The sequence below is a fragment of the Andrographis paniculata genome, unplaced genomic scaffold (genome assembly GCF_009805555.1).
Source record: "Andrographis paniculata isolate CXL003 unplaced genomic scaffold, ASM980555v1 Contig46END, whole genome shotgun sequence".
Classification (NCBI taxonomy): Eukaryota; Viridiplantae; Streptophyta; class Magnoliopsida; order Lamiales; family Acanthaceae; genus Andrographis; species Andrographis paniculata.
The window spans coordinates 410,882-471,056 of NW_026137580.1; the positions used below are offsets into that span (position 1 = coordinate 410,882).

The 60,175-nt window shown below is 33.6% G+C and overlaps 10 protein-coding genes across 14 annotated transcripts; 4 read left to right on the top strand and 6 right to left on the bottom strand.

The window, feature by feature from the left end:
• Nucleotides 1–688: 688 nt before the first annotated feature.
• LOC127252645 (flavanone 3-dioxygenase 2-like) lies at nucleotides 689–2,664 on the top strand. The gene is made up of 5 exons (XM_051276917.1): nucleotides 689–748; nucleotides 1,149–1,411; nucleotides 1,516–1,763; nucleotides 1,869–2,196; nucleotides 2,276–2,664. The coding sequence occupies exons 2-5, from the start codon at nucleotides 1,217–1,219 to the stop codon at nucleotides 2,516–2,518; spliced, it is 1,014 nt and encodes a 337-aa protein (XP_051132874.1). The 5' UTR covers nucleotides 689–748; nucleotides 1,149–1,216; the 3' UTR covers nucleotides 2,519–2,664.
• A 111-nt stretch (nucleotides 2,665–2,775) lies between these two features.
• On the bottom strand, nucleotides 2,776–16,265 carry LOC127252647 (AT-hook motif nuclear-localized protein 1-like). 3 transcript variants are annotated; one of them, XM_051276919.1, is made up of 8 exons: nucleotides 15,896–16,265; nucleotides 13,672–13,810; nucleotides 5,873–6,208; nucleotides 4,807–4,874; nucleotides 4,366–4,497; nucleotides 3,375–3,539; nucleotides 3,019–3,285; nucleotides 2,776–2,949 (listed from the first exon to the last, which is right to left on the bottom strand). In XM_051276919.1, the coding sequence occupies exons 3-7, from the start codon at nucleotides 6,201–6,203 to the stop codon at nucleotides 3,055–3,057; spliced, it is 927 nt and encodes a 308-aa protein (XP_051132876.1). In that variant the 5' UTR covers nucleotides 6,204–6,208; nucleotides 13,672–13,810; nucleotides 15,896–16,265; the 3' UTR covers nucleotides 2,776–2,949; nucleotides 3,019–3,054. The 3 variants fall into 3 exon arrangements, with proteins under 3 accessions (XP_051132876.1, XP_051132875.1, XP_051132877.1); XM_051276918.1 differs by lacking the exon at nucleotides 13,672–13,810; XM_051276920.1 differs by lacking the exons at nucleotides 13,672–13,810; nucleotides 15,896–16,265 and adding an exon at nucleotides 15,854–15,871.
• Nucleotides 16,266–17,377: 1,112 nt separating this feature from the next.
• LOC127252341 (65-kDa microtubule-associated protein 3) lies at nucleotides 17,378–22,285 on the bottom strand. 3 transcript variants are annotated; one of them, XM_051276482.1, is made up of 13 exons: nucleotides 22,176–22,285; nucleotides 21,529–21,600; nucleotides 21,230–21,436; nucleotides 20,870–21,112; nucleotides 20,550–20,759; nucleotides 20,317–20,472; nucleotides 19,996–20,152; nucleotides 19,674–19,825; nucleotides 19,490–19,577; nucleotides 19,103–19,176; nucleotides 18,927–19,001; nucleotides 18,607–18,829; nucleotides 17,378–18,109 (listed from the first exon to the last, which is right to left on the bottom strand). In XM_051276482.1, exons 2-13 carry the CDS (start codon nucleotides 21,565–21,567, stop codon nucleotides 17,670–17,672), a joined length of 2,064 nt encoding a protein of 687 aa, XP_051132439.1. In that variant the 5' UTR covers nucleotides 21,568–21,600; nucleotides 22,176–22,285; the 3' UTR covers nucleotides 17,378–17,669. The 3 variants fall into 3 exon arrangements, with proteins under 3 accessions (XP_051132439.1, XP_051132437.1, XP_051132438.1); XM_051276480.1 differs by having other exon boundaries at nucleotides 18,586–18,829; XM_051276481.1 differs by lacking the exon at nucleotides 22,176–22,285 and adding an exon at nucleotides 22,042–22,136 and having other exon boundaries at nucleotides 18,586–18,829.
• A 3,911-nt stretch (nucleotides 22,286–26,196) lies between these two features.
• On the bottom strand, nucleotides 26,197–28,601 carry LOC127252417 (uncharacterized). The gene has a single exon (XM_051276572.1). It carries the CDS (start codon nucleotides 28,472–28,474, stop codon nucleotides 26,486–26,488), a length of 1,989 nt encoding a protein of 662 aa, XP_051132529.1. The 5' UTR covers nucleotides 28,475–28,601; the 3' UTR covers nucleotides 26,197–26,485.
• A 4,919-nt stretch (nucleotides 28,602–33,520) lies between these two features.
• On the bottom strand, nucleotides 33,521–35,929 carry LOC127252416 (uncharacterized). Its single transcript, XM_051276570.1, has one exon. The coding sequence runs from the start codon at nucleotides 35,799–35,801 to the stop codon at nucleotides 33,810–33,812; it is 1,992 nt and encodes a 663-aa protein (XP_051132527.1). The 5' UTR covers nucleotides 35,802–35,929; the 3' UTR covers nucleotides 33,521–33,809.
• A 2,681-nt stretch (nucleotides 35,930–38,610) lies between these two features.
• On the top strand, nucleotides 38,611–41,110 carry LOC127252358 (cytochrome P450 704C1-like). The gene is made up of 6 exons (XM_051276508.1): nucleotides 38,611–38,946; nucleotides 39,334–39,549; nucleotides 39,636–39,911; nucleotides 39,987–40,316; nucleotides 40,597–40,800; nucleotides 40,873–41,110. The coding sequence occupies exons 1-6, from the start codon at nucleotides 38,611–38,613 to the stop codon at nucleotides 41,068–41,070; spliced, it is 1,560 nt and encodes a 519-aa protein (XP_051132465.1). The 3' UTR covers nucleotides 41,071–41,110.
• Nucleotides 41,111–41,397: 287 nt separating this feature from the next.
• Nucleotides 41,398–43,668, bottom strand: LOC127252648 (uncharacterized). The gene is made up of 5 exons (XM_051276921.1): nucleotides 43,480–43,668; nucleotides 43,198–43,256; nucleotides 42,251–42,528; nucleotides 41,798–41,927; nucleotides 41,398–41,704 (listed from the first exon to the last, which is right to left on the bottom strand). The coding sequence occupies exons 1-5, from the start codon at nucleotides 43,616–43,618 to the stop codon at nucleotides 41,567–41,569; spliced, it is 744 nt and encodes a 247-aa protein (XP_051132878.1). The 5' UTR covers nucleotides 43,619–43,668; the 3' UTR covers nucleotides 41,398–41,566.
• Nucleotides 43,669–47,028: 3,360 nt separating this feature from the next.
• LOC127252607 (cucumber peeling cupredoxin-like) lies at nucleotides 47,029–49,698 on the top strand. Its single transcript, XM_051276851.1, has 2 exons — nucleotides 47,029–47,318; nucleotides 49,165–49,698. The coding sequence occupies exons 1-2, from the start codon at nucleotides 47,132–47,134 to the stop codon at nucleotides 49,602–49,604; spliced, it is 627 nt and encodes a 208-aa protein (XP_051132808.1). The 5' UTR covers nucleotides 47,029–47,131; the 3' UTR covers nucleotides 49,605–49,698.
• Nucleotides 49,699–52,150: 2,452 nt separating this feature from the next.
• On the top strand, nucleotides 52,151–54,005 carry LOC127252561 (glyoxylate/hydroxypyruvate reductase HPR3-like). The gene is made up of 2 exons (XM_051276789.1): nucleotides 52,151–52,667; nucleotides 53,375–54,005. The coding sequence occupies exons 1-2, from the start codon at nucleotides 52,215–52,217 to the stop codon at nucleotides 53,897–53,899; spliced, it is 978 nt and encodes a 325-aa protein (XP_051132746.1). The 5' UTR covers nucleotides 52,151–52,214; the 3' UTR covers nucleotides 53,900–54,005.
• Nucleotides 54,006–56,145: 2,140 nt separating this feature from the next.
• LOC127252599 (gibberellin 20 oxidase 1-D-like) lies at nucleotides 56,146–57,839 on the bottom strand. Its single transcript, XM_051276841.1, has 3 exons — nucleotides 57,324–57,839; nucleotides 56,916–57,237; nucleotides 56,146–56,778 (listed from the first exon to the last, which is right to left on the bottom strand). The coding sequence occupies exons 1-3, from the start codon at nucleotides 57,824–57,826 to the stop codon at nucleotides 56,491–56,493; spliced, it is 1,113 nt and encodes a 370-aa protein (XP_051132798.1). The 5' UTR covers nucleotides 57,827–57,839; the 3' UTR covers nucleotides 56,146–56,490.
• Nucleotides 57,840–60,175: the final 2,336 nt, after the last annotated feature.

Consider the following 60,175-nt stretch of genomic DNA (forward strand, 5'->3'; position numbering starts at 1 on the left):
CATTATTTTCATAAATTATAGCCAGCTAATGTAATAAACAATCTCCAGCCGACATCCACCGATGGCGCCTACCCCGCCGAAACACTTTTTTTTTTTTTAATTAAAAAACACATTTTCTAGAACAGGCGCGGATTTCCATTTATGATGTCATTCACGTTCCGTCAGCAGCAGTGATACAAAAGACTCGTTTGTCCCACATAATTTATTTATATATTTTATTTTTATTTGTCTCATATAATTTTATTTTTTTAAAAATATAATTATACATATTAATTATATTTTAAATTTTACAATTTTTAAAATTTAAATTAAATTATTTAATTATTTTAATTTTAATATATAATTATTTTTTTAATATATTTTTTAATTATTTACTAATTATACTTTAATTAAAATTTTATTTCTACAATAATGCGCCTTTGGGAGTAAAGTAATACCACCGTGGCCGTGTGGGGTCGACACGTGTCATAGTTCACCTACAGCGGATTAAAAAATTGCCACGTAGGCAAGGCGAAATAGAAACAGTTTTGTTATATGCTTATTTATTATATCGTGGCGTAATGCATTTTATTTACTTACCACTTAAAAAATGAGCTTCTTTTTCAACAGTACATATATAAATAATACAGATCCGTACAACAGTATATATATATGATCTGTATTATCTTCATCCACCTCCAAAGCTATACTTCTCTCTCTCTCTCTCTCTCTCTCTACACGGTGAAGGAACATCCATTTAAGCCTCGAGGTATTCAAAATAGAGATATATATATATATATATATTGTTTTAATTAAAATTATATACAGTAGATTTTTAACTTTTATTTATTTATTGATACAAATCAGCATCACTGACCTCTACCATAATAAAGAACATATGTTACAATCAAATAATGTAAAATATCATTTCTTAGTCTTGGTCTTACCACGTGATATCTATTTATTTATTATACACTTACTTAGATACTTTCTCCGTCGTCAAACTTTATTTTTATTTGACCGAATTCGAATTTTAAAAAATATGAGTAAAAAAAAATATATATATTTTTATTTTTAATAAATTTAAATGATAGAAGAAATATAATATATTATAATAATTTCGATTTATTTCTAATAAGTTCTACTGAAATTGTCTTCTTTCTCTTTAGTGTGTGTATATATATATATATATCGACAGGCAACTAGAGTTGTACCTCAGTTATATAAAATAGTTACAATGCAAGCCAAGGTCCTAAGCGGAAACCAATTCTCCAAGCTCCCTTCAAGCTACATTCGTCGGGAATCCGATCGCCCGAGGCTTTCCCAAGTCTCTGATTCTAACAACATTCCCCTCGTCGATTTGTCCAACCCACATAAAACTCAAATTGTGGAACAAATAGGCCATGCTTGCCGCGAATACGGCTTCTTCCAGGTTATCCATCATTTACTCGATGATAAGTAATTGTGTATCCTTTTTTTCGCACAATTTATTAATTTTCATTTGTCATAATAATCTTAAAATGTGCATGACTTTAGGTTGTGAATCACGGTGTATCGAGAAAACTTGTGGATCAAGTGTTGAACGTGGCTCACGAGTTCTTTAACTTACCCGTAGAGGAAAAATTGAAGTTGTATTCAGACGATCCATCCAAAACAGTGAGACTGTCGACGAGTTTCAATGTCAACAAGGAAAACGTGCATAATTGGAGGGATTATTTGAGGATTCATTGCTACCCATTGGACAAGTTCGTCCCCGAATGGCCTAACGCACCATCGTCGTTTAAGTAAACCTCGCTTTATCTAAATTGAAAAAAAAAAAAAAAAAACCATGATACTGATAAACTCGTCTCATTACCATCCCTAATGAAAACTCGCACAACTGTGTCCAGGGACACCGTGGGCGAGTATTGCAAGGAAGTCCGAGGACTCGGGTTAAGGTTGCAAGAAGCCATATCGGAGAGCTTAAACCTCGAAAAAGACACGATCATAAACATGCTCGGCGAACAGGGCCAGCACATGGCCATGAACTATTACCCGGCGTGCCCCGAGCCCGACCTGACCTACGGATTACCTGCACACACCGACCCTAACGCGCTCACCATTCTCTTACAAGATCAACAGGTGTCGGGACTTCAAGTCAAGCTCAAAGACGGCAAGTGGTTGGCAATAAAACCGCATCCGGATGCCTTTGTTGTAAACATCGGTGACCAAATCCAGGCAAGTTATCGTATAGAAAACAGAATGAAAGTATGCATATGTACAATGTTCGTCGTTTCTTACCATTTTTTTGTCGCAGGCGTTGAGCAACGGGAAGTACAAAAGTGTCTGGCACCGTGCCGTCGTGAATGCAGATAGAGCAAGGGTCTCGGTGCCGACGTTCCTTTGCCCGAGCGAGAATGCGACGATAAACGCTCCCGGAGCGATTAGGGGCGAAGGGGAGCCAGCCATTTATCGGGGATTCACGTACGCCGAGTATTACCAGAAGTTTTGGAGCCGGAATCTCGATCAGGAGCATTGTTTGGAGCTGTTCAAGAAATAGATTTCTGATCAAAACAAAAGGTCATTTCAAATAATCGAAATAATTCATTTCAGGTCGACAACGCTAACCTTCTACGACATAGCATTGTTCTTGCACGCTCGAGTCGAACATAATGCCTTATAAACTTAGATACCACCGATGACAAATATCGTAGAGTAGCACAGATCCTTTTTCTTAACTTGATGCAAATAATAGAATCCCAGGAAGATCAAAGTATAGACACATTCGATCATCGAAAACAAACACGCACGTAATAATTTAGAATTGAAAATTAAGAGCACATATAATACCAAACCAGTTTAGATCCGGAGTTCGCGAAATATATCATTCTAGTAGCTCCGCCATTGCCATGGATGGCCGGAAGCATTAGTGGTTACGATCAAACATATAATATTAATACTCCATCATCAAAGTCGAAGACGATCAATCACCTGCAGTAGCCAGCACGTAAGCAACGAAAAATCGAAAAAGTAATTTGGGGAGATCGAATACGAGCCTACCAGCAGCCACAGTTTTTGTTCCGAAAAATCATAAGGCTATCCCTGCAAGGAGATGTTTATGTCTGCAGCAGATTTCCTCGATCTTTCCATGGAAGTCCAATTAGTGACATTCTCAGGTGGGGCTTGAGTTTCGTCGGCCCTTGCTTGCACATTCACTGTAGGTTTGCCATTTGAACCATCTGCATCAATTCTGGGAGCATTTTCCAGCAGCTTCGGCTTCTTCAGTTTCAGGTCGAGTGGACTCAGCAGAAAACTTACAATGACAACCTGATACATGGTATATAATGTGAGAGATCGTGGAAACAAGAAAACATGTTTTAGAATCAATAAGAAAAAATGAAACTAAGGGTTCGTACATGAACCGGACTCGCAGCAACTGTAAGTCCGGCAACTTGGCCACCAACAACCCTGCCATCAGCACCGGCCAAACTTATTCTCATCATCCCGGTTCGATCAAACTTGGAGTTTGGTGTCTCCACCGGAGAAAAGGATCCACTGAAGGACAGTATTTCAAATAGACCCTGGAAATAATTTCTTATGACAGAGCTATTAATCGAAGTAAAACACTTGGAAAAACAGTTGATTCATTCTGCAAATATCACACATTATCAGCTTGAGCTTGTGACACATCATGCCCCCAAAAAATAAAAATTATGTAAGTACTTTTATGTACGTGTATACATCTGCGAATGAATCAAATTATTGTTTCAGACATCCAAAGACTTCGTCACAAAGATATCTAAGGCTAAATTGTGGAAGCACTACTTATAAACTTCAGCAAAAAGGAAATAAGAATTTAAGCAAAGAAACTCTAACGACTATTCGACAACATACTCCGATTACTTTTCATGAGGGGTTCTAATAACTTCATCAGCATTATCAATGAAGGGTAAAGCACCAGAAAGTGTATCCGTCAATATCCATGCATTTTTTTTCCGCCCCATTATTCCTCAAATTCAATAGACTTTAAAATTAAATAAATAGATCATTAGGGTATTTTTGGGAAGGAGGTGAATTTATGGCAGGAGCAATAAGCCATGTCATTTTTAAGTAACAGAAACCTTAGCCGAAAATTAAATGTATTGCACAAACATTGTCATTCTAGGTCTATTTGTCATTGCTAGTTTGATATGTCACAGCAGCTTATGGATAGAATGGGCTTAAATATTTTTGATCTAAGTTTAAATCATGGCTCTAACTACATTCCATAAGATTTATATGTATGAAATGTCGGTTAATACATCAAAACAAACTGGCTATATCAAGAACAAATATAAATAAACAACAGACAAGATTCGTAAACCTGAAGTAAGAACAGAATCAGAATAATTGAAGACAATGGCAGACCTCATAAGTCAAAGTGCCTTCGGGAGAATTTGGATGCGTAAGTGTTACACTTGACACTGTTCCATAGCTAGACAAGACACAAACAGTGCGTGGTCCTTGCAGCGAGAACTCCATTATCTTTGTAGTGATATCCTAACAACCAAAGGTATGCCAAAAATTTTGTTTTTATCATGCTGCACAATTAACTTCGAAGTTAAAAAATATAAGTATCCACACTACATCAAGTTTCATTAAAATCTTAATTAAAAATAATGAAAATTTGTACAAACTCTGATACTCAAATTCTCACACTAGATCTTCACAAGTTGCAGAAAGTAAATTTGGAAAAGATGAATATTATTAGTAAAACTAAACTTAATACATCTCAGTGGAATTCTTAAAACAATCAAATGAAATGGCATCGACATCTAAATCTGTCTTGAACTTGCTACAGATATATACCTCACCGCTGTTGACGGTAAGCACGTGAGGCAAAAAACTTGAACCGGTGAAACAGTTTACCAAGTTGTCTGCAAGATATAGGACAAATATATCAAATTTATGCAAAAAAAAAATAAAATTATATTTGTTACTCCTTGGGTACAAGTTGTCATAAGAACAAAGAAAGAGAAAACATCATACTTGAATAAAGAAAAGAGAAAAGGGTTGAAATCATGGAGCAAACAACACATCACAGATCTGATAAATCATAAAACTAAAAAATGCTCCCATAAAATTCAAACAAATGAGAGATGTCAGCCAAACACTAGAATAAGTTTTATGCATAACACTGTAAAGCATTAAATAAATCAGAATATGCTTTAGTTATATACCAAAAAAACTAATGAGTTGGAATGAAGGTTTCAATCCAAGAAACTATTTCAAGAATGATTTGGTCAACCATCTTATAAAAAATTTAAGGCAAAAGGCGCAATGCAGAAGCAAAAATAACTGTGCTGATCAGGACAATAATATACCCACCTTCCTCATTTCACACTCTAACACCAGCCCTGTGAAAGTCTACTTTTAAATTGTATCAGAATAAACATTAAAGCCCTCAATCTGATACAAACCCATGGCTGTGTTTGGTTGTAGCCTTGTAGGCTCTTGGGACTCAACCATTCATAAATTTTTCTCCCTATAAGGATTAAATCAAACACTTATTTTTTTTAATTTTTTGTATTACACAAAAATTTAACTTAACATTCAAAACATCACATCAAAGTTTATTTATACCACATCAAACAACTATTTTAATTCAAATTTTTACTATTCTCAACCCCAACCCCAACTCCCAGACCTACAACCAAACACAATAATTCTCCAAGTATATTTAGTTCATCAGATGAGGGATGTGCAAACCAAGCGTCAAACTGGTAACCAGATCAACCAACAAGATGTAGCAAAGAATGGAACATAGCAGAGGGAATGGATCAGGGTCAGCATCATTTTTCCGGCACTTCCAAAGTAGACGTAGATCAACACTACATTAAAAGCTCAAGTTAACAGCAGGATGCAATCTAATTACCTAGTTTTTCAGCTCCAACTTTATTTCTTTGCTTTTTCTCCGAACTAATTGGCTGCTCAAGACGCGGTCTTGTCTCCTCCGCATAGGACTTGCTTGGGACAGAAGGAGCTGCAGATGATATAGGTGTTGGCAAAAACACACGATCCACAGATTCATCGGGCCTGTACTTTCTTGGTCTGCCTCTCTTTTTCCTCTCTGAACCTGCAGGTGAATCCATTGGCAGCATTCCATGTTGTCCCATGTTATCAGTCCTTGGAACCACATGGTAGGAGGATGAAGCCCCTGGTGCAATAACAGTCACTCCAGAAGCTATTGCTTTCCCGGAATCCATGACACCTGCATACAAAGATATCACATCAATATAGCAAGATAATCAGAATTCCTAGAGCATGATCATAGAATCAAATTAAACATATGCTAAATAAAGGTTGTTTGGAGTGTTTCTATTAAGTTCTCTGAAATGCTTATGATGGAGTTCTTCCAAATAAAATTTTGTTTTTCAGCATCATGAACTAACCATCTCTTCGAGGGCATTGTAAAAGGATTATCAGTTCCCATAAGACATTTGAGAGCTCATAGTAAAAAAAAAGGTAAGGTGTTTTGGAGTTCATAGGTTTAAGTAAGCATTTTTTTGAACTTTCTTTTCTCAAACTCATAGCTTAGACATCCTTAATTGAAAAACAAACATGATATAAAATAAAGATCTCCTTTGAAATTTATTTCAAGAAAGGGCGTCAATAAAAGAGAGTTTTTGCACGGACATCTTCTGATGCAGAACTTATTTCATAACCACCATCCATCACCAATCACATTCCACATCCCGCTTCACACTTTTCGATTCCTCGGTACTGTTCAAATATTTGTATAATGGCGCATGTATCCCTTCCCTTTGTATAATTGTGGTTGTTGATGAGGGCAATCTGACATCCGTCCATTGGCTCAAGTTGGATTATTTTAGTGAGCTTTCCCAACCAAATTAGAATTTGGAACTTCAGCCCATTGCTAAGATCTTACAATAACACAAGCCTAATTCCTATCGGGTTGAGCTTAATGTCATTTTGGTTTGTTTTCAATGTCAAAGAGTAACATGCCCCTCTATCCTTTCATTTGATATTAATTTTAAGACTAACCTGTATTGGGGAATTTTTTTCATAAAAGAAGGAAAAGAAAAGAAAATGAACAGGGGAAGGTGAAAAGAACCACATTTAGGGAGTGCAATAGAGAACCTGAGATCCGATATGAACAATCAGTCAAAGGAACATTTATTTATTTTTAATGTAGTAGGAGAGTTTAAGATAGCAAATAAAGTAGTAATTATTGTGTCTAAGACTTAATGACGAAAGAAAATAAAATAAATTAATTTATTAGTATGTCCCTTATCCGTGCATATAAAAGAATACTTCATATCATCGAATAGTTGTATAGAACAGGCATCCTCTACAAGCATTACATACTCATCTACAAATTGCTAATTCTAGACATTACACATCTGTGCGAGGAAATCTAGTTGCATGGGCGCAGTAAGAAACAAAACACTGTTGCTAGATCTTTTGTGGAGGCCAAGTACAGTGCTATGGCTCATTCTACAACTGAAATGGTTTGGGTAAAGAATTTGCTAGAGAAACGATGAATCCTTATGCATTGTGATAACTAGTCACCAATTTGCATCACAAATGATCCGGTTTTTCATGGAAGGATAAACATGTTGAGTTTGAATACCACTTTACTCGTGACTGTGTTATGTTCCATGAAATTGCAGCTCCATTCACTTCTCCTCAACTAGCTTGCTGAAATCTTCACAGGGGAGGAATCGTTTTTCAAAACCTTGTACCGCACATATTATATATATATATATATGCTCTAACTTAAAGTCAAATGTTATAGAATATATGTTCATATGCATATAAGTCGCGTTCTATGTATGACCATTTTATTTCGGTAACCCTAATTTGTATGCAGCCTTATTCCTTCTCCCTATAAAGGAGAGTATCTTTCTTTTAGTTAATTAAAAAAGAATACAATTTTCTCCATTACATATATTCTTCTACATAAATAATGTTTGCTCGTTGTCACACCTCTGAAACTCTTCTAAATGAAACATGCTTCAACCCACCTAAACCAAGCTCATAGAGCTTGTTTTAATCCATACAAGGCTTCGTGTAAATTGTAAGCGAGATGCTCACTACCACCTTTTTCATGTCCTCTTGGCTGCTCACATAAACATCTGCACTTAGCTCACTCTGTTGGAAAGTGGCTTAACATCTAGCCGAAAATTGTTCAATCCTTATGTGAAGCTAGAGCATAATCATTCTTACTGGATCCATCCTTGCAACATACTTTTGTATAATCGACTCAATACTTTTGAGAATACCGTTTATCAACCAAACGAGCCATGTACTTATCGACATTTCTATATTCATTATATATGCTTTTATAAATCCCCTTCATGTCAATTCTTTTGGCTCTAGTTGGAAGTTCAATGAGTGTCAAACCAATTGCTATGAACAAGACTAATAACAATCAAACGTAATATACAGTTTGCCTAATAGCTTCGAGAATCCTTTATTTCAAAATGAAGTCATAAGTCTCTAAACCTAATGACCCCTCATTAAATAATTCTACTAAACCCTATTTGCTAAAAATAAAATAAATCCACCTAAATATAACCTAAGATATAGCAAAAAACAAGCGAACTTAAGGCATAACAAAAGACTACTAAAGCAAACTAATAAAAGCCAAAACTGGTGAACATCAAGCCTAAGCCCGTCCCGTCATTGATATACAAGTAGCGGCCAAGATCTCTTTTCCTCTTTTTTCTTAACCTCATGCTCTTTTTCCATCATGATCATGTTTACATACTACACAAGGCATTGTATCGATTGAAACAAGTACCCAAAGTATTGTATAATCCATTCTTGCATTACAGAGCCAAAAAGTATGTTAATCCCTATGATACTTATTTTGAATTCCTCATGCATTAATTTAACGGAGTCATCTTTTAAACCCTCAGTTGTTGATTGAAGCACTATTTCATCAATATAGACTTATATTATAATAATATTATGCCATCTTTTTACAAACATCTTATCTAAACTTTCATCATGATTGCTTACAAACTACACGAGGCATTGTATGGTTAAACAAGCACTCAAAGCATGGTATGCTCATCTTTTGTCTTACCTTCCAAATAAAAACTATGTGCATTGATGAATAACAAATGAGACCCTGTTCATAAAAAGAGAATAATAGAAAGTAATGATAACACAATTATGTTGATGAATAAATAGCTAAGAATTGAAAATAAATTCATGAAAGTAACGCACAACAATTGATAAAAGGTTTGACATGCTTTCTGTGGAGTGAAAGAATGTAAGGATGGAATAATTTCAATCAAGCAATGTATGCCAAAAATCAAGTAATGTACAACTAGCTAACTTCAACAATGATGATAATAATATGGCAGTTGATCAGGAATTATACAAAAGTATAACAAGAGTTCCCTTGTATATAGCAGCCAATCGACTTAATATCTCATATAGTGTTGAAATATATGGGAGATTCGATCAACCCCTAAAGAATCATATTTGAAGGCAGCTAAAAGGATTATCAACGGCATGTCTGAAAATAATGAATATGGTGCTCAAGCAAACCTTTACTTAGCTAATTAGCTATATAGATTCAGATTAGGCCAAATCCCATAATGACCAAAAGAACACTACATTGGGTTTTTTGCTTTTTATCAACAATCTGGTAAGTTGGCACTCTAAAAAACATTACACAAAAGCCTATCGACAAAAAGATTGAATATATTGTAGGCAAAAATTGTTGTGCATAACTACTTTTTTTTTTCTAAGATCATGCTTGAAGGTAAAGGAAATTTTTAGACGTCAATTTATTATCTATTGTGGCAACTGGCAACACAAGTACAACTAATATTTTGAAAAATCTAGTTTAACATAGGAGGACTAAACACGTTAACATGTGTTACCATTTCATAAGAGATTTAAGGTTTGTTTACTTGGGTTTTGTTTTTCTTTTTCGGTGCAATGTTTTTTTGTTTTGATAGCTTTGTATGAAAAGTAAGTCTTGAAGGTTATATTTTTTAAGCAAACTTAAGAGATTGAATAGTAAAAACATAAAGGAAAAAAAGGACAAACAAGTACCCTCAGGGCCCTTTTATTCTTATCGGAAAAAATGGTGGGATTTTGGTTAACGGTAATTCAAATAATTCCACTAAATTAGTTACATTTGGCAATGTAATGAATTTCAAATTTATAAAATTGGTTAAGGGTTCCAAATCCACCCCCCTTTAATATTTCAAATATTCTTTAAATATTCATTGCAAATGCTTCTTGTAACCAAATAATAAATTTTAATTATGAAGTATTTAGGGTTTGTTCTTTTGAGGTTTCAAACTGAAATTACCTGCAGTTTTTAATAAAAATACAATATTTTCTATCATAAAATATTATATTAAAATATTATTTAAACAAAAGCTCAATCAAAACCTTATTTCAAATCAATTTTAAACAACCCTAAAGTCTAAAGTTGAAATCAATTCATTTAAAGCCTATTGTAATGTAAAGGGGCTAATCCACTCTCAAAGCCAAATCCATCAAACCAAACCAAACCGAACTTTAGAGTGTGTTTTTGGGAGTTGGGTTTGGGGTTTAGAAGAGTTAAATTTTGAATTGAAAACGTTATTTGATATGTTTTGAATGTCAAATTTCTTTTTGATGTAATATTAAAATAAATGTATAATAAATTAATAAATAGTAAAATCTGGATTAGAAAGCCATAAACAAATAGAGCCCATGGTTAGTTTAATTGTGAATTTTTTATTTTTAGTTGTGATATTTTAAATTTTTTTTTTTTAGTTTTCTTGAAATAGTGATTTGAATGTAATATTTTGTGAGATAAAATAATGAATTTTTACAAAGAATCATAAAAATTGAACGGAAGAAAAAATTAAAATAGTTACTAAGGGAACACATATATCAAATGTTATTAATGTACACGCATTCCCCCAAAAATATATAGAAAAATAACAATATACTATAATATACAATGGATATGTTCATCCAACAAAAAAAAAAAACAAACAATTTTTTATTAACATGATAAAAAAAAAAAAAATACAATATATACACACTTATACAATATATGTAATACATATACTCTACCCATCCACACAAGTCAATAATTCAAAACAAAGTATCATTTCTCGTATTACCAACATAGTTTTCCTCATACATAATTACTCTGTTCTTCCAGCATAATTTTTCAATTGCAATTCCCAAAAATAATAATAATAAATACAAAATATTTATATGAACTTCAAATACTCATTATAAAAAAGTCAAAAAATCATTACAAAAAATTCAAAAGAAATATTGAACTTAAAATAATATATTTTATATATTTTACATAATTCTCTTACCACACACCAAAAATTATTTAATCTAAAAACGGTGAGTGAACGAAGTCAATATAAAAAAGCACCTTAAATTGAAAACAATAAACAAACACACTCAATATGTACATAAACAATAAAAGTCAATAAAACCACACAAAACATAATTCACTATAATACTTCATGATTCTCCGTACCTTATAACAAAAATACCTAAAACTATAAACATTAAACAAGCACATTTTTTTTTTCTTTCTTTCTTTTATATTTTTTTTTAGGTAAAATAGTTATTGAATATAATTGTTTAAATGAAAATTGATAGATTGAATAAAAATTATTCCCTTTGTATGGGATAATTATGCATCTTTGTTTGGACACGAAAATAAAAAAATACTCCCTCCGTCCTGCTGCAAGGTTGTCATTTGGTTTTTGCGTCATTCTACTTGACATTAAAAATATTCTTATATTTGAATAATTTATTCTAAAAATGTTATTGTACTGATATTATAAGAGACTAATAAACATATTTTTGCCTTTTTTTTTTTTTTGTTGTACTACGTCTTGATATAATAATTAATATTTAAAGATCAACATGCAAAAAGCCAATGACAACCTTGCAGCGGGATGGAGAGAGTAATTATATTATAATATAAAAATAGAGTATGTAAATAGTAAAGTGAAATATTATAAAAAATTAAATAAGTAAAAAGAGTAATAGCAAACTAGTTATTATTAGTTAAAGAGGAATAGTAAATTACAAATAGATTTTAAAAAAATTATTATAAATGAATTACATATGATTTAGCATAAAAACCAAAAAAGAAAAAGTAGCATAATTTTAACGACCGAGGAAGTATATACACAACAACCAACAGCAAAAATTGGGCATGCAATTTGCCTCGTATTGTAACACCCGCACAATAAGATGATACTTTGATAAAGGCATTGATGGTGAAAATTTAGGATTTGTTTGGTTTATAAATTGTGTTTGTACACTATTTCACTCCCGCATTCTCCAATAAAAATACACTATTCCCTCTAACAAAACATCAAATGTTTAAACCAAAAGGACAAACACAAACACAAATACAAAACCCAAAAAATCACAAACCAAACACACAAAACATTTGGGGAGAAATCAGGTCTTTTTACCCCATCTTGAATATATTATCTCAGACTTATCTCCTTAGTTATTTTAATAGAGTTATGCGATCAATTTTATGTTGATTTGGTACAAGATTTTGAAGATCTAAAAGATGCATGATAAATCAATACATTACTATTCTACCTTGTCAGAAGGACATCAACAGGCTCCACTTGAATTCCATGTAAGTATAGGACTTAGTGCAAGTTTTTAGTTGATTGATTTCAATTTATTCAACTAGTCTATACTTTGAGAGAATTCGAAGGGATTTTGATATGCTTTGTGATGGAAAGCATGTACACAAATGAGGTTTCGGCATAAATAGATATGCAACGAAGCAATTGAAAGTGTGCACACTTGGATAGATTTTTGTGAGTTGTTCAAACAACCTATGATACTACACATGGTAATACAAAGTATAAAAGCAAATGGAAAAGAACAATTTGTTAATTGAGTTTGGCCATTAAACAAGACCTATAGCTAAGGAGTGTCAATCCAAATCATTCCACTAACATCAAGTAAGAGCTAAACAAGTCTTACACACCTTAATTTTCCCAAATTGCTGCAACTTGAACACCAAACAAAATGCAATATAATTTAACAATAACCAATGTAGGTGTGTGAGTCCTCCGCAGGGCAAAATTACAAGACCTCAACCTCCTCAACCCCCTCAACTTTATTTCTACTCCCAAGAAGAAATCCATGATTTATTTACTTGTCCAATTCCTAGTCTATTGTTTTTCAAGTTGTGGAATAAATCGAACAACTCCTTTGATAATCACCAACCGGAATCTCATAAATTCACCTTGTGAATTTCAGAAATGATGAAATTCCCAAACCCAATCAAAATATGATGAAATTTCCAAACCAAGATTCACATTCTAACTTCATAAATTTCTCACATGTTCTCTCCAAAAGAATTAAGAAATTTTCTCTCAAGAATAAGAGCAAAGTTTCCCAATCAAAACATCTTTCATTCCTCAATCCTCATTCATGGAATGTATGACTTTATTCTCCTCAAAAGCTTTATTTAGTGCATGCAAGAGGATGTATATATAGACTTAATGTCAATGCCTCAACCAATCACAATTAGACGCATAACACAATGGTCAACCAATAGGGAAAGGTCAAGACATCAACCAATCAAATTGAAAGTAGACATCAATCAAGTAGTCCTTAAAATCTTCCAATCAAATTAAGGCATGTAGCTAGCTTTGTAACTAGCAAACCAACTCTAATTACCTTTTTTCTTATGCAGGATTGCTAGTACATTTTAGGCATACCATGCAACATGAGCATATATTCCTTCAGCTCAAAATCTACATGTACTCGCCTTTTCTTCATACAAATTGTCTCCAGTTATGTCAGTTGTCTAATGAACCTACAATGACATGCATCCAAACCAAAACAGATTAACACTTTGGTTTGATCTCATTCATTTACAACTCGCATCCTCATACGTCATGCACATAAACAAAAAAAAAATGTTGTTGTCATGGATAAATTGCAGATCCTTTAAATCAAATCAATGTCTCGTGTAGATAAACCAAAAGCAACCACTAAAGTTCCTCCCATGGAAAAGCATCTACTTATATGCTAAATGATCGAAGTTCCACATGTGACTGAGGAAACAACACATGTTGATGAAGGTAGACAAAAAATCGAGGGAAGAGTACTTAAATCCGTCATATTTAAAGAGAGGTTCCACCTACTAAGATTCATAAAGCACTTGTTCCTTATAACCCTACAATTCAAATGGAAAAAGAGGTTGCATTTAATCCTCAAACAAATGTTCAACCTAAAACTTGTTTGGAGACACTATTAATATGGGAGTCGATAAACTAGATGAAGCAAAAGTTCAAGCTCAACTATATATAGCAAAACTTGAAGTTTAAAGGATAGTGAAAGTAACTGAATGCAAAGGATGTTCTACCTCCTTCCGAACTTCCATATAAGTTTTAGACTAAAGGCATACTACTTGTTGCCTTGCAGAAAAGAATCGCACTTACACTCCTAAGACGAAACCCAAAAAGAAAAAGAACTTTTCACATTTCTTAAGTCAAATAGATCAATTCCACTTCAGTGAAGTGGCAAAGGATTACTTAGAAAGTATTGATGCTACATTTGAACATCAAAGTTTCTTGTACACGTGTAGTTGCAAAACAAGCATGAGAAATGGCGTTTGCATATCTTATTTTAAGTTGGCATATCCATATGTTGTTGGTGAGTAACATATAATATTTAAGCTTATATCGGAATCCCCTCGATGTGGATCAAGGACCTGGGCAAACAAATCAAGTGTGTGTTAATGGTTTATTTTTAACATTCGCATCGTCAAGCGATGTTGTGACCACGGTACAACCATATGTATCTTACGTTTGCTAACCCATTGTGATTATTATTACAAGTGCAATACAAGACCCGGGTTTCTCACCATAACATTATCATTCTACCTAATTAACCATGCATTATAAAAGAAGAGAAGTGTTACACGATGTAAATAACCGTCTCACCTAAAAACTTAAGCTATTAGGATACGCACCATCTATTTATTTATCTACAGACGGGAGTCAACCAACACACTCCCTCACGGGCAAAGGGATAAACATCACCAAATGAAAGTTACAGAAAAGGTTAAGATATTAGGATATGCATCATTTATTTATTTATCTACAAACGAGAGTCAACCAACACACTCCCTCACGAGCAAGGGGATAAACATCACCAAATGAAAGTTACATAAAAGGTTAAGCTATTAGGATACAAATAATTTATTTATTCATCTACAAACGAAAGTCAACCAAGACACCCCCCATGGACAACGACAAATAGGGGGCATTGGAACTCGAATTTGAGACTTAAGACTCTGATACCATTTAAACTTTTAGGATATGCATCATTTATTTATCTATCTAGAAACAAAAATCAACCAACATGAAACATAGTATTATTTTAGTAAATGATGAGGACCCTATCCTCCACCATTCGGTAGGCTGTTGTCATTCGTGCGTCAGCATATTTTGGCTCGGGTTGGCCTCATTTAAGTGGGCTCCCCAAATTAATCTACATCTCGATCACACAAACCCAGTTTCTATTGAGTTGAGTTTTATGTCAGACTTAGTTAGAATTTAAGGAGTTATTGTCGACTAACAGCACCATTCAGCCAAAAGAAACAACACCATTACCACTTAACAATATAAAACCTGCTGAAATCTAACAATGAACCAAAAAAAAAAAAGAAGAAAAAAACCACTTGTTTAAATGCTCAGATGCCAAAAGTAAAATCCATCCCTTCGCAATCACGGTAAAAAAAAATAAATTAAACTTTAAAACATTCAAAGCCATGCAAGAAGTTCAGCAATCACAAAAAGAAACATTAATAATTTCCAGGAACAATAAAAAGCTTCCAAACAATGCATCTAACCAACAAATGAATCAGTAAAGGCGGAGAAGAAAGTGAGCTTACGAAGCTCAGTAGCTCTAAGTCCCAAGTCCGAATCCACTGCAAGTCCAGAACGTCGTGTATGTACACAGAATCGAAAACCGAAAAGGGCAAAAAGTCAAAAAAAGAAAAAGGAACACGAAATGCGAATTAAGAGAAAAAAAGAAAATTCGAGTGCGAGGAGCGGAGTGTTTGCAGAGTAAAAAAAAAAAAGGTGGATTAAATCAAAATTCCTAAAATGGTGAGAAAAGGTGAAAATTGGGATCGAAGTTACAGCGAAGAATTGGCCATTTAAAGGCAAAAATAATTGGCGGAGGGGACCAAAGTGCAGCGCAGGGAAGAAGATCTTTCGGTCAAAGGCTTTTCTCCTGCGCTGTTGATACTGATGCTGCTGCTTTGGCTGGACTTTTGTTTGTTTGTTTTGTACGGACGATCGGACTTATATAAAGTCCCTTGAAGTTGAGCGGAATTACCAATCTGCCACTACAGTGGAATGTGTGTTTAGGACGACATACATGATTGTGATTAGTGTGTAATTTAATTAATAATTAATTAAGGCGTTGATTAGGAGGACATTTATTTCTGTCATGTGGCATTATTAAATGAATATTATTACAAGGAATGTTTGGTTGGTTTTTTATTTCTTTATTACGTTTTGTCGAATTTTGATATAAAATTTAAAATTTGAATTATGATATCTGTTTCCATTGTTTTCATATTGTGACTGTGGGTATAACAAGTTTGTCAATTCGTACACAATCTGAACTCAGTTTTCAACCCAAAACCCAAAACCCAAATTTTAACATGATACGATTTTTTTGGATTAAGGTAGGTCAGCCTGACTAGCTTGAGCTGAATAAACCTAACACACACAAAAAAAAAATTATATTTATATATACTGAATAGCTTAATTTTAATAAATACTATCTTCGTCATTTAACAATCTATCTATTTTTCTATTTTAGTTCTTATCTATTTCTTTTTTTTTTAACAGTAATTGTACTATCTGTTTAACATTAATATTAGAACTATCCTTTATATTACAAAAGGTATTGGATATATAGGAAGTATAATATTACCTTAGTTAATTGTGATATAAAATAAAAATAGTTTATAAAATTTAAAAAAAAAATTACAAAAAAGTGTCTTATACTATTATATTGATATTTGTAAAATAAATAAATAAATTGTACAAATATATAAGTTAATAGGATGATTTAAAATTTTGAATGTATAATGTTGGTGATATATATATATATATAACTAGAATGTTGAAAGTCATAAATTAATTCAGGTAATGATTTTAAAGTTTTTATAGAGAGATAGAAGTTGTATTCTTTGAATAAAAAAAACACAATTTTTTTCAACAAATATTAATATTTTTATATTTTTTTATGTATACATACAATTCTTTTCAAAAATATTAATATTTTTATATTTTCTATGTAATTTTTTATATTTCATATCAAAAAATACTAATTCAAATTATCTCAAACAACAAGCAAAGCAACAATGTTTTTGAAGGGTATAAATTTAGATAATGTTTCCAAAGGAAATTTGAAAGAGACACACACATAAAAACATAACCTAAATTTAGAAACAACATTTGAGGTTGGCAAACCATAAATTCCATCGTCAAGTCAAATCAAATCAGATCTTTCTTAGAATTCTCCCAAATCCAAATCACACAGAGAAAGCTTCACTTCAGTCCTTGTATTCATTCTACGTACGTACGTACCTGAATAAAAGCAGTGTTACTTTTGTTACCCTGTCTGTCTCAAGACCTCATCATTCTGGATCAAACCAGATGGAAAGATTTCGAAGGGGCGACGACGAAACCGGCTCGTCTCTCTTCATACGAGTACTCGATTTCCTGATTTTTTCCACGGCCGCCGCGCATGCCTGGAGTGAAAGGGGTTGCGGCAGTCTGCATGGCCACAGACACTGTTGGAGGTGTGGCCGCCACCGACACCATCACCTTTGGAGTTCCATTTTCGTCGTGCGTGGAATACATGTTTTTTGTCGGGGTCACTACTGGAGTCCTGCACAAGGCGTGCACGTCGTGGCAGTCACCACTCTGGCTTTTCAGGTCCGAGAAGCTGCAAGGAGGAATGATGTTGGAAGATAATGAAGATATGGGGGAGAGGGGTTTCCGTTGAGGCGCAGCTTCGGCTTGCCGTGCTTTCGAAGCATTGCTGGGCGGGTTCTTGATCGCCCCGCCGGGTGTGTTTATCTTGCCTGGTTCAGAGATTACCAAAGAATGCATTATACACAGAGAGAGAAATAGAATCTATTGTTTTTTAGTCACACGGCATAACAAATTTAAAATATTTGTCCTATAATTCACGCTATATGTACTCCCTCCGTCTTATGTCTATTGTCATATTTTACTTTCTGTCCGTCCTAAATTAATTGTTTCGTTACCATAAATAACCATATCAATATAATACTATTCTTATTTTTTCCTTCTTATTACTAAGATGTCGTTACTTTTCACATCTAAACTAAAACATACTTCCACGAGAACAAAAGAGACTTTTAATCTACAATTTGTACTCACTGTCAATATAACATCAATGATTCTTAAATTCAATAATGGAAAAATTGGGTGTGACTAAAATTGAAACGAGACTTTCTAGTGGAACTCGAAAATGCTATCTTTCTTTACGAGAAATGCATGAAGAAAAATTTACTGGAAGAATGATAGAGGATACCAGAGTGATGGCTGTAAGTACCCTGACGTTTCACGGGGTTATTCTTGAGAAGGGAACGAGACGGGGCTGCAGGTTTGTCTCCAATTGTGCTTTGCAGCAATGACCCTCCTAGAGAAAACTTCTTGTTAGCAGCACCTATATTCGACTGTCTAAAATTCTTGTTGCCACTCTTGGAAGGACTAGGTTTTGATCCATAGAGTGATTCTTGTTCGGTCATCAACATTCCATGAAGTTTCTTCTGATCCTGATGTAATGGTTAGGAGAACAATTAGTTATATATCAGCAATCCTGCAAGAAACTTTACATTAATGATCGAATAAATAGTTAAATGCATGTTATACCCTCTGCCTTTGGCGCTCTTGCTCTTTCAAGTGCTTTATCTCACAGTACTGATCGAGCATGGACATAGCTCCCACCTGGATGCATTGTAATTTTGACAAAAGAAAGTGTTAAAGTTCGGTGAACTCTGAAGTTTACCAGTTATGATACTACGAGTGTATAGTCCTGCATGGCTTACACCATCATATAGGAAATCGACATTTCTTTCATTCTCCCAGGCTTTCAATTTTGATTTCAGCGCATCAACCATTGCTTTGGTACCGAGAAATGAAAACATACGAGTCAATATCATTTGAACCATCATGTTGAGATTCCAAGAAACACAAGAAGATTAATAATATAAAAACATGGCAGATAGCAATCTGATCATTTCAGAAACTCTACTGTTGTTGAATCCATCAAATCTAGAAAGGTGTTTTTTATTTCTCAAAATTCTGAACTGTGTATATAGATAGCTTGATCGTATCCCGAAACAATTTTTTTTTCTTTTATTATTTTCAATGTCAGGCATTTCATCAAGAATCAAAAATCAGACTGAACTGTCATCTGCAAGAGGATAAGATACCAGGAATTTTGTTGACAACAATACGGGCTTTCTCAGCGCGCTTTAGCATGAGATGTGTGCCTCTCCCAGCATTGTAACGATTGTCATCCTGTTTTAGAGATGAGACAAGAGAGAGGAAGGAGTTGAGTGTGGAAGTAATTGAGAACTTGAGATATAAAATTAACACCACAATTAATGAACCAACCCTGTTGTACTCCTCCAGCCAGCATTCCTCTTCACAAGCAGCCAACCATTTTTGCACCTTTTCGAGAATCTCTTTTCTACTTAAAGCTTCCATTTTAACCTTGGAAATCTGAAGCTCCAGTTGCTCAAGTAAATCGGAGGGACTGATTGCCCCTGCAAAAATCAGTTGAAGATTGAGCACCCGTGATGGAAGGCAGTTACTGATTACTGTTCTTTTCGGAACACAGCTAATGCTTAACAATTTACTTGGTTACAATTTCATGCTTCTTTTTAGTCAAAATGTTAATCAGAAATTCTGTGAGTACGGAAAACAGAAGCCATACCAGACTCCATGGATTCAACAGAAAGATGCTCTCCAAGTTCTTCAACAACCATGTGTGCATCTCGGCAGATCTCTTCTAAAATCACTCTCTTTTTCAGAATTACTTCCTTAATTTTTCTCATTTTTACTTGTTGCAGCCTTTTGACTTCAGCTTCAGCCTGACAAGAAAATATGCATACATGTACAATGATGAAATTGTAGACGCCAGCATTGACATTTATGGAGACAATGAATGGAAAGGAAGAGGTAATAATCTCCTAACAATCAGAAAAATGAATAATTAGAACAGTGCATTAGCTGGAGGGAAATGTTGAGGACATACATTATTGATGAGATCCAAGGATAGACTATCAGGCTCTGTTATTTCATCTTCGGAAGAAGCAATAATACGTGTAACATTTTGGAACATTTGTTGTTCCTCAAATGGTGTATCCATCAGATTCCAAAGCTCCACCATAGTCATTGCAAGATCTTGAAGCTAAAACATGTATCCAGCAGATAAGAAAGAGAGGATTCGTCATAAAGAAAAACAGAAATTTAATTAATATGCTGTACCCTCTGCATACGCTCCAATTTCGCATTCTTAAGCCTTAGTATCGTAGATGATAAGCCTTCTATTGTATCTCCACTTATACATCTAATTTCATGAGTGTCATCCAAACTTGGGTTAACGCCATGAAGTATTGAGTTGAAGTCCATTCCAAGCACCGAGCACAGGCCTTTCAGATTATTCAGTTTTTCAAGAATCTGATTCAGACGCTCAACCTGTGTAAATCAATGAATTTGAAGAAGGTTGCCATGTGTATATAAACAGATTGCCCCATTGCCCCCAAACAAGACAAAAATTAAATCTTTAAGTTCAAAACCTCAGGTACCTTTTCTTTCTGCAGCAAAACCAACTTATTTCTCAAATCATCTAATCTCTTCAAAGATAAATCATTTTCGTCAATGACAATCGTGTCAAGATTCCTTTTCTCAGTTCCTCCAAGCTCATCAGAAATGCTGCTTATTTGCTTCACAACCTCCACAAACTGACTCTTCCTCTCATTCCTTTTCTTTTTCATAGCTTCTAAGTGAGGCATAATCCCATGAAGCTCGTTTTTCAAGCCCCCAGAACTCTGTTTTAAACAACAATCACGGCATTATTGACGAATCCTATACAAGACACCATTGTTTCTGGATTGTATACAGTAAGATAGCAAATACTGCATATCTTTCTCTTGATCTGTTACTACCTTTTTTATATGAACTGGTTGGTCTCCTAATGCAGCACATATGTCTGCAAGCTGCCCTTCAGCTTCGGCAACTGCTTGCCTTAGCTGAGACCGGCCACGATTTGCCTGTTCCACTTTCCTTCTATATGCATCCAGGCACTCTTGTTCCAGCTCAAAAAGCATTTTATCTCTTTCATCATCCGACTCTCCAATTTCATCCCATATTTTCTGTTTTCAATAACAATTAAAACAATAATCTTTCTGTAAGCGACATTAGGGTTTAGCAAATGATCCGTCAAAAAGATTTAACGAGTGATCACCTGTAACTCAGTTAACAGAGAACCACAAGTTGTCGCCATCCGCACTCAATGTTGGAGTTTTGAATTCAAAATCTAACGAAAAAGATCAAACTAAGCATCAGATATTCAAAACCTGACAAATGGTGCAAAAACAAAAAGCAACCTACAAATAATTTGCATGAAACATCCATCAAACACTAAAGATCCAAGATAAAGAACAAGAAGCCAAGTGACACATAGTATAACATCACCACGAGATCTCAACACGATATTAAGTACACAAAATACAGACTATAAACATGGCAAAAAAAAATATTAAAAAAAATCCCAACCAACTTCGACGAACATTATTCAGTTCTAAGTTTTCAAAATTCAGAATGCGAATTCACATCGAGTCACAAACCAGTGGAACAATGGAGGAAAGATCAAGACGAATTTCGCATCACAATTACAAAAGCTAATAATTTTTCACAAAGTAAACAGAACAATTCGAACAGGCATTTCAAATTTCTACAATCAGGCGGTGAACACAACCGCCACAGCAACCGACAACGAAGCTACCGGCAAAAACTTCTCAACTTCATCAAAGCAAACAAAACCAAACTTCTCCACCGCATTTCTACCAAATACAATTGCAATATTGCAGCACAAAAATTCGAAAAGCTCACATGATCAGAGCAGCGAGTGAAGAAATGTTCCTCTTTCTCCGCTTCTATGGTTTCGAAATGCGATGGGGATTTAAGAGGGAAACCATTACGAAAATTGAAACGGAAACGCTTTTATGTTCCTTTCTTTTTTGAGTTCTTTTTTCCCCAGAAATTTATAATAATCGAAATAACGAAGCGCCGGCGAGCGCTTTCGCCGTACGGAATTCCTCGTGGGACCTACTTTTTGAATATCCAAAAAGATATAGGGTGTATTTTAATTTTGGATTGAATTTGAAATTTTGAATTAAACTTTAATATTTTATTAAAAATATAGCTAAATAATGTGAATTTAAGTTTCAAATTAAACCACCACCCATCTTGATTGTGGGATGTGTTTATTTATTTATTTATTTATTTAAAAGAATTAGATATAGAGTATAAGTAATGTAAAAATAATAAATATATATTATTTTTTTGTCATCTCACATAATTTGTCAATATTCTTTCTAATTCTACATAATTTATCATTTTAAAAAATATATATAATTGAACATTTTAATTATATTTTAAAATTTATTATTTATAATTTTTTATTTTAAGTAAATCATTTAATTATTTTAATTTTAATTTATAACTATTTAATTACATCATAATTATTTTTAGTAATATATTTTTTAATTATTATCTGAGTAGTTTTTTAATAAAGTCGTAGCATTTTCTGAGTGTCCAATAATAAATGGAAACATATTTGATTCTGTGTTGATTGATCTCATTCAGTCAGTCAGTATATTTAATAAAAATATATTCAACTGAAGTTTACTCTATGCGCATATTTTTGTAGCAGTTGCGAATTCTCATATTATCAAAAAAAGAAATAATCATTCTCCAAACAAAATTTTTTTAATTATTTATTATTTACATATATTTACGCAAATACGTCCCCCTGCATAGCCTTAGCACACAGCATCGTCCTCTCCAGCAAGAACCCCAGTATTAACACAGGCGATTCCGTCGGAAACGCTCCCATCTCCAAGACACCGATGAGTAGTTGTTCCGTGATACTCCTTGCTGTGAGTACTCTTTCTGAATCTCATCTCCCTCAAAATTCTTTTTGAAGCAATTTGTTCTGAGATGATTGGGAAAATGCTTCACAATCGGAGTCCACAATTGATAACGTCATAAATCTAGAGAATGTAGTCAAGTGATGTTCGCATCTGCGGGGAGTGGCCGTGACTTCAGCTCGAGATTTTAATGTCGAAGTAGGTCGTTGTAGGTTATTTATTTTGATTTCTTCCAAATTCTTCTCGAGATCATGGGCGAAGGCGGTGAAAATAGGGCCGCTGTCTCCGCTCTTATTTAACTCAATTAAGCATGAAGCTGATAAAAAGTAAAATGAGACATTATAAAAAAAAAAATTATTAATGAGTTAATAAAAAATAGTTGGATAGATAAAAAAAATAAAATTGTACGATGTGATATAAATAGGTGTTGATGTGATGTTTTGAATGTAAAATTGATTTTTAGTATAATATAAAAAATAAAAAATAGGTGTTTGATGGAATGTTTTGGGGGGGGGAGGAAATTTGGATGAATAATGTATTTAAAATCCAACCCGCCAGTTTTGAAATATTTTAGGTCAATAGAGATGCAGTGAATGATACAAAGAAAATGATTGTAGAGTCCTTATAACTAATGCTTAGTAGATGATGATAAATGCTTAAGAAGTTGACGAGGTTCCTTACATAATCTATTGATCTTTTTATATTGAATAAAAAAATATTAAAAAATTATAAGACATCATTGTTTATAACAGGCATGTGGTTTGTTTTAAAAAAATATATATAATCATAATTGCACATAATTCCCAAACTGCAATGTTGGAACAACTTTTACCATTTCGTTAAGTTTTGCAATAAGTTTCAATACATGAAGGAAGGTTGCATAACTTCTGAGAAAATTATAAGTATTTTTCTAAATCAAAAGTGAACTATAAATAATTTTATCAAACTATAATAAACATGTCAGCCATGTCATCAAATTATGGGCATGCCTAGAACCTTGCTACTTTGCTTAGAGTTAGAACCCACCCTCTTTAAGTTCTCTTCGCTGGCTTCCATTGGAGAAAATACTAACTACTCCCTCCTTCACTTAAAAAGCATGTGCATTTGACCGGGTACTAGATTTAGAAAAAGTGAGTAAAAATATATATATTTTTTCCTTTTATGGTAAAAAAAAAAAAAGAAGTAATTACTAAAAAGGAAAAAAGGGATGAGAATAAGGTTGGATACCAAAGGAGTAGCTTATTAAACCATTGCAAATCATTCACAATTTTGGCAACCCCATCTTTCACCTTATTCCTAGACAATCTAGCTTTTAACTGCTTCCCCAAATTTCAAAATAAATATATATATATATATTAAAATAATACTCCACTAATAACATAAGATTAAAATTAAGAAGACAAATAACTTAAATTATTAGTATAAAATAGGAGGGGGCACTTTTCTTTGTAATAGTAATATGTTAATATCATATTCATAACTCATAATGGTTCCATTTAAAGCATTAATGCACTAAATAAAAAAATGAAAAATAAAAGTACAAGTAGCTAGGGGTCAGCAGCATTACCTCAAATTTAATGAGTTAGATGCTGCTTACACAGCAGGTTCTTCAAGTATTATGTGCAACTGCAAGCCAAGGTACCCAATGTATCCTCCTATTCCATTCTAGTCTAGTCTGTTCTGTGACTGCATCAAGATCATATGGAAAGAGGTTTTTATCAGAGGCACAGCACAGCACAGCAAAGAGAATATTGGAACAAACATAACAATAGATGTAGTAGTAGTAGTAGTAGCAGTAGTAGTATTTAAGGTTTGCTACCTAACATTTTCAAAGCCTACCATCTAACTAATAAGAACAATTTTCAACATTTCGAGTATACCTGATGAAGCTAACACGCTGTTACAAAAGCCATCAATCCAAATGCCACTGCATCGTAAAAGTTCTTCACAACTGTTAAATGCGCAGTTTCTGTCTCAACTGTTAAAAGATCCAATCTTCCCAACGTCATTGTTGATGAGATCATATTGAGGACCATAAAAAGCAAAGCTCATAGAATCGAAGTATTCCATGTAGAATTGAGTTAATTAACACCTAATAAAATGTGTAGCTTTAGTTCAACATATACCATGCCGGTCCAATAAAACTTGGATACCCAAGGACAAACCCGTGTGTATTCATTCAGTTGATATAACTACTTTAATTTCAAAGCTCTTTCCATGAAGATCGTAAAACATTTAACCATACTCATCATACAAAATATAGAAATTAAAGTAATGGGATACACCACAGATCAAATCTAAGCATTCAAATGTTAGGAATAAATTGAAAAGGGCTCTTCTTCGGATCAACCCAAAAGTATAGACAGATGGATACTATTCATCATCATCAAGTATAACAAGTATATATCGAGTGAGAGAAGAATTTATTCTCAGACAGTTTCAACAAAAACAATCAACCCATGGGCACTGGAGGCTAGGCACAAGAATCAGGCAAACAATAAGTACGGTGTACCTTGAAAAGCTCGTCTGCAATGCCCGAATTACTTATGTCATGAATAGTAGAGCAAGCAAGATTTGATAGTAATGTTTCAACATACACAAGGATCTCTTGCAACAAGTGAAGAGAAATGAGTTAGCAATTATTACAACAGGTAAAACAGATAAATGATTTTTAACACTGGCAGAGACTAGTAATACACAAAGATACCAATCAAATGTGTCAGGACTATAATTTCGAACTATACAAAATATCACTTAGTAACAATAATGGAAAACCACAAATATTACAACGGGTAACACAGATAAATGATTTTTAACACTTGCAGAGATTAGTACTACTCACAGATAACGACAAATGTGTCGGGACTATAATTTTGAACTATACAAAATATCACTTAGTAACAATGGAAAACCACAAAGCTGTCAGCAATGGTATATACACGCGTATCAACAACAGAGGTAAATCTACTAAAAACAACACATGCAAAACAAGTTCGTAACTTCAAGATTAAAATTCATAGTGGCACAAGGTCAACACACGGTCGATCTGAAGTATGCGCAAAGATGCCGAATGGCTTATATTATACAAATTTCTCACAAAACAAAGACACCTAAAAGAACCACTACAGAAACTACTGTGATTGTGAGACCCTTCAAGCAGTGTACAAAAATGTACAAGACATTTCCAACGGTGAATCAAGATGAATGGCATCGAAAAAAAAACAAAAAATCAGAATTAAGTTAGTGTGGGTTCACTGGGATGAATGATTTCTACACAATCCCCCCATGTTGGAATCCACCATCGCTACAATCGGGTCCAGGATCGAGTCCACAGGGATCAAACCATTTCGGATTTTCCGGGTAAAAGCCATCTACATTTATTCCGGCAAGGCCTACATCCGGATCTATCGATTCATCAGGCCTTAGAGGCTTGGTCAGCTTCGGGTTACTGCAGTCAAAAATCCCTTTCTGATCAAATTCACCACATTTCAACCATTTCTCTTCTTTACAACCTTCACCAAGAAAATTCTTCTCGGTCCGACATCCTGAACTCAACTGATCCCACGATGCAACCTCCCCAAGAGTTCTTCCAAAACTGTCCTCGTCGTCTTCAATAACATCTGCATCCTTACCATCCCCATAGATCCTCGTGTGATGATCATCGCCCCAGTCAGGCAAATCATGTTCCACCACCAACACGTCATCTAGACGCTGCTTTTCAGATATCAACCCAACTGATCTTGGTCCGTAATCTGAAATATTTCTAAGCTTAATCATCATATCAAAGAGCTCACGTGACACAGAACCCAAATGATGGGGTGGCATTTTCCCAATCCTACCCTCAAGAAACCCAAACTCATTTTTCAACTCCTGTAATTGCTGCAAAACCGAATGCCGCATATCTCCCGAATCCTTTACCAAGATCCCAAAACCCTCATTCTCCCCATCCTCAGCCATCCCATACACAATATCTTGATCCATCAGTAAACCCCCCTTATGCCCAACCATTCGATGCATAATCCTTGCATTGCCATCCAATGGCCCCGGTTCATGTCCCGAATGCACAGCATAAAGCTTAAACACAGCCGTCCCTTCTTCCTCGTACACAAAAGTTTTATCCTTCTCATTATAATTCGTTATTGGAACAATCGCCCGTATACGAAACCCACATCCACACCTTTTCGAGGTATACGGCTCCCTCTTAAGTATCCTTGATTTCTTCGAGGATGCCGGCTCTCCTGCCCTATGACAAGCATAATCCTTAACCTCTGCCATAAACGGCTTGTACCTAATATACTTCTGCCGAATACACAACACGACCTTATGTTTCATAGCCAATTGCTGCAATCTTACAGGAACTTCCTTCGCCGGCACGTCTAAGGACTCAGTGTACTCAAACCTACGCCTCTTCGACCTCGGAGCGCACCCGGACGATGAGTCGGAGCAAACAGGGCAAGCCGAAACACAAGTTCTGATATAGCTCTCAGGTATGCCATACAACTTGGCTCCTACTGTCCACACCTGCTTAATTCTTTCTATGGTTTCTTTCAACCCTAGGTGCTTAAAATCAGCATCTCCATGGAAGGACATGACTATATCCTGCCACTGATCAACATGCGAAACGAACTGATTGGTATTGTTCTTGAAACAAAGGAAATGGCTGCTGTTACTGTTACCAATTATGCCGCAGGCAGTGGACTCCGATAAGTGGACGGTGAGCTTGTCCTGGATGCGTTTCCACGCCGTCAAGTAGGCAGTGTCTTCATTCCGATCCTTCCACACCGAGCGCCAACTGGAGAGCACCGACGCCGGCGTGGCGGTTCGAATTTCGTCCGGCGTCGCTAATCTGCCCTCGATTAAGCATTGAGTCATCAGCGCGTGCGTCTCCTTGTTGAAGGTGTAGAATTGGGAGGAAATATGCGGCTCGGGGCTAATGCGGAACGGTGGGTGATGAATTCGCCTCTTGCTGTGGCTGACCGCCGCTGGATTCGGTAAATTAGGGTTCGGGAAAGGAACGACGTCGTCTGCGGGGGCGAGGTGGATTTCAGCATCGGAGGAGGTATGGCTTGCGTCGTCGTCGTCTTCATCGTCTCGGAAGAGGTCGATTTCTGCGAGCGAGAACGCGTCGTCGTCGATCGAGGGTTGGGACTGAGAGTGGTGGGGGTCGATGAAGTCCTCCAAGTGAGGCGGCGGCGGCGGCGGTGGAGGAGGAGGACGGAGATTGTGGAAGAGATCGTCCTCGATTTTGCTAGGATTCATATCCAGCCGGCGGCGAATCTCCGAGCTGGAGTGACGGTGGGAATGGAGATTCGTCTATGGAAGCCCTGCGGTCAGTCGTTCTTCAGACATGGAGACCCGACTTTCTCTATCTAAACTCCTTTCTCTCTCTATATATATATATTTATATATTTAAAATGTGTGTATATACATTCGTACTTTTCTAGGGTATATTTCGTTTGGGGAAAGTTGAGTCTGGGTTTGGTTTTTATTTGAATTTTGGGATGAGTTTGAATTTTGTTGTTTTTTTGTATTTGAGTTTGGTTGGGGTTTGGAGAGTTTTGATGTGTATTGATTCGATGGATAACTAATAAAATAATATAAATGTGTATTAAATTTAATTGATAAAATTTATATTGTATGATTTGACTATAAATTTATATTATACCCAACATATATATTTAAATTTTTATTTATTTGTATATATACTCTACAAAATAACATATATATATATTGTATATTTTTTTCATTTAATTATAATAAATATTAAATAAAATTTTAATTTAAAAAAAAAAAAAACAAAAACAAAAACAAGGGGTTTGCCATCCATTTTACTGTGCACAGGAATTGCACAGTAAAATAAGGCCAAATCCCCTTGGAGAAACATACCCCTGTACACTAGTATACGTGAAAATCCGGAAGTCTTGGGGAGGATTGATCCTAGCTGTTCATATTATGGGTCCGAGAGTGTTATTATGTATCTGTAATATAATTTCATATGTTTTATTAAGGTGTCTTTCATATGTTTTATTAAGGTGTCTATGGTTATATGTGGTTCAAAAATGGATCATTCTCCATTCAAAATTTTTAGTTGATATTTGTAGCAGAGATAGAATTAATCACTATTACAAGACACCCTAAAGTATATGGAACGATAAACAACACATGTTTACTATAAATTGTTAAACAAGTCATGAGTAAATTGGTAAGTTACGTTAATTGTTACTGATATACCACTCTTCTCATGGATTGATTGGTTATTTAAACTTATTGCCTCCAGTAATACACACCGTAGCACACAAAATAACATTCGGTCTACCGAGGCTGAGATATGAAGCGCTCCCATCAAGTTCCCGCATTGGACTCTCTGTTTGGAATTGACTGAAATAAACTACATTCGAGGATACCTAGAACTACACATCTAATGCCTACGAAAATCATTTGCTATACCTCCTATATCGAGGTTTGTACTCATATCACATGTTTACATACTAGAATCATAAATGTAGATACCCTAAATAAGCTGTTACGTACCTACAATAATAATAGTATATACTTCAGTTACGATTATATATGCTCTAATAACCTATGGTTGGGGAGTCGACATTTCGTCTTGCAAGGATCATTACAATAACAATATTCGAGGTGACAAATTCTAATGACAAATACGCAGTCGATCTGGAGGTGCAAAAATGCTCGTGTCGGGAATGACAAATGTTCAGATTGCCTTGCAAGCATGCTTGTACTTACATTGAAAAAAATATGTCGATTTATAATTTATGTGACCCTTACTTTCGAATATTATTCTAGAGGATGAACTACACTATAGCCGTCGTAAGACCATATACGACAATGCCAACTTGCTCTCTTGTTTCGGACAATTTCCTATGCATTACCTCGGACTTTTCTCTGCGTTTATTCTTCTTTATAATCACTTGCCTTCTAATGGAATCTACCATCCTAACAAATGACATTGACCTCATATATCTCATCCAACTATTACATAACTTATTTATTATTCTGCAACGAGTACCTCTCAATAGTGAATTCGCCCAACATTCTGGTCATCAACGGAGCATAGGGGGCATTGTTGAAGACGGCAGTCCATCGTTTTTTATTATGCATTAGGTATACCCGCATAACCTAAAAAGAGAATTTCATTTCCTGCCCAATCATAACTATTGATGTTCATTACAAATAAATATTGACGTACACATACCTGAGTACGAAAATTGTTTACTAGGTGTCAAAGACAATGCGCATAATGTGCTCCAAGAAAAACGCAAGGGATTAACTTTAGTAAACCCAAGTGTTTATCCGAAAAGAATGTGTATTCTTTTCAGTTCATATGACCCTTACATTTTAAAATAGATCGCAGATTTCAGCTAAACTACTGTCAATTTTCATTATTTTCCGTAGACACAACTGCAAGTCTAACAAATAAGAACACAAATAACTACGACATTTCCAGCATATGAGTTCATCTGTACCTAAAGAGAGCACACCAAAATACTCTAAGGGTGTGTTTGTTTGATTCCCTAAAATACACTATTCATCCAATTTTTTCCCCTAAAAAATATAAAATCAAATATTTATTTTTTATTTTTTATATTATACTAAAAAATTAATTTTACATTCAAAATATCACATCAATACTTATTTATATCACATCTAAAATCAATTTTACATTCAAAATATCACATTAACATTTATTTATATCACATCATACAACTATTTCAATTCAAAAATTTTACTATTCAAATCCTAACTCAAAATTCAAACCCCAAACAAACACACTCCAAGGGTATTTGCAACCACATTGGAGGTATCTATTTAACAAAATAAAGATCACATAAAAAAAAAAACACACAAATAGCTGAAATACTACATCCAAACATTTGTACGGATAAATGTTAACCTAATATACAAAATGTAGCTCATAAGAACAACTACACCCAACACTAATAAATTGACAACCGTAACTAATATCAAATTATGTACCAGAAAATGATAAAATAAACATCCTATCATCCCAGTTCAATGCTATAGCACTTAACAGGCATCCTTTGTGTTTATTATTTTTTTATATATATATGTCTCATCAAAAAAAATAGGACCTGCAACCCCTCAAAAAACTCAGTCGGCAGACACCTAACCAAACAAAAAAACGTTGGAAACGCTTGGTTGCCTAGTCCATTTCGCAATCCATAATACTTCCCGAATTTGACTCATGAAGTGCATGACATGTGCGAAGCTGTCTCTACCTCCCCCATTAATTATTTAACGTCAATCTCATAATCGGTTTGGATATACTTCCGGATGTCAGATTCCTTATACGTGGGAATAGAACATATCATATCTTTGTAAACTTGAAAAATCCAGTTTGCATCGGCTGATGGATGATTTCTTGATTGCAATAAACTCAAACTGCATCTCTGTTGCAAATTGCAATTGCAAATGCCAAAGGAAGAATCACGAGCATGAAAGGATGCATAAATACGCCAACAACAGTCTTTGTCAATGCACACCGCAATAATTTTGGTTGAATTTTTTTTTATACTTGAAATGTTTCTGAGTGGTAATAGAATAATTCTTCAATAATTTCCAAAACTCCTACGGTCCCTTAAATGTCTAACATTCCCCAACAATTCATCTCTCCATTGAAATAAGACTAGTACTTTCATCGGAATAAAGATGTCACATGTTCCATCTTCGTTCAAGAATGAACATTCAACCTTGTCCCTGCATTGCAAATAAAAAATTACAAATGAAAATTCTTTCAGGTATATAAATTTCAGTTCTATATAGTAATAATACTTTTCTTGATTAGAAAAATAAAAAAAATGCACAGGTACCAATTTTACGCAAGCGAGCATATACATGATGTACATGGCCATCCAGGATATTTAAGAGAGCAACTACATATATTCACCAAGGCAAGCTAGATGATCCAGTAAGATGCCACAGGCTACAGAAATTTAGCACATCTATCATAGAACACCTACCCAAGCCAAATTGATAGAAAATGGTGACAGTGGTGCGTAAAGGAGTGAACATCTTTAAACACTTTCAAGATATTACAATCCCACTACACATATTTACAGTCTTTTCGATGGTTTGTACTACACTACGCTACTACAAAATCGCGGAGGCAATTACTTACTATCTACAAACAACATCAAAATAAAACACCAGGGTGTTGTTATATGTCAATATCATAAAAGAATGATTGCTAGCATAATCGGTAAATACAAAAGTAGATAACTTCTTACCAACCTTACATTTCAAGTATACCTGATGAAGCAAACACCGGACACACTGTTACAAAAGTCATCAATCAAAATGCCACTGCATCGTAAAAGTTCTTGACATTCGGGGAACACCGTCACGAAATGCATCACTGCCACTGCACATATTCACCTTCACAACATCTAAGCTTGAAGTCACATTGTCAAGTGCGCAGCATATGAATACTTTTTCTATCCCAACAAATAAAAAAAATCCAATCTTCCCAACGTAATTAATTGTTGATGAGATCATATCGAGGACCATAAAAAGCAACGCTCATAGAATCAAGTATTTTATGTAGAATTGAGTTACTCTAACACCTAATAAAATATGTGTAGCTTTAGTTCAACATATACCATGCCGGTCCACTAAAACTTGGATAGCCAACACTTCGGACAAACCAATGTATATTCATTCAGTTGATATAACTACTTTAATTTCAAAGCTCTTTAAATGAAGATCGTAAAAGATTATACCATACACAACATACAAAATATAGAAATTAGAGCAACGGAATACACACCACAGATCAAATCTAAACATTGAAATGTTAGGCATAAATTGAAGAGGGCTCTTCTTTGGATCAACCCAATAGTATAGACAGATGGATACTATTCATCATCGTCATTATAAAAAGTATATAACAAGTGAGAGAAGAGTTTTAGAAACTAAGCATAAGAATTTATTATTTCAACGAAAACAATCCACCCATGTGCACTGGAGGCTAGGTACAAGAATCAGGCAAACAATAACACGACGTACCTTGAAAAGCACGTCTGTAATTCCCGAATGACTGATGACATACACAAGGATCTCGTGCAACAAGTAAAGAGAAATGAGTTAGCAATTACTACAACGGGTAACACAATGCAAGCATAAATGACTTTTTAACACTTGCAGAGATTAGTATTACTCAGATATATCAATCGAATGTGTCTGGACTATAATTTCTAACTATACAAAACAGTATTGCTAAGTGCACATCTCAACAACAGAGATGAATCTACTAAACAAAACACATGCAAAACAACCCCGTAACTCCAAGATTGAAATTCATAGTGGAACAAGGTCAACACACGGTCCATTTGAAGTATGTGCAAAGATGCCAAATGGCTTATATTATACAAATTTCTCACACAATAAGGACACCTAAAAGAACCACTACAGAAACTACTGTGATCATGAGAGACTTCAAGCAGTGTACAAAAAATGTACAAGACATTTCCAACAGTGAGTCAAGATGAATGGCATCGGAAAAAAGAAAAAAATCAGAATTAAGTTAGTGTGGGTTCACCGGGATGAATGATTTCTACACAATCCCCCCATGTTGGAATCCACCATCACTACAGTCGGGTCCAGGGTCGAGTCCACAGGGAGAATCAAACCATTTTGGATTTTCCGGATAAAAGCCATCTACATTTATTCCGGCAAGGCCTACATCCTGATCTATCGAATCGTCAGGCCTTAGAGGTTTGGTCAGCTTCGGGTTACTGCAGTCAAAAATCCCTTTCTGATCAAAGTCACCACATTTCAACCATTTCACTTCTTTACAACTTTCACCAAGAAAATTCTTCTCGGTCCGGCATCCTGAACTCAACTGATCCCAAGATGCAACCTCCCCAAGAGTTCTTCCAAAACTGTCCTCGTCGTCTTCAATAACATCTGCATCCTTACCATCCCCATAGATCCTCGTGTGATGATCATCGCCCCAGTCAGGCAAATCATGTTCCACCACCAACATGTCATCCAGACGCTGCTTTTCAGATACCAACCCAACTGATCTTGGTCCGTAATCTGGAATATTTCTAAGCTTAATCAACATATCAAAGAGCTCACGTGACACAGAACCCAAATGATGGGGTGGCATTTTCCCAATCCTACCCTCAAGAAACCCCACCTCATTTTTCAACTCCTGTAATTGCTGCAAAACCGAATGCCGCATATCTCCCGAATCCTTTACCAAGATCCCAAAACCCTCATTCTCCCCATCCTCAGCCATCCCATACACAATATCTTGATCCATCAGTAAACCCCCCTTATGCCCAACCATTCGATGCATAATCCTTGCATTGCCATCCAATGGCCCCGGTTCATGTCCCGAATGCACAGCATAAAGCTTAAACACAGCCGTCCCTTCTTCCTCGTACACAAAAGTTTTATCCTTCTCATTATAATTCGTTATTGGAACAATCGCCCGTATACGAAACCCACATCCACACCTTTTCGAGGTATACGGCTCCCTCTTAAGTATCCTTGATTTCTTCGAGGATGCCGGCTCTCCTGCCCTATGACAAGCATAATCCTTAACCTCTGCCATAAACGGCTTGTACCTAATATACTTCTGCCGAATACACAACACGACCTTATGTTTCATAGCCAATTGCTGCAATCTTACAGGAACTTCCTTCGCCGGCACGTCTAAGGACTCAGTGTACTCAAACCTACGCCTCTTCGACCTCGGAGCGCACCCGGACGATGAGTCGGAGCAAACAGGGCAAGCCGAAACACAAGTTCTGATATAGCTCTCAGGTATGCCATACAACTTGGCTCCTACAGTCCACACCTGCTTAATTCTTTCTATGGTTTCTTTCAACCCTAGGTGCTTAAAATCAGCATCTCCATGGAAGGACATGACTATATCTTGCCACTGATCAACATGCGAAACGAACTGATTGGTATTGTTCTTGAAACAAAGGAAATGGCTGCTGTTACTGTTACCAATTATGCCGCAGGCAGTGGACTCCGATAAGTGGACGGTGAGCTTGTCCTGGATGCGTTTCCACGCCGTCAAGTAGGCAGTGTCCTCATTCCGATCCTTCCACACCGAGCGCCAACTGGAGAGCACCGACGCCGGCGTGGCGGTTCGAATTTCGTCCGGCGTCGCTAATCTGCCCTCGATTAAGCATTGAGTCATCAGCGCGTGCGTCTCCTTGTTGAAGGTGTAGAATTGGGAGGAAATATGCGGCTCGGGGCTAATGCGGAACGGTGGGTGATGAATTCGCCTCTTGCTGTGGCTGACCGCCGCTGGATTCGGTAAATTAGGGTTCGGGAAAGGAACGACGTCGTCTGCGGGGGCGAGGTGGATTTCAGCATCGGAGGAGGTATGGCTTGCGTCGTCGTCGTCTTCATCGTCTCGGAAGAGGTCGATTTCTGCGAGCGAGAACGCGTCGTCGTCGATCGAGGGTTGGGACTGAGAGTGGTGGGGGTCGATGAAGTCCTCCAAGTGAGGCGGCGGCGGCGGCGGTGGAGGAGGAGGACGGAGATTGTGGAAGAGATCGTCCTCGATTTTGCTAGGATTCATTTACAGCCGGCGGCGAAATCTCCGAGCTGAAGCGACGGTGGAGTTGGAATTCCTAATTCGTCTATGGAAGCCCTGCGGTCAGTCGTTCTTCAGACATGGAGACCTGACTTTCTCGATCTAAGCGCTCTCTCTCTCTCTTTATATATATATATATATATTATATAATATTTAATGTGTGTATATACATGCGTACATTTTTTTATACACCTGTATACGCGAAAAAATCTGTGTGTTACCAGGAGGATTGATCCTAACCGTTCATGTTGACAATATTAATGGTGTGGATGGAGCTGATGTTGCGCTTCCTGGACATGGTACTAATTAGTTATCACCATAATTATAAATTCATTCGGGACCATGTGGAATTGTGATTTTGCACGAGTATTAGACTTTAGGTTTGAGACTTTTAACAGTAAATTTTTATTTATTTTTTTAAATAGTGGTTAAATGTAATATATATATATATAAAAGTATTGATATAATATTTGAAATATAAAAATAATTTTTAATACAGTATAATAAATGTATTTAATTCATATTTTTTGAGTCTTCTTCCCTCAAAGAAGAATTCCAAACCATGTTGACGAAAATTTCTGTAAATGGAGACGAACAAAATGTTGCTGAAATTGAAAAATGGATAAGATGAAGGCTGAAAATGAATTAGAATAAAATTTAAATCATAAACATACAGCTGAAATTAAAAATTGAATTGGAAATATGCTAGAATTTATGAAAGAAAATCACAATAAGAATGAAAGAAACATTAAAGAAGGAAAAACGCGGGATGAGCCAGGATGTTATCGGAATATGGATATCTCCACGAATTAATATGGCACTCCTTTTTATTATGCCAAAACTCTAGGGTTACCAAACTGTCCATAATTTCCTTAACTGCACAACTCTTTAGATCAGATTAGGAACTTATCTATTTATTTGAGGTCCAAACCAATTATTTAAGTAAGCGGATTCTGATCAAATTCAAAGTCTAAGGGTAGATCTTAGGGACGCTTAATTCCAGAGAAATGAAAGTAGATAATAGAATTAAAGAGAAATATAATTGAGCAGAGATTGAAAATTAATTCTTTGATAAAACAAAAAATTCGTTTGAATAATCTAAAATAAAAATGCAGATATATGAATGATCAAACAAAAATAAATGATTAAATCGATAAAAAGAGTTTTAATGAATAAAAATTCATGAAAAATATTTTTGGTAATTTTTTTTTAAAAAAAATTATAAATTATATACGATATTTTTTAAGATTATATTTTAGTACAATTTATTAAAATATCGTAAAAATTAAATACTTTAAAAATAAATTAAGTTTGTTTTTTTGTAAAATTAAAATAATATAATTTTTAAAAAATTATAAAAATTAAATAGTATACACAAATTTTAAAAATTAAAAAAAAAACATATACTGCAACATGATTTATTTTTCAATATCATTTCCATTTATCTGGCCTCATTTGTCCGTACCAAACACAACCTTAGATTCAAACCAGAATAGTATATTAATAATATATACATGATATTTATGAAAAAAATAATTATAACTTTAACAATATAATTATATTAAATATATATTTTTTAATTTATATATTTATTGTAATTTTATTATAATATTTTTTAATAATATACATTGGATCTGAATGCTAACTTAGATTTAATTTTGAGTTAAATTTTTTAAAATCACAGGATATTTCGAATTTGTCATCCAAGCATAATCTGATCCAATTCGGATCTCAAGTTTAAAATTGTGTTTGAATCAGGTCTTGGGTCCACTAACACAAAATTGACCCATTTACTCATGTCAAGTTCAAATTGAAGATCTTAATCTCAACACAACCCATTTATTATGGTATCAGGATCGTATTAATACATATATATATATATATATAATCGGGTCAAATTTTTATACAAATATCATTTTGTGTCAAATTCATGTAGTATTAGCTCTTGTTAGCTCTAGCTATCATTCACTAGGCTTCTACCTAAAGACGGATTGGATCAAGGAGGCTGTTCCCTTGCTGATATAAAAACAATTAATAAGTACTAACACACATAAACAATAATCCGACAACACAAAGTATCTATAGACAGCAAAAGGTATATCTTAATATAATACAAAAACAAAATATAAATTTGCAACACATATAATAAGCTTCTATAACAAATACTATTATTGAACCTAACCTATAAGATATATAAAAACAACACCCCCATAAATTGTAGTAGTAACTTACAGCACATAGCTAAAATTAACACAACATTGGATGAGTTAACTACAGCATGTGTTAGTCTGGTTATTGTACATGTACAATAACATATATATATATATGTATATATAAAAACACATTCAAATCGTTGGGAAAATAATAATAATAATAATATAATCATAATTAATAAGTTATTTACAGCATACTAAATCACTTACTAGTTCTATGATAACTACAAATAGAAGATGACGTCATCCACTGTGCTTACATCACCAACTTCACTGAACTCAACCCCCATTTCACAAAATCCAACACAATGCACACCTCAAAATTGCAAAATTAAAATTCAAAATAGTAAAGATGGAGACTAAAAGTAGACAGTAACAAAAAAGCAACACAGATGATAAAGTAGCAAACATTACCCATAGCTTCAGCAATTACCACAAATTATGTCAGAAAGGACAAAACAAAGGCACTACGATCCCCTTAAGCTTTAGTAAAGGAAACCATCCTCCTATCCATCCAGCGTTTTCTCCCATCCCACAACCTTTTTATATGTTCTCTACTTACTTCAAAACCATAATCCACCATGTATTTGCTTTTGCAACAAATCCCCATTTTCAGTGCAACCTTCTTGATCTCTATTACTACATTGTCCCTTTTCTTCATTTACCTTATTGTGAGAAGGGAGTTTGGGTTTGGATTTGGATTTTGGCTGGGGAAGAAAAGGTATCATCCTGTGGGGGGTACTATACTCAACCAGCTTCTCAACTTCAACAGGCTACATGATTATATTACAGATCTTGCAAGAAAGCACAGGACCTACAGATTGATCACTCACAACCCCTTCAAGGATGAGGTTTACACCTCGGATCCCAGGAATGTCGAGCACATGCTCAAGACCAAGTTCGACAACTATGGCAAGGTGATTATTGCTCTAAGTTTTTGTGTGGTTTTGGTTGAAGAATCATTTCGACTCACCTATAGCATAATCACAAATGTGCATCTTAATTACAATGTAAATACTTAAGAAGGAACGATCAAATCAATTTTAGTGACTAACATCATAAAAATGCAGAATCTTAATTACCCTTTTAGAGCATAAACTAAGGCACGGAAGAGTTATAAGCACAGATTGAAATGAGATCAATGGGGGATTGTAATGGTCCTTTGTTCTTTCCTAAACGACAAAAAGTTTTTGTTTAAAGCAGTTGTTTTAATCCCTCCTTTTGCTAATTCTACAATTCATAAATTGCAATTTAATCAGCATAAAAGTTGAAAAGCTTCTTTGTAAACTTAATGAGCTTTGCAGGGATGGTACAATCACAGCATGCTGAAGGACTTACTTGGCGACGGAATTTTCACAGTTGATGGCGAAAAGTGGCTGGAGCAAAGGAAAGCATCAAGCCATGAATTTTCAGGGAAGGCTCTGAGGGACACAAGCGGAACTGTCTTCAAAAGGAATGCTGTCAAGCTGGCTAATATAGTGTTGGAAGCCTCAAGCTCTGATCAGCCACTGGATATTCAAGTGAACAAATATGATTTTAACTCCAACATTTCATCAATTTTTGAATATGATAAAGAGATCAGATAGTAAAATTATCATTTCTGCAGGACCTTTTCATGAAGTCGACTCTAGACTCAATATTCAAAGTAGCGTTTGGGGTGGAGCTGGACAGTATGTGCAGCTCAACTGAGGAAGGAGCCCAATTCAGTCATGCTTTTGATGATGCAAGTGCACTCATTGCATGGAGATACGTCGATGTCCTGTGGAAGACAAAGAAGTTTCTCAACATTGGTTTGGAGGCCAAATTGAAGGAACATATAAAGGTGGTAGATGATTTTGTGTATAAAGTAATACACAGGAAGATTCAACAAATGCAGGATCATGTAAGTGAAACAAATTTTAATGTTAGGCATATAATTTATGAATCATTCTCACTTGTGGCTTGTTGTGTGTGGCAGAGAATGGAGTCGAAGAAAGAGGACATCCTGTCAAGATTCCTGCAGCTATCAAAGACTGATCCCAAGTACTTGAGAGATATAATATTGAACTTTGTAATGGCTGGTAAAGACACAACAGCAACAACACTATCCTGGTTCTTCTACATGCTGTGCAAGCATCCTCATGTGCAGGAAACGGTGGCCGAAGAGATCAGCGACATAATCAGCTTGAAACCAGATGAAACTATTCAAGAATTTGGAGCTAGATTATGTGAAGAAGCTCTGGATAAGATGCATAATCTTCACTCAGCGTTGACAGAAACTCTTCGACTATATCCTCCAGTCCCTGTGGTAAATATAACACTTAATCAAATAACCAATTTCATAAAATTAATAGTTATATTCAACTTTTCCAGTGATTTAAGTTCATATCGAGTTTCATGGAAATAATAATCAAATACCAAATTTGATTAAACTCTATTCAACCAAGCTTTCTCACACCGATAACCTAAATGCTACAGATTTGTAGTCTTTTCACACTCATAATAATACTTATTCTTCTACCAAATGCCTATACAAATAAATGGATTCTTGATATTTGAACAATGAGACCTCTCAGTACCACATGTAGGATCCAAAATTGTGCTTAGCAGATGATACGTTCCCTGATGGTTACCAAGTGAAGAAAGGGGATGTAGTGGCTTACCTGCCTTATGCAATGGGAAGGATGAAAGGCATCTGGGGTGATGATGCAGAGGAGTTCAAACCAGAACGATGGCTAGATGAAAATGGCCGTTTCCAGCAGCAGAGTCCCTTCAAATTCACAGCTTTTCAGGTTAGCAGAAAATATAGACTTAAAGATTTGGCTATATAGAACTGTTTGCATACCTCTTGTGATGATGAACAGGCTGGACCACGCATCTGCTTGGGGAAGGAGTTTGCATATAGACAAATGAAGATATTGTCAGCTGTTCTTCTAAGATTCTTTATATTCAAACTGAGTGATGAGAAGAAGCCAGTGAAGTACAGGACAATGATCAATCTTCATATAAATGGCGGGCTACACATTCACGCTTTCCGAAGATACAACAAGAAATCTACATGATCTGAGGCGCCATGTACTTCCTCTGTAATAATCATGACCACCTGAGGATTTTGAAATGTAATCTCGAACATATTCAAGTATGTAATGTAATATTTAGTTTAAGCATTTTTTATGATGTTGTAATAATCAATATGCAAGACATGAGTCGATTGAAAGAGACACTATCCTGGATGGCTAGTGGAAGAATGAAAATGTTTCAATAACATTCCTAGCAATGTAATATTTCAGAATAGAAGACAGAAAACTCAACCATAAGAGTATTTTGAAAGCAAAAAGGCAATATCGAATTACCAATTATACTTGCTAAATGAAAATGAGACCCAAAGATGTGATCAAAATTCTATAAGGTAAAGAGTTATATTCCACCCTTCAAACCAACAGTGCTGGTACACAGCACACTAGTAAATGAGAAACAACTATTTAACAATCTACTCTACTCCCATGTTTAGGTATTAACCATTATATTCTTGCTCAAAGTTTCAAGTAATTGAACAATCTACAATAATGGTTCCATGGTTACAGGTGGAGGAAGCTGAACCCCAGGTCTTGAAACCCATCCTTTACGTTTCCGGTAGGCTTCAACAGCCTGTAAACGGAGCCTTTCTTGTGAAGCATCATGGGTCATCTTAAATACCTGCCAAAAAAATTTTAAAATATATAAAAATACTAAACTTGTCGCAAAATCAGTAAGAATAAATCATATAAGAAATCATTAAGGATGAAAAACCTTTGGAACAGCAGTTAACTTAGGTGGAGCTTGAACAACTTCCCCAAACTTGATATGTTCGTGATCATGAAAATCCTCATCATCCTCTATTCTAGGCCTTTTTCGCTTCTTCTTTCTTTCCTCCAAGCGCCTACAAAAATTTCAAATAAAATCACAAACTGGCCACAATCCACAATCAACTTTTTTCTTTGAAGAGGTAAAAGGTCACCAAGTAGTTCTTAGATTTCAAAAGGCAGTCATGGTCATAGCATGATCAGAAATATTACAAAGTCGATCTACTTCCTAAATGAACAGCTGGGCTGGGAGAGGACTTGTTCTCCATACAGAGCAGATTAGCAAGTCTCGAAGATATGATAATAGGATGCTTAGGCTAAGTTTTTTACATTAGGATAATAAAGAACACAAGTGTTACAAGTCTTCAAAATACATTACTAAAATAAGAAGAAAACTCACTGCTTTTTACGCTCTTTTCTTTGGGTACCAGCACCACCAGGCTCACCAACTGTCTCAAATCGAAGATCTTCTGCCTTATTCTTTCTCTTCTTTTTCTTCTTCTTTTCAAGATTGCTATTCTTAGAAACTCCATCACCGTGTTTCATGTTTGATGTCAAACCCTGAATGTTATTCCTAGAAAACCCATCGCTGTGTTTTGTGTTTGATGTCAAACCCTGATCACCTTTTTTCCCTTTGGCCTCCCCAACAGAATAAGATGCCTCCCCAGAAATAGTTCCCTAAAAAAAATACCATCTAAGTTTGCAACATAAAATGCGCTAAACCCTTAATAAACCAACTTCCTGAATCAGCATAACTGTTCTTGTTTTTACTTTATTTTAACAAATATGAAGCAAACTGTGGTGCAAAACACATAAAAATACAAAACTACCCATATTTTCGAACATTTTTAAAGACTTCCGAAGGCATGTTATTAATCAGATATCATCAAACAAATTATTATCTCTCAATTCATGCACTTGAAACAACCAAACTCAAAATCAGGTCGCACAACAAATACATACCATCCCAATATCTCATCTTAATAAGGATGTAGAAATTTTTTTGGTTGTAAGGTGATGGGCTCATCAGAAAACTAACTGCAGTACATCAAAACTCACACATTCTACCATACAAACTATAATCATCAAAATCCTCTCAATAGGTCAGGGTATAGGAATCTTTTGCATCAAATGTATACTTCAAAGTGGAGTAATAATACTTCAGTCAAATGGATAAGAAACATCATAATCACTTAGCATCAAAACAACCATACCCAACAAAATAAAGCTTTAAGACCTGCATACAACTTCACAGGAGACTAACTTAGGACTTCAAATGTGTCTCCATAACAAACAAGACAAATTCAATCTCATGCAGGACAAGTGACAAAACGTATGCCATAATACCTTATCATCGCCATGCGTTGCATCTCTCTTTAAACGGTTATCTCCTTGCTTCGTAGCTCCTGAAAACAATATTAACTAACTCCAAACTTCGCGAAAGAAAAAAACTCAAACGAGTCGTAATAACCTAGCAAATAATAATACAAAGAATGCTTCCAATTTCAAGTTGGAAAACAAAGATTAAATTCATAATGTCAAATGAAAACAAAATTACTCGCAGCGATGAATTGGCATACGGTATTGTGCAATATAGGAAAACAGGAGGCGAGTATGCGTCAAAATCACCTGCAAACGACATAAGCTTGCGAAGCTTAGACGGAACGGCGTCAACGGAAGAAGGATTAGGCGGGGGCGGCAGCCTGTCGTCTCCTCCATGCGCCGCCTTGTAGTTCTTTTCTCTCCTTTTTCTCCCCTTTCCTCCCATGTTTGAACTCTGCAACCTTTTCTAATTCTCCTCGGCTTAAACCCTAACTGAAAAAATAAATAGCAATTTAGTCCTCAACTTATAAAGATACGCAATCCTACGCTGTATTTTCCGGTTTATTCAATTGAACTCCGTTACTATCCTCAATTAACCCTAAAAATACTATCGGCAATTCTTCGGTCATTTATTATAGTTTAAATATAAAATTAATTTTTAATACTACATAATATATAAAATAAAAATAAGTTTGATATTTTCAAAAAAATAAATTAATTAATTATAAAATTCTAATAAAAAATTTTAACAAACAAACACTTGAATTTTAAAAAAAATAAAAAAAATAAAAAACTGATTTGTTTGCGTGCAATTTAATTTTAAATTTTAAAAAAGAGTATATATTATTTATATTGTGTACATGTATATATATTATACTTATATTTTATAATATCAATTGAAAATTGTTAACTAATCAAGTATGTTTATTAAAAAATTTAGGATTTGTTTTATTGTAATTTGAAATTAATTTGAATTTATTTAAATGGTATTTTAATATTATATTTTGTAAGATAAAATAATATATATTTTAACGAGTATTAGTCCGATTTCGACTTTTCTGAACAGCAACGGCCATAAAATCTTTGGAAGTTTGAACAGCTGCAACCGATTCTCCTCCATAAACCTCAAACAAATCAACGACTTTGAACCGACAATGGGAAGCGTGACTTCCAACTTTCCAACAGCATACTCCAACAAGCTCAAAAAATATTTGATTGACTTCGAGTTAGTCCAAATAGCGCTCCGAACAAAACTAATGAAACTCTTAAACAACTTTGATCATTTTTTTTTTTTTTTCCGGCTTGAACCTAATATACAAATATGTCATGGTAACTATTTTTCAAAGTGAAACTTAACTAACACTCTGAGCATCGACACTCACCACAAACTACACGCCATAAAACTTTTTCGGTTTCTCCCTCCGGTTGGATTTTCATGTTGGAAAAATGATATTAAAATGTAACATATCTAAAATGTCCCCACCACATATATACAAACCAACAAATAAATTTTAGTTACAAACTAATAAACCATTTAACAAATCCTAACAAACTAATTAATAGGTTAAGAATGGATTTAAGTTTTCATACTATAAAACTGGCCCTGGGCCCGAGCGAGAGAGACGCCCGTCCGAAGCCCACAGTAAACAGGGGTTCATTATATATTTATGTTATATATGTATAATTTATATATATATATAAATAAAAAATATTTTAATTTGGTGGTATAGATGTTAAATTTAAATTTTATATTTTCCAAACATTTAGAGATATATTTTATACTATTTTTCATCTAAAAATCATAAAATATTATTTTATTTAATTATTTATATCTTATTATAAAAAAAAATATTATTTATATATATTTAAATGTCCATATTTATTTTTCTCGAGGACCTTTCCCCTCCCCCTAATCATACATCCTCCATAACAAGCCGAAACGAAACGCTCCGGACCCTTCGAAAATCAGAACCAGCCCTGACTATAAAGTAAGCTAATTTTTAATATTATTGAAAGATAAATTGAATTAAATCAAAATAATTAAAATATCCAACAATTTTGAAAAAAATAATAATAATAATAATAAAAAAATAATAATAATAAATAATTTTGTAAGCTTTTACATAGATCGTAGGTTAAACTATTTATAGACATAAGCCTTACAAATATATGCTCATGCCGTCACTTTTCAAAATAGGTTGGCTTATTTAACTAAAATCTAGTCCGTTCGATCTATTCCCAACACTAATCATAGACTCTATATATATATATATAATGAAAATTTATTAATTAATTAATAAAATATTATATATTTGCATTTATTTTTTTTCTTTTACATCTCACAAAAAATATCTATTTCTATATTCGGTAAGTTTCTCAATTTTAAACATACTTAACAAATATAAATCAATTTAATTAAATTTCTAACTTCTTACGTATAGAACTCACTCAAAACCCCTTTATTTTTATTTATCCCCTCAATTAACAAATATTTTTATTTACCTTTAAAACTTCTTATTTTTCATAAAACTAATTTATGGTAATTATAAATAAATAAATATATATTTTTTATTCATTTGTATTATATAAAATTTTATTACCTACAAAATGAAATTGATATTGTATATATTTTATTGAAATATAATTCTAAAAATATTTAAAATACCAACAACACTACACATATAAAAAGTAATAAAATAATAATTAACGACTTAATAACCTACACTACCTAAAATACCGTGTCTCTGACAAAAGGCTCAATTTTTCGCAAGACGGAGGGTGTATTATTTTTTTTAAAAAAAATCATATTTATTCAAAACAAACTTATTCGAGCCGAACAGGTATATACGTTCGAAAATAAAAATTCTTAATGACCGAGCTCGAATACTATGAGCTGAAGTGCTAAACAAACGAATATAAATACTTAAACTTCTATTAGACTATGCTCATTAACAACTATAGCCCCCACTAAATAACCCAAGTTGCTCGAACCCATCAGAGTTTGGGTGTGCATGTGATGTTTTGACTGTAAAATTGATTTTGAGTTGAGATTTAAATAGTAAAAATTTTGAATTTGAATAGTAGTATGATGTGATGTAAATAGGTATTAATGTGATGTTTTGAATGTAAAATTGATTTTTAGTATAATATATATAAAAAAATAAGTATTTGATTTAATGTCTTTTAGGAAAAAAAATAGAATGAATAGTATATTTAAAATCCAATCCCACAAATAAATACACGTAGAAAACTATCTTGTTTTGTACAATATGTGTATATATAGATTTATATATATATAAGTCATATATATTACTTTATTTGTCTCAACTACTTTGTCTATTTTAATTGAGCTACAAAGTTTTAGGTATAATTTAATTACTAACTAATTAAGAAGTCTATTACTAAAAATACTAATGATATAATAAAAATTATTATAAATTAAGATAAAAATGACTTTCAGCTACAAAGTATAAATATCTCTATTTTGGGAAATCCAATTTTACTTTATATTACATTGTTACTTTTTATTACAAAAAAAAAAAAAAGTAAAAGACAAAAATATCATTACACTATTTTTATTTACTCGCTATAATTAAAATACTATTATTTTTTAAACTTTGGTAATCATTTTTTAAAAAAAGAAAGTCACGTAGCATGTGGAATATGAGACGGATATAAACGACAATATGGACATGATAAATGAGACGAAAAAGTAATAGTTAAAGGGCAGCACCCAATGAAATAAGGACACGTATGATGCTAAATAAAATACGAAGTGAACATTAGCTGTCACGCTCACACTTGACTTTTATGGCGCAGGGATCCTTCGGCTTTCGCCATTTCAAAAACCAAACTGCTCTATCGAGATTCCCCAAATCACACTATAACTCACTCGCCTTCTTCAATTCCTTCCCTTCCATTTCGTCTTACAGTTCCGCCGCGGATCTCTCACACATTCATGGTGGCGACCGTCGTCTTGGCGCTCTGCATAACCGTGGTTACCTTGCACAATGTCGCCGACGCCTACACCAACCACACGGTCGGCGGCGTCGCCGGTTGGTTTTTCAACTCCACCACCAATAAGACCTCCGCCGATTACGTCGCTTGGGCGTCCAATCGCACCTTCAGCCTCGGCGACTATCTCAGTAAGTTTTGCTGCTATTTTGCGTTTCGCGAAGCTTCTGTTCGTTAATTTTTTATGTGGTTTCTGGATTAGGTCTTAGTTTCGCATAAGTTTACGAATCATTTGAGTTCGGATTACATTTCAGGCTCAGAATTTTAGGGTACTTTTGTTTAGCGTTTAAATTATTTAGTTGAGAGTTGTTTGATTTATTTAAGGTGTGTTTGTTTCACATATTATTCAAATTCAAATTTTTTTATATTCAAATTTCAATTTAAAAATCCAAACAGCCAAACAAACACACTTTAAAAAATCAAAACTTAAAAGGCATCAAATCACAATTAACACACCTATGAATTTTGAGGCAATGAATTTATTGAATCGTCTGATGAATAGTAGGTAGTAGTTATGGAGAGATCCATGGGTCCTAGAACCATATGGATCTACACCATACTTTTGGATCACAATTGGTGTGGATTCATCTGGCTGCAGTCCCAGCCTCGGCTGAGACTCAAAAGTCCTTTTCATCGCACGAGAGAAAAACAATAAAAATAAAAAGGAAAAATATTATTTTTTATCCCAATATAACCAAAATATATCAATTTTGGTCCCAATATAAAAATTTATCAATTTTGGACTCAATATAACCAAAATTTATTATTTTTGTCCCAATATAACCAAAACTCATCATTTTTTATCACAATATAAATTTTTTTATTAATTTTAGTCATAATATAACAAAAATTCATCATTTTTTTTTTTGTCTAATATAATCAATTTTATTTTTTGGTCTACCACCGACAAACTAATATAAAATACGATAACAATTTGACTATAAATATCCATTTTTTTAATTTTTTTTTCTACAGTTAGTTTGGTAGTGATTATTGTGGCTGAAAGTTTAACTGAAATAGAATAGTGTTTGTTTAATTATATAATATACTATTTAGAATAGTGCTTAAATATTTCAAAATTTCTTAGTTGGTGATTTTATCATTGTTATTATTATTATTATTATTAGTATGGATTTCATAATGAATAAAGTAATATATAATTTAATACACCAATATACATAATTAAATATAAATTAATTTTATAAAAATCAGGGTGTGTTTGTTTTTTATTACAAATAAAAAAAATATTAGTACTATTATTTTTTTTTTTCACAAAATATAATACTCTCTTCATTTCAAAATAATAAAGATATTTGAGATTGATACAGACATGAATAATATTATATTGATAGTAGATAAAAAAATAATTCTAAAATATCAAAATATCATTTATGTAATTATTGTGAACAAATGATAGTTTTATAAAAAGATGGTGAGTTAGTTACTAAAAAAAATTAGACTATTGTTTTGGAACAGATGAAAATGACAAAATAAGACTATTGTTTTGTGACGAAATAAGTATTAAAATAATGTTCGAATAAAATTCTAATAAAAAAAATTGAAACCCAAGTAAAAATCAACCAATTTTTTTTTTGAATGTAAGTAAATATATTTGTTTATTTACAAGATATTTTTTTAAAAAATATTTGATATAAAAAAAAATTGAAATAAACAAAGTATTTGGTTTGATTTTGATTTTTGAGTGTAAAATAGTAGTATAAAATTTTAAAGTCTTGTATTTTATATAAATAAATATGGAAGAATATTTTAAATGTAAAATTAAATTTTAATATATATTAAAAATAATAATTAAATATATAATTAAATTTTCTAAGGAAGTTTTTATAAATAAAAAATAGATTAAAATCATACATGCAAACAAGTGTTAATGATTTTTTATTTTTAATTGATTATTGCCTGATTTTCATATTAAATTAAACTTGTTTCGAAATTTTTTATTTTTTTATTTTTATTCAGTTTTCAACACCAGCACAAATCAAACCGTAATTCAGACCTACAACAAAACAACATATGTCAATTGTACAATGGATGAATCTTCGGACAACGACACTTTTCTATACAACGGAGGCAACAATCAGTTTGGAGTTGCAACAATCATACAAGTCCCGCTAACTTTAGAAGGTCTACAATACTATTTTTCGGGGGCTCAAGATGGCGAACAATGTAAGAACGGGATGGCATTTGAGATTAAGGTGAATCACGGAATTGGACTTCCCCCGAGCCTTAACCAACCTCCTCCGCCACTGTATGTTTCACCGCCGTCTCCTGGAAATGGTGACGAAGAACAACCCCCAATAGTTGGAATTACGCCGTTGCCCAACGGGGGACTAAGGAGCCTCGGCGACTTGTCGTGGTTGCGGCTTATGATTTATCTGATGGTTTATTTGGGAGTTTAAGAGGAAATTTATAGGGTTCGATGGTTGTATTTTGGAATAATAAAGAATTTTGAATTATAATGATAATTTGATATGATATAAATAGTTATTTGATGTGATATACTTTATTTTTTATTTTTTTTTGTATATTATATATTGGATGAAAATCAAATGCATGGTAAAGAAAAAAATGAATACATTGTTGCATATGAATAATAAAAATATGGCTGAAAAAACACAGTTAATCATACTCGTAATTTGTCATTTTTAGAATTTTATTATTATTATTATTATTTAAAAAGAATTATATTATTTGTGGTTTTGATCTTATGGTTAAATTGGATTATAATGATAAATGGTGAATCTCATGTAGTAAATAAATCAACTAATTACTTAAAAATAATTGTTACTTTTTAAGTGGATACATCAAATTATTTATTTTTATCTGCAAATACAAGTTTGCTTGTTAGTGTTTAGATTGAAATGTTTTTTTTTCTTTGAATATGAAAAATTGTAAGTTGAATTTTAAATTTTTATAATTTTTTTAATTATATTCTATATTAAAAATTATATTAGGAAATAATTTGGTTCGATTAACAAATTCATAATAAAAATAAATTTATTATTTTAAATATTAAATCACTGTCAAAAGTATTTAATAGAGTATTACTCACTCCGTTCCCCATATCATATCCACATTATCATTTCACGTTTCATATCTCATTTTTTTTTTCTTTTTTAAAAAAATTCTGATTTATATTAATTATTTTTATCAATATATTCATAATTATTTATTAATTATATCATTTTTAAATTTCCTTGTCTAACAATACTTCATACGAAAGAAATATTATATAAATGATGCAATATTATTACTTTTGTTATATATAACTTTTATATTCTTTTCTTTTTAGGAGCACCGATATAGCTAAAATATTTATTTCGTAAAGCTAATAGCTTGTCCGGTTGGGGTTAGCTTACTCTCTTGGGATCACAACGAACGAATCCGTAGGCATATAAACTCGAATATTTAGAAGATAATAAAATATTTGATGGAAAGACGAAAAATTCTTAATTGAATTGTTAAATAAAAAATATCGAGTGCTATCATATAGCTTGAAGGAAAGCTGCTTTTTTTTTTTTTTTTTTTTTTTTTTTTTTTTTCAAATTAAAATTTTCGCTATTAATTTATATAACTTTTAATAAAAAGATATACTATATATATTACAAAATTAGGTGTGCCTGGTAAAATTTGAATCATCGATTTACTCTTAAAATTTGAATCATTGATTTACTCTAAGCGTGTGTTTGTTCGGGGGTTTGGATTTTGAGTTGGGATTTGAATAGTAAAAATTTTGAATTTGAATAGTTGTATGATGTGATATAAATAGGTGTTGACGTGATATTTTGAATGTAAATTTGATTTTTAATATAATATAAAAAATTAAAAATAGGTGTTTGATTTGATATTTTTTGGAGAAAAAAATGAGATGAATAGTAAAAATTAAATCCTATCCCCAAACAAACACACCCCTCTGTCCCATGTAATATGAGTGTATTACTGTAGAAACGGGAATTTAGATAAAGTATAATTAGTAAGTAATTAAAAAATATATTAGTAAAAATAATTATTATTTAGTAAAAATAATTATAGATTAAGATTAAGATAACTAAATAGTTTAATTAAGATAAAAAAAAAAATTAAAATTTAAAGTTTAAAATATGATTAAAGTGTATAATTAATTTTCCAAAAAAGAAAAAGACAAATTATGTGGGATGGACGAAAATAGAAAATAGGACAAATTATGTGGGAGAGAGAATATTATTTTTAATATGTAATACATATAAATAAAAAAATACTTTAAATAGGGACGAAGAAAATATTGTATTAAATTATTATTTTTTTAAATGAATAAAACACACATATATATTATACTTAATTAAAAATATGTGTTTGATTTGATGTTTTTGGAAAAAAAAAAATTGGATGAATAGTATAAATCCAATCCAATCCCCGAACAAACACACCATTTAAATCAATTTTTTTTTAGTAATGTATTTTTAATATTAAATATGAAAAATTATGTAAGTAAATAAATAGGGAGAGAGGACTTAGTGTGAAAATCATTTAATTTAATTAACTGCATGTAATATTTATAGATACATGAAAATGAAATGAATTGTGCGGTTAACAATAAAGCATCCATTTAAATACACATCTCTATCATCTGTATGTTTCGTATACACTTCGCATACACCGTTACTATGATCTTGCCGTCCTTACGGAATAAACGATTTCAAGTTAATCTTTTTTAATTATAATTATTTTTTAAATTTATTATTTATTACTTCTTCTGCCTCACATATCATTACGTCCTAACTCCCAAATCTTATTTCGCTCTCTTTTTCTAAAAATAATTATTTATGTTAATTTTATTTTAAATTTTAATTAAATTAATTAATTTTTTTAATCATGTGGCCACATGGGACATGGAGAAGACGTGTTCTCGAATGCAGAGTAATATGTGTATATATATAGAAAGTTATTTGTATATATACACACTCATACTAGTATTTTTTTAGGAGCAGTATCAGAGTGGCTGTGCAAACAGCTTTTACGTCGTCCAATCCATGGCGGAAGATCTGCCTCATCACTTGCCGGAACTTTTAGTCCTCGGTCCGCCCTTGTGCTTCCAGATATGCGATAAGGACTTCTCTTCCAGGTTCCGGATTCTACGCTCCTGGGAATCTCCGCTGCCGCTCCATCAATTTCTCCGCGCCGAGGCGCAGGCGACGCAGGTGGCTCTCTGCTCCGGTTTATTTTCATTCTCCGCAGACGTGCTGCGCGATCTCCCCTCCTTGCGCTTGCTGCTTACCTCAAGCGCAGGCGTCAACAACGTAGACCTCGTCGAGTGCAGCCGTCGAGGCGTGGAAGTCGCCAACGCTGCCGGAATATATTCCGCCGATGTCGCTGACTTTGCCGTTGGGCTCCTCCTCGACGTCCTGCGGAAAATCAGCGCCGGAAATCGATTCGTGAAAAATGGACTCTGGTCTAAACAAGGAGCCTATCCTCTTGGCTCGAAGGTATATATACACACATATATATATATTCATATATAATCGAAATTGGACAATTAAGATCCGTCTTCAACTGGTTATAATCCTACATCTGGAAAGAATAAGGGTGCATAATTATGATCCAGTAGAAATCGAAATGTAATAAACATTGAGGTTTTCTAGGGTAGCCTAAGATTCTTGATTTATTTGATGATTTGTATAACTCTTTTTCACACAATTAACGTAGTTCGAAACTCATCAGTATTTAATGCAGAGTCCAGATGGGTCTACTTTACTCTTGGGTCAATACAGGAGCTTTAGCTTCATGTTAGAAGATAAACAGAATTATTTAGTAAAAGACATGTTTAATATTGTACCTGGGAGGTTGTTATTTAGATTATAACTGACTTCTGCTTCAACATAAATGATCAGGTTTACTAGGTGTGTTTGTGTGTGGGGTTTGGATTTTGGGTTGGGATTTGAACAGTAAAACATTTGAATTGGAATAGCAGGATGATGCTATGCGATGTTTTGTATATAAAATTGATTTTTAGTATAATATAAAAAATGAAAAATAAGTATTTGATTTGATGTTTTTGGGAAAAAAATGGTATGAATAGTGTAAAATTGTCAAAATCCATAAAACAAACACACAATGCTGTAGAAAGCATAAATTTCACTGTGGGATTGTTGCTTTGTCAAGCTATTGATGTGATTACAACATGTAACTGTAGTTAGGAGGCAAACGGGTTGGAATTGTGGGATTGGGAAGCATTGGCAATGAGATAGCAAAGAGGCTCAAACCATTTGGATGTTCGATTTCGTACTCCTCAAGAAACAAGAAATTGTCCGTGCCGTATGTATTCTATTCAGATGTGTGTAAACTAGCTGCTGCATCTGACATACTTATAATCTGCTGCGCATTAACTGAGGAAACTCATCATTTGATCAACCGGGAGGTTATGTTATCACTGGGAAAGGGAGGTATAATTATCAACATTGCACGTGGTGCTGTGGTAGATGAAAAGGAATTAGTGAATTGTTTGAAGAGAGGAGACATTTCTGGTGCTGGTTTGGATGTGTTTGAAAACGAACCTCTTGTTCCGGAAGAGCTTTGTGAACTTGACAATGTTGTGTTGACGCCACACTGTGCTGTCTTCACAAAGGAATCTCCCAGAGAAGTTTTTGAACTTGTATGTAAGAATATAGAGGCTTTCTACTCGCATAGACCTCTGCTGTCTTCTGTTTTTGCAGACTAGACTAGAGCAATTGGCTCTGTTTATGGTGTGTATTGATGCATTTTCCACTTTGCTCTTGAATAAATATTTATTTTGCTTGCTTCAGATAACTTCATTTGCTTGGTCAAATTGAATAGGAGCTGCGGCTAAAATTGAACTTTAAGGTATTTCATAATTTCTGGGAAACCATGATTAGAATATGTAGGCAAATTACACAATCTTCATTCAAATAAAGACATGTTTTCACATTTGCTGTCTCTTGTGAATACAGTTTGTCTATCGTGATTCAGCCTAGGTTTATGTAACCACTGAAATGTGTAATTAATCTAATTTAGAATCAATAATAAGACCATATATAGGTTCTTGTAAATGTTCCTTAAATAAAGCATCATTTCCTTTCCTTAGTGAACAAAGATATAATCTAATTGCTACTTGACTTTCTAAGTTCTGCTGTTTTTTCTTACAAGAAATTTGAAGTTTGAATGTGTATGTATGTGTGTGGAAGAGGACAAAAGATTGTTCTGAAAAATCATGTGTTGGAAAAGAAATGGTTTGAAGGGTTGAAAATAGATCAAAATTTCAAGCAGCACATCTGAGAATCTTTGTTAATAAAACAATTACAAATCTTTGTTGGTGCCTTCTAGACATGTATTGTACAATATTTGAAAGAGCAATACAATAGAAGCATGTTGCTATTGCAATGTTCTACTTGTAACTATAGTATGTTTTGCTTTAACATATAGATAGTGAATGACTCGATTTGACTTTGAAAGGCACATGTTGAAGAATCAAGAAAAATGCTACATAGTTATTTCACATAGAGAAAAAAGTACTACTAGGAATCCTTCTAACAATAATAGATCCTGGCGTTGAGTGGGGGTTTTTTTGTGATATATTTTTAATGGGTTTCAATCATATGCTGACATGTATATTAATTCAACGTATACTGAATTATATCCTAACCTTTACTCTTAATCTAATCTTTTTAATTAAACTAATTATTTAGTCAATTAAAGGTTCTGATTAAATTATGCTGAATTAGGAATTTCAGCATGCTATCCATTCTGATATTTAATGTGAATTCCTAGAGGTTATCTAGTGTAAGTAACATCACTATTAACTGATTTCCTACTGTGGAGAATAAAATTATGGTGATATTCACCATCAATTAGAAGTCTAAATACAAGGCGTGAATTCAGATATGGCCGAGGTTTCAATTCATTACATCCAAATGAGATTTCAGATTGTGGTGTAGGGGTATTTGTCCTAACTAATGTATATCTATGCAAACAGTTGTTGATTTCTTAACTGTGGTATGATAACTGATAAAAATTGTTTACTAATCTCTGGATCAAAATCTTTTGAGATTTGCAGCTGTCTTGACACTCCAAGAACCCAAGGTTAATTGAGTTTTTAAGTATCTTTTTCATTGTATAATAACAGCACTAGGTGCATACCATTGGCAAATTGCTCTTTCATGATCTTTTGAGGCACCAAAAGGCTTGAAAATTTAGTGGTGGTGTTACATGTTTAAGAAATGTGATCAAGACACATGAGTACATCTATCTGCATTTGGTTGTCTGCTTATTGGAACAGCTACAGAAGCTTCACATGAATCAAATATGTAACCCTTCTAATTTTGTTTTTCACTGTATCACAGAATAGAAAGAATATTGCAGGACAAAGGTAGTTATAGTGGGATCATTTCATGTCTCCCTTTCTTGGTTCTTATCTATTGGTAAGTCTATATGTGTAATAATTGGCAGTAGGTGAATTTCGTATTGAGTTAATATTTATATACTTGAGGTCCACCGAACTGTTTTTGTTTTCCCAACTTCGAGATTCTGCTTAGAAACTATATTTTTGGATTATTCTTTTTGTGCAAATCAAACAAATACTAATCGAATGTTAACTTAGTATTGAGCTCATAATTCATATAGGCATACATATTTGTATATGAGATAAATAACATACATGTTAGACATAAACTGAGACTTCTAGATGTATAACCTGGCCTTAACCTAATGCTTAGAAACTAGAATAAAGTGTCCAATGAAGAACTTATGTTAAATGGCTGCCAAAACTAGCAAACATAGATCCTCAAATGGCTTACTTATGGAAATGTATTGCCTCACATTTCTATACAAGTCTTTTGCTTTCAGTTAGTTAGATAACGTCTTCTATTTGTAGGCAAAAAGTGAAAAGGAAAGTAGGTTGACTCTACTGCTGTTTATCCATAAAAATGTTCATCCAACTGTGAACCAAACTTTAGAAGTTGCTTTATTACACACAGGCTTGCATCTCTCTCACATGTGCACATACACAATATCCTTCTTTCTCAGGTTGAATTAAAGCTTATGATACAAACAGTAATATGCTTCAACATTTTTTTTCCTTATACAGTACTGATACGCGAACTCTTAGCTTATGCGACATTCTTGGATCTCCTTTTATAGATTGTTAATTTCTATTCTATAGAGATGGACTGCAATCTTTTTATGTCTGTGAAGATCGTGGGTTGCATTGTTTTTATACTTCATTCTTCAACAGTTCAAGGACGCTCTGTAGCCGTAGGGGTATGGCACATAATGTATTATTGCAGTAGGATAATGTTACTCATCAACTTTGATACCATTTGAGCTGTTGTTCTGTTGAAGCCAGTTAACAAATGCTTCAAGCGTTTGCATGTCAGAGCGGTAATGCTTCTGTGTGAATTCAAGAAAAGCTTTCCAAGTAAAGTCGGGATATATCCTCGGATTCCCTTTGCATGCCAATTCTTTTGGTGGACTTACTATTTGGTCCATTCTTGGACAAAGGAAGAATGCTAGAGACTTCCTTGGAATTGCTCTGTTTACCACGGCCCTGTGTAAGCTGCCTTTGTATATCCCATTTGTCAGAGCCTACAAAAAGTCATGTAAGAATAATTCAAGCATAGCAGACAGACAGTGTGATGAATCCATCCACAGGGCTTGATTTCCTCTGTTCATGGTAATGTTTTAATGTTTATGTCTTAGAGAGATTCTTTTTTTAAACTCACCGTGAAAGTGTTGCCTATGTTGATGACAAAAGCTTGCAGATTTGGAGCAATGGAGTACCATTTTTCATCAACGAATACTTGAAGGCCGTCAACATTGTCCTGATGAAGAATGGTTAAGGAAGTAGGGTCGCAGTGAGGCCCCGTCCCAAGAACAAGTTCAGGTTTTTGACAGGGAGGGTAGTAATTCAGCCTCATTATCGAATCATTCCCTTCAAAGTAGTCCCTATAGTAACTTTTTCCGACACCAAGGCTTAGCCCGAGAAGCTCCATTATGGTAAGAGACAGACTGTTCATGGCTTCACAATACTTGTGGTATACTCTCCTGTGAAACCAGGTAAAAACAGACATGTTAAGGTATCAGAAGTTTTATATATCTTTTGTTGCTATTGTTATTATTTAATTTCCTACCCGAATGCTGTGTAATGTTCCCCCAGTACGTCATGAAAATATTTTTCGACAGTATTGGAGTGGTGGTGGCGATCAGCACTGCACTGGAAAGAAAGGGTCTCCTTCCATGGAAGCTTGGATGAGAATCTATTTGTGAAGCCACTAGCATAGCCGCGATAATCGCCAGGTTTCCTTAAAGCCCGCTCCTTCTCATCAATTGGCATCTCAAAGAAGAAGCTTGCACAGTGGTGAGCAGCTTCTATCAGCTTCATATCAATTCCATGGTTCACAACAAGAAAGAAGCCATGCTTGCGGCACGCCTTGTCGACGAGGCGTATGGCATCTGATACAGCTTCAGGTTCCCCTGAGAGGAACCCTCCTACATCTATGGGGGGCACATCGAGCCTTGGGGGAACTTCGGCGCATGGTTTTTCATCATCCGGCCATATGAACTGCGGTAGTATGTGTGATTGGTGTTGCAAGATTGACGAATCGAGAGTGAAGGATTTATGTTCGGATGGCATTGTGTTGGATAGAGGAAAGGGTTGATAGTTTATGTTGAAGTGGTGCAGGAGGAAGAGTTAAATAGATAAACGAATATCTCACCTAAAAGTTTAAGTTTGCAGGCGATATATCATTTAACATGGTATCAGAGCAACGGGTCCCGTGTTCGAAAATCCACCTTGTACGTGAGGGGGTCTACATTGGAGGTAATTAATTAATTAAAGTGTTTGTATGAAAAATTAAATAGTATGATTGATATCTCATGGTACAATGATTGGATGTTGAACGAATGAATGGTGTTTGGCTGGCACCTGTTCATGATATCTTTGTAAGATTTCATTTTCACTTGATTCCATATATAAGTTTTTAACTCTTGTGAGTGAGGCCCCCTAGACAAAATACTATGCATATGAATTATGATGTTTCTATTTGCTTCTGATTGAGTCCCAAAGCTTCTTGCATTCATGTAACTCTTGATTAACATAGACATTACTGTGTTGAGCTTGATCATCCAGGGGAATGCATAATTGGCGCTGAATCGAGATCATCGACATGTACGGCGTTACTTCCATGTAAAGTTAAGTAGAATTGTTCATCTGGGCTTTGATTGTCTTCTCCATGATGACACTTTTTTTTTTTTTTTGACTGAAATGATAATGCAGTGAAAATGGGGCAGCAGCTTGCAAGAAGGACTTTTCATGGACAAAAATGGCTAGCTTTTCATTATTCATTCCGAGGCATAAGGTTGGTTTTCTTCTCTTCTCTTCTCTTATCTTCTTGAATCGAACCCATTCCATGCATATCCTATCCCTCTACTTATACTACTACACATGCATAAAGTTTTTAATTAAGCACGAGAATCATATGGTAGAACAGAGAGAAGGGATCTATCTTATCTATCTATGGTCATGAATCATATGAATACCCTAAAAATGGTAGATGGGAAAAAAGAAATACAAGGGAATGTCATATGGTGAATGCATAGCCAAATCAAAGAAACCAAAATGACTCTGCTGACTGACCTTTACCTAAATAGATACTAATAGATATATGCATGTAGTTAAGTGAGTAATTAAAGCTGGCTACTGCTTCACATGTGAGAATTTCTTTTTCTTTTGCTTTTTTCTTTTTTCTTTTTCCTTGGGTTTAGTTTATAGTAAGCGCAAGAACCGAATAGGAAATGGTGATAGTATCTGTAATTAGTAATAACATCACTACTATTTAATTAGTGATACTGTGTATAAAGAAATAATGTTTAGGTAGTTTATTTTTGTTATTTTTTTTTATGTTACTAATAATATTACTGATAGTTTTAAAATAAATTTAATATACATATATAATTTAGAAAAAGTAGAATATGTATTTAAATATTTTAAAAAAATTATATCATAATAAAAAATATATGTAAAATGATATCGAGAATAAAATTTTATATAATAATAGTAAATAAAAATTGCTTATTTAGTTATAAATAAAATAAAATAATTTTATAAAAAAAAATAGAGTTTTAAATATTGATAAAAATATTTGTTTTTTAGGACAGATAGAGAAATAGAGGATCTATTTTGATTTAGTAAATTTTACTCAAAATAAAAAAATATTAATTGATGTGAGACAAATGAAAATAAAAAATATGTTATTGTTGTGGGATGAAAAGAGTATATTTTTAATAAAAATTATAAATATCTTTTTATTATTATTGAAAATACATATCCAAAGAAATTTACCCTCCTCCGCCCAAAAATGAAAATAATACTTCATCCGTCGCATGCTTTAGTAAAAATAATTATGATATAATAAAAATAATTGTGAATTAAGATTAAGATAACTAAATTTTTTAATTAAAATTAAAAAAATTATAAAATTTAAAATTTAAAATGAGATTAAAACGTATAATTATATTTTCAAAGAAAAAAATAGATAAATTATGTGGAAGGAAGAAAAATAAAAAATAAAAAAAAAAAAATTATGTGGAAACGGAGGGAATAACAATGATAATAATAATAACTGGGGACACCCCACACATTGCAAATGGTCTTGACTGTTGTTATTTTTCTTCTTCCATGTAATAATAATGGAACAATTTCGTGCAGTGCTATTGTTCACTTTGTATATTATTTATTTATTTTTTTAAGAATGTATCTTTTTTTATATATGAATAATGATATCTATAGTATAAAAATAAAATTTTATGTTGAGTTGTTAATTTTTTATGAATAGATAAAGTATATATGAATTTTGTAAATTTGTATATATATTATGTATTTGTTGTAATATTTATGAAGAATGATGTTATTGAGAAAATTGTTGTGCAAATAAATCTATTATTTACTTTATTTATTTACTCATGTAAAAGAAAAAAAAAAAAA

Bases quoted from the DNA above. Each gene is read 5' to 3' on its own strand.
- LOC127252648 (XM_051276921.1), bottom strand. From the start codon at position 43,618: ATGGGAGGAAAGGGGAGAAAAAGGAGAGAAAAGAACTACAAGGCGGCG. The intron at 42,529-43,197 runs GTATTATGGCAT...TATTTTTTTTAG, and splicing joins CAACGCATGGCGATGATAAG to GGAACTATTTCTGGGGAGGC. The intron at 41,928-42,250 runs GTGAGTTTTCTT...AAATTTTTGTAG, and splicing joins AGAAAAGAGCGTAAAAAGCA to GCGCTTGGAGGAAAGAAAGA.
- LOC127252417 (XM_051276572.1), bottom strand. From the start codon at position 28,474: ATGAATCCTAGCAAAATCGAGGACGATCTCTTCCACAATCTCCGTCCT.
- LOC127252607 (XM_051276851.1), top strand. From the start codon at position 47,132: ATGGTGGCGACCGTCGTCTTGGCGCTCTGCATAACCGTGGTTACCTTG. The intron at 47,319-49,164 runs GTAAGTTTTGCT...ATTTTTATTCAG, and splicing joins CAGCCTCGGCGACTATCTCA to TTTTCAACACCAGCACAAAT.
- LOC127252561 (XM_051276789.1), top strand. From the start codon at position 52,215: ATGGCGGAAGATCTGCCTCATCACTTGCCGGAACTTTTAGTCCTCGGT. The intron at 52,668-53,374 runs GTATATATACAC...ATGTAACTGTAG, and splicing joins CCTATCCTCTTGGCTCGAAG to TTAGGAGGCAAACGGGTTGG.
- LOC127252416 (XM_051276570.1), bottom strand. From the start codon at position 35,801: ATGAATCCTAGCAAAATCGAGGACGATCTCTTCCACAATCTCCGTCCT.
- LOC127252358 (XM_051276508.1), top strand. From the start codon at position 38,611: ATGTATTTGCTTTTGCAACAAATCCCCATTTTCAGTGCAACCTTCTTG. The intron at 38,947-39,333 runs GTGATTATTGCT...TGAGCTTTGCAG, and splicing joins AGTTCGACAACTATGGCAAG to GGATGGTACAATCACAGCAT. The intron at 40,801-40,872 runs GTTAGCAGAAAA...GATGATGAACAG, and splicing joins TCAAATTCACAGCTTTTCAG to GCTGGACCACGCATCTGCTT.
- LOC127252645 (XM_051276917.1), top strand. From the start codon at position 1,217: ATGCAAGCCAAGGTCCTAAGCGGAAACCAATTCTCCAAGCTCCCTTCA. The intron at 1,764-1,868 runs GTAAACCTCGCT...AACTGTGTCCAG, and splicing joins AACGCACCATCGTCGTTTAA to GGACACCGTGGGCGAGTATT. The intron at 2,197-2,275 runs GCAAGTTATCGT...TTTTTGTCGCAG, and splicing joins ACATCGGTGACCAAATCCAG to GCGTTGAGCAACGGGAAGTA.
- LOC127252599 (XM_051276841.1), bottom strand. From the start codon at position 57,826: ATGCCATCCGAACATAAATCCTTCACTCTCGATTCGTCAATCTTGCAA. The intron at 57,238-57,323 runs GTAGGAAATTAA...CTGGTTTCACAG, and splicing joins GAACATTACACAGCATTCGG to GAGAGTATACCACAAGTATT. The intron at 56,779-56,915 runs GTGAGTTTAAAA...GACTTTTTGTAG, and splicing joins ACATAGGCAACACTTTCACG to GCTCTGACAAATGGGATATA.
- LOC127252341 (XM_051276480.1), bottom strand. From the start codon at position 21,567: ATGGCGACAACTTGTGGTTCTCTGTTAACTGAGTTACAG. The intron at 21,113-21,229 runs GTAGTAACAGAT...TGTTTAAAACAG, and splicing joins AACCAGTTCATATAAAAAAG to AGTTCTGGGGGCTTGAAAAA. The intron at 19,177-19,489 runs GTATCTTATCCT...TCGGTACCAAAG, and splicing joins TGTTGTCAACAAAATTCCTG to CAATGGTTGATGCGCTGAAA.
- LOC127252647 (XM_051276918.1), bottom strand. From the start codon at position 6,203: ATGGATTCCGGGAAAGCAATAGCTTCTGGAGTGACTGTTATTGCACCA. The intron at 3,540-4,365 runs GTCTGCCATTGT...AATTATTTCCAG, and splicing joins AAGGCACTTTGACTTATGAG to GGTCTATTTGAAATACTGTC. The intron at 3,286-3,374 runs GTACGAACCCTT...ACCATGTATCAG, and splicing joins TTGCTGCGAGTCCGGTTCAT to GTTGTCATTGTAAGTTTTCT.